General features: G+C 36.3%; 3 protein-coding genes across 5 annotated transcripts; all 3 read left to right on the top strand.

Moving 5' to 3' along the window:
• The first annotated feature begins 27762 nt into the window (after positions 1-27762).
• Positions 27763-37321, top strand: LOC107798825 (protein STRUBBELIG-RECEPTOR FAMILY 3). Of its 3 annotated transcripts, XM_075237273.1 has the most exons (18): positions 27814-27910; positions 28337-28528; positions 28599-28657; positions 29182-29308; positions 29391-29462; positions 29616-29681; positions 29787-29858; positions 29943-30014; positions 30103-30174; positions 30252-30317; positions 30416-30481; positions 32507-32922; positions 33331-33749; positions 34532-34803; positions 35233-35371; positions 35695-35831; positions 35913-36069; positions 36785-37321. In XM_075237273.1, the coding sequence occupies exons 4-18, from the start codon at positions 29211-29213 to the stop codon at positions 36878-36880; spliced, it is 2220 nt and encodes a 739-aa protein (XP_075093374.1). In that variant the 5' UTR covers positions 27814-27910; positions 28337-28528; positions 28599-28657; positions 29182-29210; the 3' UTR covers positions 36881-37321. The 3 variants fall into 3 exon arrangements, with proteins under 3 accessions (XP_075093370.1, XP_075093374.1, XP_075093371.1); XM_075237269.1 differs by lacking the exon at positions 28599-28657 and having other exon boundaries at positions 27763-27910; XM_075237270.1 differs by lacking the exons at positions 27814-27910; positions 28599-28657 and adding an exon at positions 27931-28121.
• Positions 37322-37980: 659 nt separating this feature from the next.
• Positions 37981-43031, top strand: LOC107821444 (secretory carrier-associated membrane protein 1). Its single transcript, XM_075237265.1, has 12 exons — positions 37981-38280; positions 40035-40136; positions 40254-40316; positions 40584-40617; positions 40735-40857; positions 41444-41506; positions 41589-41682; positions 41829-41874; positions 41959-42026; positions 42256-42304; positions 42551-42616; positions 42697-43031. The coding sequence occupies exons 1-12, from the start codon at positions 38224-38226 to the stop codon at positions 42781-42783; spliced, it is 852 nt and encodes a 283-aa protein (XP_075093366.1). The 5' UTR covers positions 37981-38223; the 3' UTR covers positions 42784-43031.
• A 20417-nt stretch (positions 43032-63448) lies between these two features.
• Positions 63449-67357, top strand: LOC107821441 (pentatricopeptide repeat-containing protein At1g73710-like). The gene has a single exon (XM_016647875.2). The coding sequence runs from the start codon at positions 63569-63571 to the stop codon at positions 66659-66661; it is 3093 nt and encodes a 1030-aa protein (XP_016503361.2). The 5' UTR covers positions 63449-63568; the 3' UTR covers positions 66662-67357.
• Positions 67358-72089: the final 4732 nt, after the last annotated feature.

Here is a 72089-nt window from a genome sequence, read left to right as displayed (position 1 = left end):
ATGAGGTCAATGACTTTCTTTTCCCGGAATTTCTCGAATGCTTGAGCTTTGACCCATTTAGAAAAATAATCGGTCATGAACAGTATAAATTGAGCCTTACCAGGTGCCCATGGCAGGAGACCGACGATGTCCATTCCCCATTTCATAAACTATCATGGGTACAAGATCGAATGGAGTAGCTTTCCGATTTGATGGATCATTGGTGCGTGTCTTTGATAGTTGTCGCATCTTCGTACAAAGTCATTTGCATCTTTCTCCATGTCGATCCAGTAATAATCGTCTCTGATTAATTTTTAAACCAAAGATTCTGCCCCTGAATGATTTCCACAAGTGCCTTCGTGAACTTCTCTTAAGACATATTCGGTATCTCTCGGCCCCAAGCATATGGCAAACGGGCCGTCGAATGTTCTTCTGAGCAGAGTCCTTTCAAACAGGCTAAACATGGCTGCCTTCGTGCGCAGAGCTCTCGATTCTTTAGGATCTGAGGGCAACTTCCCAGTCTTAAAATAATCTATGTATTTGTTCCTCCAATCCCAAGTTAAACTTGTCGAGTTGACTTCGGCATGTCCTTCTTCCACCACCAACTTCATGAGTTGTACGATTATTCCCGAACTGAATTCACCGTCATCAACCGATGATCCCAAGTTAGCGAGGGCATCAGCCTCACTATTTTGATCTTGGGGCACGTGTTGCGGGGTCCATTCCTTGAATTGATGCAGCGTTACCTGCAACTTGTCTAAGTACCTTCGCATCTGTTTCTCTTTTACTTTGAACGTCCCATTGACTTGATTTACCACAATGAGGGAATCACACTTAGCTTCAATCGCATCTACCTAAGGCTTTTAGCCAATTCGATACCTGCAATCATGGCCTCATACTCGGCCTCATTGTTAGTCAATTTCACAGTTCTAATAGATTGCCTAACTATATTACCCGTATGTAGTTTCAGCACAATACCGACCCCGGACCCATTTTCGTTCGAAGCACCGTCCGTAAAAAGGGTCCAAACTCCCGAGTTAATCATCGAGGTTAACAACAGTTCCCTTTCGACTTCGGGTATTAAGGTCGGCGTAAAGTCGTCTACGAAGTCTACCAAAATTTGTGATTTGATGGAGGTTCAGGGCCGATACTCAATATCGTACCCGCTAATTTTGACTTCCCATTTGGCCAACCAGCCTGAGAGCTCGGGCTTGTGTATGATGTTCCTCAGTGTTAAGAGGTCACGACATATATGGGGTGGTATTGAAAGTATGGTTTTAACTTTCTGGAGGCGCTTAATTAGCAAAGTGAGCGCCAATTTTTCTAGGTAAGGATACCTTGTTTTGGCCTCGCCTAGAATTCTACTAACATAGTAAATAGGAAATTGCATACCTTGCTCTTCCCGAAGTAAGACTCCAATTACCGCCACCTTGGATACCGCCAAGTAAAGGTACAACTGCTCGTCCGCCTTTGGAGTATGGAGCAGGGGTAGACTCGAAAGGTACCGTTTGAGTTCTTCCAAAGATTGTTGGAATTTCGGGGTCACAGAAAAATTATTCTTCTTCAATAGTGAGAAGAACCGATGGCTTTTGTCTGAGGACCTCTATATAAATCGTCCCAGGGCGGCAATATGCCCGGTTAGCCTCTGAACGGCCTTGACACTGTCCACCGCGGTGATGTCTTCTATAGCTTTGATTTTATCGGGATTGATCTCGATCCCTCGGTTAGACAACATGAACCTGAGGAATTTTTCGGATCCGACCCCGAATGCACATTTTTCGGGTTAATGCTTCATATTGTATCTCTTTAATATATCGAAGGTTTACTGCAAATATTTCAAATGGTGCTCTGCTCGCAGGGACTTGACTAACATGTCGTCAATATAAACCTTCATTGATTTTCTTATCTATTCTTCGAACATCTGATTTACTAGGCTTTGATAAGTAGCTCCGGCGTTTTTTAACCCAATTGGCATTATATTATAACAGTAGGTACCGAATTTAGTGATAAAAGAAGTTTTTTCTTGATCGTCCGGGTCCATCCAAATTTGGTTGTACCCGAAATAGGCATCGAGAAAGCTGAGTATTTTGTGCTCGGTTGTCGCATCGATCATGCGATCGATGTTAGGTAAAGGAAAAAAGTCCTTAGGGAATGCCCTGTTCAAGTCTTTGTAATCTATGCATATTCTTAATTTATTCCCTTTTTAGGCACTACCACTATGTTAGCTAACCCGTGCGGGTATTTAACTTCCCAAATGGAACCTATTTTAAGGAGTTTAGATACCTCGTCTGAGATGAATGCATGCTTGACTTCCTACTGAGGCCTCCTCTTCTGTTTAACCGGTGGAACTTTAGATCCAAACTCAACTTATGAGTGGTTATCTCCGGCGGGATCCCTGTCATATCAAGATGGGACCAAGCGAAATAATTTATGTTAGCTATAAGGAATTCAATGAGTTTTTTCTAGAGCTCGGGAGTTAACCCCGTGCCCAGGTATACCTTCCGATCGGGTAAGTGTTCGATCAATATGACTTGCTCCAGTTCCTCGACCGTTGATTTGGTGGCATCGGAATCATCGAGGGCAATGAACGACCTAGGGATTCCGTAATCATAATGTCACAACCCCAAATTCCCTCCGTAGGATATCATGATGGCACATAGTCTCTAAGACTAGGTAAGCCTATCAATGCGGAATAAAAATAGAAATCTGAAACTTTACATAATTACAACTCCCAAAACCTGGTAGAAATAAGTCATAAACTTCTAAAATTTTTATCCTCAATGTCTCTATATATCAAAGTCTAAAGAAAAATAAGGAAGCAACATAATAAGATAGAAAGAGACTCCGGAGTCTGCGGACGCTGGCAGATATATCTCGAAGTGTCCTCGTACAACTAGTTTACTGATGCCTGGTCTGATAAAATGTACCCGGATCTGCACAAAAAATGTGCAGAAACATAGTATGAGTACACCACAACGGTACCCAGTAAGTGCCGAGCCTAACCTCAGTAGAGTAGCGACGAGGTCAGGTCAGGCCCTACTGGAAAATATTAATAAATGGCATGGTAAAATATTTTACAATATAATAAAATAAAGTGACAATAGAAATTGAATCAAGTAGTATGTTACATTTAATTACAACAAATAATGGCAATCAATATATGAGGAAACAAAGAAAATTTTCTTTCAACTTCAAGAAAATCACAACAAATAATCAAGGCAACTGCAGCCATAAATCAATATCAAGAAGGGCACTCCCGAGGTACCGCCTCGTAGTCCTAAATCATAAATAAATTCACAATATCTCATTTCCTTATCTCACCGCAGGAGCCTTAACAATTTATTTGAAAGAAAATATTTTTTTCCGAAATAGCATCCCGCGTTTTAGCCATATTTATCACACCACATGACTTCTAGTAGTTTTTTCTACTAGCCACGCGTATCAAGCCACCCTTATCTCACCGCATGCATTTCAATACCCAGACCTTATACCACCGCATGCGTATAAATATCACAATTTGCACCTCAAGTGCTCAAATAATTTAGCTTGCCAAAATAATTCAACAACAATATTTTTTCACAATAAAGAGCTCACGACTCCATCATAATGAGTACGAAAATCTTACAAAAATATTTAGGAATAAATAATTCAGGAAAATAATATTTAAAAATCTTTAATACGTTGCTTAAATATCAAATTTAAAAATGTCAAATACTTCATATTAATAATATTTAATTTAAAGAAAATCAACCTTCAAGTAATGCACAGATTAAAAGAAACCAAGTGTCAACTAAACAAGTAAAACAATTAGCAGGAAAATGCCAAACAAATTTAATGTATATATATTTTAGATCAATGATGAAGAATATAACAAGATAAAATAATTTAATAAATGCGCAACAGTGATCTACACAATTTAAAAATACAATCTTTCACATTTAGCCCGTGTACACACTCGTAACCTCGTATACACGACTTTCAACATATTTCAATAATCACATCAATACCAATCCTAGGAGAAATTTCCCACACACAAGGTTAGACAAGTCACTTACCTCGACTTGCTCCAATTTAACCAAGTAATATGCCTTTTCCTCGATTTTTTTGACTCCGATCGACTCGTATCTAGTCATAATTAATTCGATACAGTCAACAAAAATTATAAAAATCAATTTTATAAGAATATACTACATTTTCAATAAAATCCGAAATTAGCTCAAAAATCGTCTGTGGGGTCCATGTCTCGGAATCTAACGAAACTTATAAAATCCGATAACCCATTCAATTACGAGTCCAACCATACCAGTTTCACTCAAATCCGACTCTGAATCGACACAGAAATCTCAAAAATTCATTTTTATGAGATTTCTAATTTTTTTCCCAAATTTTCATCTCAATACACTAATTAAATAGTGAAAACAATGATATATTCGTGTAAATAGACCAAATCCGAGTTAGAATCACTCACCCAAATATTTTTCCTTGAAAATCTGCCAAAAAATCGCTTCTGCTCAAGCTCAAGTTCGTCAAAAATTGCAAATGGGACGAAATTCCCTCTTTTATAAATCTGCCCAGGCAGCCTTCCCAGCCGGGGCCTTCGGTCATGGCATCGAGCCTGGGCCTTCGATCATGACCTCTATCTCAGGCTCGAGCCGGGGCCTTCGGTCATGGCATCGATCATGGCCCTCGAGCCTGCCTTCGATCGTGGCTCTCGAGCCTGCCTTCGATCGTGGCTCTCGAGCCTGTCTTTGATCATGGCTCTCGAGTTTGCCTTCGATCCTCGACTCGATTTTTGAGCTCGATTTCTGGCCTTCGATTTTCGGGCTCGACTTCTGGACTCGATTGCTCAGCAGAAGAAAAATTGCAGCAACTTTTTGCAGCAGCTGTTTAAGTCCCATTTTTGATCCGTTAACCATCCAAAACTCACCTGAGGCCCTCGGGATCTCAACCAAATACACCAACAAGTCCTAAAATATCATACGAACTTATTTGAAATCTCAAATCACATCAAACAATGCTAAATTCATGAATCATGCTCCAATTCAAGCTTAATAAAACTTAGAATTTCCAACTTCTACATTTGATGTCGAAACCTATCAAATCAAGTTCGATTGACCTCAAATTTTACACGCAAGTCATAAATGACATAACAGAGCTATGAAAAAATTTTGGAACTGGATTCCGACCCCAATATCAAAAGTCAACTCCCCGGTCAAACTTTCAAAATTTAAATTCCTATTTTAGCTATTTCAAGCCTAACTGCACTACGGACTTCCAAATAAAATTCCGATCACGCTCCTAAGTCCAGAATCACCATACGGAGTTGTTGGAATCATCAAAATTTTATTCCGGGATCGTTTGTACATAATTCGATATCCGGTCACTATTTGAACTTATATTTTTAATTTTTCATCAAAAATTCATATCTCGGGCTAGGGACCTCGAAATTTGATTCCAGACATACGCCCAAGTCCCAAACCACGATACGGACCTACCGGAACTGTCAAAACACTGATTCGAGTCTATTTGCTCAAAATGTTGACCAAAGTCAACTTAGTTGAGTTTTAAAGCTCGAATTCACATTTTAATCCATTTTTAACATGAAAACATTCTAAAATATTTTACGGACTACGCACGCAAGTCGAGTAATGATAAATAGTACTTTTCGAGGTCTTAGAATACATGATTAATTATTAACTTTAAAGATGATATTTTGGGTCATCACACATAATCCTCGCCTGCTCTCTGCTCCTCTGATTTGGTCGGGGACGGTGTCAGTGATTGCTATTTATTTTCTTCCTTCCTAACCGGCTTTGTGTTCTTGGATGTCGAGAGCTCGGGTATCAGGATCACCTCATCGACTGCAAACATTTCCTTTGCGGCCAGTTATTCCCCATAAACCATCTTGATTCTTCCCGGTGTGGGGAACTTCAATGTCTGGTGTATTGTCGAGGGTACTGCCCTCATGTTGTGAATCCTAGGCCTTCCGAAAAAGGCATTATACCTCATGTCCCCTTCGATCACGTAAAATTTGGTATCCCAAATCGTCTCGGAATTATTCATTGGAAAAGTTATTTCTTCTTTGGTAGTTTCGCGTGTGATGTTAAATCCGTTCAACACCCGGACTGTCGGCACTATTTGGTCTTATAAACCCAACTGCTCCACGACATTCGATCTAATGATGTTGGCCGAGCTACCTGGGTCAATCAACACACGTTTAGCTCGAGATTTATTTATAAGTACAGATATTGCCAGTGCGTCAATATGTGGTTATACGATGCCTTCGGCGTCTTCATCGTTGAACGAAATGGTTCCCTATATAATATAATCCCGGGTTCACTTTTCCCTTGTGATGGACACTTTAGTGCGCTTTATCATTGGTCTCTGGCGGACATCGACCCCTACAATGATCATATTGATGACGTGTTGAGGTTCTTCTTCTTCGGTCTATTTGTTGGAGTCCCTGTTCCTGAATTGATTTTTGGCTCGATCGCTCAGAAATTCCCGGAGATGCCCGTTATTGAATAAACGTGCCACTTATTCTCTTAATTGTCTGCAGTCCTCAGTCTTGTGGCCATGAGTGCCATGATACTTACATATCAAGTTAGGGTCCCTCTAGGTAGGATCGGACTGTAGAGGTCGAGGCCACTTAGTCTATTTGATGCGCCCGATGGCAGATACGATGCTGGCTGCATCGAAGCTAAAGTTATACTAATAATCCCGGAGCTTCTCTTCCCCCGAGCAGCCTGTCGAAACTATTTTTGCTCATCAGGCCTCGGCTATTAGGCCCTCAATCGCTTCTCCTTTCGTTCCTTGTAGAGTTGCACCCGGACCCGTTTCCCCTCTGATATGTATTGTATGGTTGATACCAATCTCGTACCTGCCTTGATTCATGATCAACGACTCTCCTAGGCCTATCTTCGGTTCTGATGGGATAAACGGACTCGGAAGGGGCTCCGAGTTGGTCATCCTTGACTCTGATTTTCGTCTGGTACCTGTTATGGATGTCGGCCTAAGTTACTGCCAGGTATTCTACCAAGTTTTGTTTCAGCTAATGCGATGGCAAGGAGCTTCAGGGATTAAGTCCTTGAGAAAATGCCTGAACGGCCCAATCGCCCGCAACCGAAGGCAGGTCCATCCGTTCCATTTTATACCTTGACACGAACTCCCTGAGCATCTCGTTGTCCCTTTGCTTAACTTTGAAAATGTCCGATTTTCTGGTCTCGACCTTGATGGCTTCGGCATAAGCTTTTACAAAAGCATCCGCGAACATAGCGAACGAATCAATGGATTTTGGGGTAAGTTGTGTTACCATATCATCGCTCATTTTGACAGAGTCTCCCTAGACTTCCTTAATAGCACCGTCTTGATTTCGTCGTCTTCCAAGTCATTACCCTTAATGGCGCATATGTAAGAGGCCACATGCTCATTTGGATCCGTGGTTCCGTTATATTTTGGAATATCGGGTATGCGAAACCTCTTCGGGATTGGTTTCGGTGCCGTGCTCGGAGGGAAAGGCTTTTGGACAAATTCCTTGGAGTTTGGGCCTTTCAGTATCGGAGGCGCTCCAGGGATTTGATCAACTCAGGAATTGTATGTCTCTACCTTCTTGTCATTTGCCTCGATTTTCTTTTTACCAGATTCCACTCGTTTCGTTAATGCTTCTAGACTTTTCATCACTTCAGGGCTGACACCGGACTCAGCTTCGCCCGGCCTTTCGGTGATATGCTCATTTCTTCGGGTGTTTTCCCGAGGCAATTCGGGCTCAACTCTGTTGGGGGAGCGAATTTGGTTTTGCAGTTGTGCTATCGTCGCATGCTGAGCTTGTAGCATTTCGAAGATCAGCTGTAGACTGACCCCATCACCTTCGCCTTCGGGTGCTCCCTGAGCCATTGGTCGGGCTTCTCCTCGAATGCTATTTTTCGGGGTCGGTAGGAAGGTTGGCATCGATGGCCACATGTGAGTTAGCATCTACTGGGTCCACGACTGGGACCCCGTTGGGATCAGAAAGGGGCACCTCATTTCTAGGCACTAGATTGTTGTTTTCGCCATGATGGCCAGATCTGTCCTCAAGGTTCAAGTGAGCGGATTGAGAATTTGACATTTTCAAGCCGACCTGAAATTGAGACCTTAGAGAACAAGTGTAAAATAAAGTATGTTATGGAGATTTGTATCAAACCACCATTATTATCCTTAGCCCCACGGTGGACGCCAAACTGTTTACCCTTAAAATAGGTAATAATTGAATTTATACGCGAATAAATCATATGTGGACTAATTTTATATAAGTGATCAATAACGTTAAATAAGTGAATTAAAGATAGAAATAATGACCAAACGAGTTGTGATGTTAGGTCTGAGCTCGGGTTTAAACTTAGTGATTGGTCTACCGTCGGTTCGAAGCCAAATACTTATGAAGGACTATGAACAAAAATAAGAACATTGAATAACTTTAGAAGCAGAGAAAATAAATGTATATTGCCTTGATATGCGTGTTATAATGTGTCCATTGAATAAAAATCATCTCCTTTATATAGTAGGAGAGTTTCATCCCTAGTACAATTCTAAGAAAGGTAAAAATCCTCTTTTTTGTTAATCACTGATCTGCTGCCGATACGGGCCGAGATCCGCGTTGTGATATCCAGTTGGGAGCGGATATCACGGCCCTTTGTTAATTGAGTGCATCGTTTGGTAATGTTCTTCTAAGGTCTTGGAACTTGAACCGGATCCGGGGGAGGCGTGGTCTCAATGGCTCCAGTGGTAGGCACTTCGTTCGGGCCTCAGCACGAGAGGTTCCTAGCTTTGATTCCGATTCCATGTTGTTATGCCCTTGCTTCGTTTTCCCCACCAGAAAATCGAGGTGCTCATTAGCCTCGGTTTTACCCGTATACAATTGGTATGGAAAAAATTCGTCACCTTGTAATCCTCCTATGTAATAACTTGTTTAAACAAAAAATAAAAGTCTAGAAGTTCCAAAGTATTTCAATGGAAATGTTCTGAATATTCACAAAGGAATGCACAACTAGATAGTAAACAATTTATGGTGTAATGAGATAACCAAGTTATCCAATTCTTATAATGTAGTGTTGCCGAAGAACCTATGCCCATTGTTTTGAATGGAATAAAGGATTATTAATGAGATTTTTACCTAGTTATACTATAATAAAATCCCATTATTAATCTTGTGTCTAAACGGGAAAATAGGCCCAAATACTAGGAAATCAAAATTTAAGATGCTTTGACAAAAAGTGTAAGAAATAGATTCCCCAGAAAAGGATTATTGTGGGCACAACACGTTATTTTTTTGTTTAGTATAGTAACTTTTACGAAAGTCGTTTTTCTTTCTCCTCTTACAAAAATATATAAAATAGGCTTAATTAGAAATGATAGAATATGCTCTGAAAGATTTAATCTCTTTTCTTGATATTTGATTCTCGTCAAAATATGAATCATGTTGACTGCAGACTTAAAGGCTAAGATTCTTTTTAACCTAATATTTTGCATAGTTCAAGGAGAAAAAGAATACCTTTTCTCTACTTTCCACGAATAAAAGGGAAAAAGGAAGAAAAGAAAGAAGAAGATGGAACGCCGATAATTGATTTAATTCTATTCGGAATAGATATACTTAACTCATTTAATTTACTTATTATCATTTATTATATTCCATTTCGTCAAAAAAGTTTGATTAGATTGAAAAAAGAAACATAGAAAGACAATAAAAAGTTGAGAATGTTTGAAAAGCATAGCCGCATGAGCAATTTGCTTGCTTTACCGACAAAACTTCATCTTAATTTAATTAATTCAATTTTTTTTAAGATTGTTACTCCATCCGTTCACTTTTACTTGTCCATTATTCTAAAAGCATATTTTCACTTTTATTTGTCACTTTTAGCATATCGAGAAAAGACAATTTTCTTTTTCATGTTATACCCACAACATTAATTGTTTATTTCAAATCATTTTTTCAAAATCATTAAAAATATGCATCATTAATATGAGTATCATGGTAAATTATGCACTTCATTTATTATTTTTTAAGGGACGTGAAAAGTTAAAACGTGACAAGTAAAAGTGAACGGAGGGAGTAGTAATGTAGTTATGTCCGCAAATTTCAATGCTTCATCATTGCTGTTAAATATAGTCAAACCTCTCTATAACATCATCCTTATATAACACTTCATTATAAAAGTCAAGTTTTTTCGAACTAATTTTTATGTTATGTTATAATATATATTCGCTATAACAGCACCTCGCTATAACATTCAAAAATATTCTGAACAAATGAGATTGTTATAGAAATATTTGAGTGTAATTGCCTAACTTTGTTTATTTAGTCTTTCCATTCTAATCAACAAGAGTACGTAGTTACAAAGAATTCAAGTGCCACAAGTAACAGAGTCTTATCTTATCCTCTTGAGATTACAATGAAAATTTTAATTAAAAGAACTAAAAACGAACAAGTTTGAAAAGTTATCATTACATAAAAGTATCGAAAATCTTATAGATGTTATAAAATAAAGACGGTAAAGTAAAGACAAGTATAGAGAGAAATTGATATATTATTCAAATTTTAAATTTATGTACATAATGAACTGAAAACTCATATATGTATAGAAGAAAGGAAGCAGTTGCGAGGCTTTTCAAGAAACAACTGCAAGGCTTTTCTTTAGCTGCTTGTAAGCTGTCTGCATGAGCTGCTTGCAACCTACCTGTTTAATAAGAAGCTGTTGCAAATTATTTCATTGAGCTGCTTGCAACCTGCCTGCATCAGTTACTTGTAGATAAACTTCAACAAAGCACTAAATGGATAATCTTCTTCAGGAAGATTATCTATAGCGGAGTAATAAATGGGGATCCACAATATAATTATTTTCATAACACTCCCCCTTGGATGTTCATTAAAAGATATTGTGCCTCGTTAAAACCTTACTAGGAAAAACCCAATAGGAAAATTCCTAGTGAAGGAAAAAGAGTACACATATTTAGTAATACGCATTTCTAGCTGCCTCATTAAAAATCTTATAAGGAAAACCGTCTGAGAAAAAACCTTTAGTAAGGAAAAAAGAGTACATCGTGCATTTTACTTCCCCTTATGAAAATTTTGTTTTCAAATATTTGAGTCTCTGCATTCCAATCTTGTATACCATCTTCTCAAAAGTTGAAGTTGGCAAAAATTTAGGGAATAAATCTATCGGATTGACACTTGAACGGATTTGTTGCACATCAATGTCACCATTTTTCTGTAGATCATGTGTGTAGAATAATTTTGGTGAAATGTGCTTCGTTTTATCTCCTTTTATAAATCCTCCCTTCAATTGTGCTATGCATGCATCATTGTCTTCGTATAAAATTGTGGGTCTTTTCTCACATTCCAAACCATATTTTTCTCAAATAAAATGAATTATTGATCTCAACCATACGCATTCCCTACTTGCTTCATGAATAGCTATTATTTCATCATGATTTGAAGAAGTAGCAACAATAGATTTCTTTGTGGAGTATCATGATATGATAGTACCTCCATATGTAAACACGTACCCGGTTTAAGATCTAGCTTTATGGGAATCAGATAAATAACCTGCATCTGCATAACCAACAAGATCTGCACTATCTTTGTTAGCATAAAACAAACCCATATCAAGAGTTCCCTTTAAATATCGCATTATATGTTTAATCTCGTTTTAATGTCTCCGTGTAGGAGAAAAACTATATCTTATTAGTAAATTAACAGAAAATACTATGTCAGGCCTTGTAGCATTAGCAAGATATATTAGTGCACCAATTGCACTGAGATAGGGTACTTCGAGACCAAGGAGTTCCTCATCCTCTTCTGGAAGTCGGAACAAATCTTTATTCACTTCAAGTGATCGAACAACCATTATTGTACTCAATGGGTGCACTTTGTCCATGTAAAAATGTATTAATACCTTTTTTGTATAGGCAGATTGATGGATAAAGATCTCGTCTGTTAAATGTTCAATTTGCAGACCAAGACAAAATTTTGTCTTTCCAAGATCTTTCATCTCAAATTCTTTATTAAGATATTCAATTGCCTTTTGGAGCTCTTCTGGAGTTCCAACAAGATTTATATCATCAAAACAAACAGCAAGTATAACAAATTCTGAAGCCATTTTCTTTATAAAAATATATGGACAAATAACATCATTTATGTTACCCTCTTTCAGCAAATATTCACTGAGGCGATTATACCACATGCGCCCAGTTTGCTTTAAACCGTACAAAGATCTTTATAATCTGATTGAGTACATTTTTCGAGATTTTGAATATGCTTCAGGCATTTAAAATCCTTCAAGGATTTTCATGTAAATTTCATTATAAAGTGACCCGTATAGATAAGCTGTAACCACATCTATTAGATGTATTTCAAGCCTTTCACGTAAGGCTAAACTGATGAGATATCGAAATGTTATGGCATCCATAACGGGTGAATATGTTTCTTCATAATCGACTCTAGGTCGTTGTGAGAATTCTTGTGCAGCAAGGCGAGCCTTGTATCTTTCAACTTTATTTTTATCATTCCTTTTTCGCACAAAAACCAATTTATGACCAATTGGCTTCATACCAGCATGTGTTTGGACTACTGGTCCAAAGACCTCTCTTTTAGCAAGTGACTTCAATTCCGATTGAATTGACTCTTGCCATTTTGGCCAATCAGATTTTTGTCGACATTCTTCGACAGATCGGGGTTCAAGATTCTCACTATCTTGCATAATATTAAGTGCAATATTATATGCAAAAATATTATCCACCACTATTTCAGATCGATTTAAATTAATCCCATCACCAATAGAACTTATTAAAAGTTCTTCACTCACTTGAGTCTCGGGTTCATTGATTTCTTCAGGAATCTCAGAACTAATCAGATCTTGGGTCTCTTCAGGAGATCCCTTCATAATATCATTTTGATCATTTGACCGATTTTCTTTTTCTAGGATTTCGATCCTTAGAACCCAAAGGCCTACCACGCTTCAGGCATGCTTTAGGTTCACTAGCTCTCATGCTAGTAAATGGTCCTGTTGGGATATCAATTCGGATAGGCACATTCTCTGCATGGATATGTGACTTAGTTATCCTTTTCAAATCAATAAATGCGTCTGGCATTTGATTTGATATATTCTGTAAATGGGTGATCTTCTGGACCTCCTGATTACATATAGGGGTACGTGGATCAAGGTGAGATAATGATGAAACTTTTCACACAATTTATCTTTTGATTTCCTTTTTCTCTCCCCCTAATTATGGAAAATTTATTTCATCAAATCGACAATCTGCAAATCGAGCAGTAAATAAATCTCCCGTCAATGGTTCAAGATAGCGAATAATAGAGGGTGATTTAAACCCAACATATATTCCTAACCTTCTTTGCGGGCCCATCTTACTGCGCTGTGGTGGTGCTTCTGGCACGCATACAACACATCCAAAAATTCGTAGATGGACAATATTTGGTTCATGACCAAAAACTAAGTGTGACGGAGAATATTTATTATAACGTATCGGTTTGAGACAGATAAGTGATGATGCGTGCAAGATAGCATGGCCCCAAACAGTAGTGGGCAATTTTGTTTTCATAAGTAGTGATCTTGCTATCAACTGCATGTGTTTAATAAATGACTCTGCAAGACCATTTTGAGTATGAACATAAGCTAGAGGATATTCAACTTTTATCCCAACTGATAGACAGTAATCATCAAAAGCTTGAGATGAGAATTCTCCAGCATTATCAAGGCGAATAGCCTTTATAGAATAATCTGGGAATTGTGCCCTTAATCGAATTATTTGGGCTAATAACTTTGCAAATGCCAGGTTGCAAGATGATAGTAGGCACACATGAGACCATCTTGAAGATGCATCTATTAGGACTATAAAATATCTGAACAACCCACTTTGTGGGTAAATAAGTCCACATATATCCCCATGTATACGCTCTAAAAAGCCAGGGGACTCAATGTCAACCTTCATTGGTGATGGTCTAGTGATCATTTTGCCTTGATAACAAGCATCACAAGAAAATTCGTCATTTGTAAGAATCTTCAGGTTCTTTAATGGATGCCCACTCGAATTTTCAGTAATTTATCTCATCATTATTGATCTAGGATGGCCCAAACGGCCATGCCAAAGCACAAAAGTATTTGAATTAGTAAACTTCCGGTTTACGATAGAGTGTGCTTCAACTGTACTAATCTTTGAATAATATAAGCCGGAAGATAAAGTTGGTAACTTTTCTACAATGCACTTCTGGCCAGAAACATTCTTTGTAATACAAAGATATTCCATATTCATTTCATCTATCATCTCAACATGATACCCATTTCGGCGAATATCTATAAAACTCAACAAGTTTCTTCGGGACTTGGAGGAGAATAATGCTTTGTCTATATTAAGTTTTGTTCCCTTAGACAGAAATACAATAGCTCTTCTGGGGCCTTCAATCAAACTTATATTACCAGAAATTGTAGAAAAATTTGCTTTTTCCTTATGCAAATAAGAAAAGTATTTCTGATCTTTGAATATGGCATGAGTTGTTTCACTATCAATTACACAAATATCTCCATGATTGGTCTTTGATCCAAACATAATTTGAGGATTATTCATATTATTCAAAATGACATAAACAAAATAAATATGATTGTAAACATTATTATCAAAGCATAACTTTTATTTATGTACAACTATTATGTTACACCCTGTACGTTCCAAGGTGACGAAATGAAAATGATACTTGTTAATCATAATTTTAATTAGTTTAAAGTCATGATATGACTATATATGATGTTTGGATATAATATATAAAGTTTGGGAAAAATCGGATTTAAGTTGCGAAAAAAGAACCGACTAAGGATTTTCTTTGTAACAGAGCTTTTTGAGAAATAAATTTTGTGTGATATATGAGGTCTTTTTGGGACATATTATATACCAAATTGAAGGTCTAGAGTCTAGTTTCCAACACATTAAACCGTTTGTTGATACGGCGTCGAAGTAGTGAGATATCCACGTTTTCGTGAGACTGTGCAAGTAGTTCGGTTGGGACCCACTTGAGACGACCTTCGATCTTACATTTTTTAAGGAGTTTCAAACTCATTGCGGGTCATTTTTCACCCATATTTCATCTAACAACTCTCCAAAACCCTCCCTAACATATCCCAAGATCTCAAGAACTAAACTCAAGGGAAATCAACTCAAATCATCATCAAATGTGTAAGGACTACAAGAGGATGCTTCTATGATGTTGTGGTGTGATTGAGGGCTATTGTGAGACAGGATTTCGAGTTGTAGTTGCTGTCCAAGGTATGTATAACATCTTCTTGATTGTGTCTAAGGTTAATCTTATGTTGGTTGTGTTGTTTGAGTGAGAAACCATAAGATAGCACTTGAAAGAACATAGGATGTAGTTGTCTTTGGTTGGACTATTTTGTGGCTAATTAGATGGTTTGTGGTGGCTAAAAAGTGTAAGAAATAATTTGATAATGTTGTGGCTGCTGTTGTTAAGCTTTTCTAGGTGTTAATTAAGTTTATTGAAGAAGAAAAGATGAAAAACAAATGATTGACGATAAAAATTAAGGTACTAGGTATATGGGGCTGTTTTGGAAGGCATTTTGTGGATGTTTTGAACTAGAAATAATATAGTACATATAAGTATGATGTTCTGAAGGTTATAAACTAATTTATGGAATAAGATATGGATTCAATTTATATCTTGTTGTGAGTAAAAACGAGCTTGCCGCTCAATTTGGTTGTTAAGATAATCGAAAAAACTCATATTGGATTATATTGTTGTGGTTGCTATTGTTGGTTATAGTTGTTGTTGGGTTATTTCTGACCCTTAGTGGTCTTTGGGATGTATTAAAAATAGGGGAGTTGCTATCTGATTTTTCTTAAGCCATATGACTAGCCAAATACGATGGTATGACATTATATGTTAACGACAATATCATTTCACTTATTGTAGATGAAAAACGTTGTGTTGATCTTGGTTGAGTAATAAGGAAGAGATCATACTAGTATGTTAAGGCTATCACTTCTTTCTTTTGGCATGATCCAAATAATACAAACGAAACGAGCAAAATACGCAACTTTCATAAATGACTATGTTCATAGAAATACTAGGGGTGTCTATATTCTTGATTCCCAATGTGAATTATTATTATTTATTCTGTTCATGGGTCTCAGAAAAATACTCATTTGATAAAGTTTATCCGAAAGGCATATTGATTTTATGACATTCCGAGAAAATCTTATTAACGTATTTCTTATGCATTTCATGCATTTATACATGTACATTGACCCATGACCAGATGGGGTTATATATGCGTATATTATATGTATATGGGATATGGGAAAAGGTTATGGCGTTATATACGCAGTACCACCTGATCAGCTGGTATACGTTAATGATTTTGCCCACAGTGGCCGAGATGATATGATGGGATGCCCTCAGAGGCTTGATGATGTTATGAACGCATATACATATGCATGGTATGCCATTTATACGCATATGCATGGCATTGCAAATATAAATGATTCACAGATCTAATTCAGGCATACATGTTGAGTCTTTTACTCCATGTTTCTTTCATGTCTATTGTTTACTGATTTTCATTCCTTACATATTCGGTACATTATTTGTACTGATGTCCCTTTTGTCCGGGGATGCTATGTTTCATGCCCGCAGGTCCCGATAGACAGGTTGAGAATTCTCCTAGTAGGCTATCATCTCAGTAGAAGATGTTTGTGCACTCCAGTTGCTCCGGAGTTGCCTATTTGATTAGTATGATTTGAATATGTATTGATTGGTGTGGTGGGGCTCTGTCCCCACCTTTATGATATTTATGTACTCTTAGAGGCTTGTAGACATATGTCATGTATACGGATACTGGTATGGCCTTATAGGCCAGTACGTCATATGTATAAGTCGGTATATCAAGTTGGGTCACCCTATATTGAGTATTTCCTCATGTTTTATTCTACTTATCTCACGAGAGACTCTCTGGCTCATTTACCTATGATAGTATGATACGAAAGATACATTACATTGGTACTCGGTCGAGTAAGGTACGTGGCCCATCGGTTTGGGTTGTGATAAAAAGTGGTATTAGAGCAGTTCTATCCTAGGGAGTCTACAAGTCGTGTCTAGTAGAGTCTTATTTATGGGTGTGTTGTGCACCACACTTATACGCAGGAGGCTACAAGGCATTTAGGACTGTCACTCTTTCTTCTTACTCTAGATCGTGTGGTAGAGCTCAGCTGTACGAAATTCAAATTCCTAAATTTGATTTTATTTGTTTTACAACGATATCTACATCCAGAAAGATAATTGGTAAGAGATTGAATATGGTTGTGGAAGAGTTGAGTCAGAGGAACTCGATTTTGCGTCATGCTTATGATAAGTAAATGTAAGGCCTTCAGTAGATATGTATGTACTACGACGTGTGAGCCTCTTGATAAGGAGCCCTAAGGCATGAATATCTATCTACCCCTATGGTAAAAAGCAACGAGAGAACCAGAAGGTAGATACAAGTTTCAACAAGTAAAATAAGCTAGGTGAAGAAGGATACGAGGTAAGCAGTTAGTGAAGATTATCCGTATTTACAATTCAGGCATAGAAATATAAGCATTCTGAGTTACTTTCAACAATAACAAAGATATATTCACTTGACAATACCCATTTCAGCTATGCCATGTGGGAGCTAACAGATATAATTTAAAAGAAGGATGGGATATAAGTATCCAGCTGGGGTTAGAGTAGCCCAAAATTATGGATGGATTGTTATCATTAGCTCACATTTTCGAGGAATATTGCAAACGTGGTAATAGTTCTCCTTGTGAGACACCCAGATGGTACACTCTAGAATAGTACAATCAGGTATGAATACTAGAATGTTCATAAATTTCAAAAGATTGGCATTGAAATCCTAGAAGGGAAAAATATTTACCTTTGTATGACTCTCGTCCCTAGTAAAGAGAGAGTGTTAGGCGACCTGAAGAGCCAGTGAGTTGAATCAAGGGTGGCTAAAAGTGAAAGAATATTTTGAAGAAGTTTTCATAATAAGGTGATAGATAAAAATATTAGCAGAAGAATAAGAAGAAAGTAAATGAAGCATTATGAGTAAGATGTGATAAATGGATGATAACGGTAAATCAAAATATTACAGGACTACAGATTCTATTGTCAAGTGAAGGAAAAGACAAGAAGTTACATGCCTTGAGACAATAAAAGAGTATAAGCCATAACGTCATGTCCCCATTTCAAGAAATGAGTTGGTGACTCATACGTGATTACCAGAAGGAAAAGTTAGACCCCCAGAGTAATAGAAATTAGTATGGGCTAGTGAATAAGATAAACTGAACATGAATTAGAGACCGAATAATTTGATAATAGTTGACATCGTGAGAATTTCAAAGATCGCGTTCCGCGCGATAATTGAATGGACAACAGAAGAATAACTTTTAAAGGCCATTCAGGAAGACGTTTCCCTAAAACAAGCGCCGTGAGCAGAGTTAAGCTTAAGAGACTAAGTGTGCCAGTTATACTAGGTGTCACCTTTATGTGTAAGAAATTAAATTATCCTTAGTACAGAAGGGTTACCACAAGGCAAGTAAGAGTCCGTGAAGATGTGAAAAGACGCCAAATATGAAGAGGTGAAACATTTATAGGTAAATCTTCATAGCAATAAATGTTAGTACTCCCCTAAAGGGGGAGAGATGGTGTGATATGGTATTAAGTCGGAGTTATGTGGTTAAGGTAACTATGGAATAGTAAAGGACGAATGTGGTAGAAAGGATAAAGGAATGAGATTGCATTTATTCAGATCCTACGGATATGATACGACTCCAGAACATTATGTAAGCATGACGACGGGGAGAGGAAGAAAGGGTTTCATCACTAGATGTTATTGATAAATAAGTGCAAATGAACACTGGATACATAAGGAGCCAGTGTGCGGGGTAAGTTAAGACAAATAATATAACCCACGAGAGATTACGCAGAATATAAATATGATAATGGACTAACGTGTAGTTAGTAGTTGATTCAGGAAGAGCCTAGCCATGGCTAAATAAGAGGGTACCGACAAATCAGCAGGTTGTGCAAGATAAACATAGCGAAACCCAACATAAGGAATTCAGTCTCGCAAATATGATGACATCGTAATACTTGAAAAATATTCAGATAGGAGTTGGGGTTGTTAAAGGTACCATATAAGTGTTATGAAAAAAGAAAAAATGGTACCACTGAGAAGACAGTCAAAAATTTCAGTTCAGAATCAACCTTACGAGCACAAGGGCGTGGAAGTAAGTAATTAAGGATAATTATAGGCGAGTAAGAACGTCAAAAAATCTTTCGGGTATACGATGTAATAAGCTCGCAGCTTTACAGAAGTCAAATGGTCTCTCTTAAATACTACAAAGAAAGACTAGCTGAGAGAATAAGGAAGAAGGCTTCAACTTAAGCATAGTGACATAAGGAAGAAATGGTCTTGTAACAATAGTCTCACAACAACATTGTATGCATTCCATAAGAAATTGGCACATATCGTGACTAATGAACGGGAAGAAAAAAAATCAAAAGATGATATTTGAGATCATACGAGTTACAGGAAATTCCAGTATTTGTGAGCAATGAGATAAGCCATGTATTCATGCAACAAGTGGCAGAACGACCACGAAAAGTAATTCCTTATGTTTAATGATAACTAAGAAAGCACGAGAAGAATTACCCGACCCACGATTTAGAGTTAGCCGCGGTGATTCATGCACTAAAGATGTGGAGGCACTATTTGTATGACATTCATGTTGATATCTATACGGATTATAAGAGCCTTAAATATATCTTCAATCAAAAGGAATGGAATTTATGCCAAAGGAGATGGTTTGACCTACTGAAAGACTATGGCGTTGATATTTTTTACCATCCGGGGAAGGCGAATTTAGTAGCTGCCGCCCTCAGCCATAGATATATAGGTAGCCTGTCATATTTACAGCTAGAGAAATGTGGGATAGCCCATGAGATTCATCAGCTAGCTAGTCTTGGAGTTTGATTACTGGACTCAGGTGATACCGGAGTTACTATTCAGGACACGGCAATGTCCTCTTTAGTAACTGAAGTGAAAGAACGCCAGTATGAGGATCTTGTGCTAGCTCATTACAAAGATACATCCCCTCAAAAGGAGAATACACCATTTGAGATTACAGAAGATGGAGTCCTCATATATCGAGGTCGATTATGTGTTCTAATGTGGCAGGGTTGCGTCAGCAGGTTATGGGAGAAGCTCACTATTCTCGTTATTCTATTCATGCAGGAGCGACGAAGATGTATCATGATATCAGGGGAATATACTGATGGGACGGAATTAAGAAGGATATATCAGAGTTTGCTGCTCAATGCCCTAATTGTTAGCAGGTTAAGATTGAGCATCATAAACCCTGTGGATTATTACAGGCTATAGAGATTCTGATTTGGAAATGGAAGTGATTAATATGGATTTCATCATAGGCTTACCTCATACCCAACGTACGTTCGATGTTATATGGGTTATTGTCGATAGACTTATAAAAGTAGCCCATTTTCTGTCTGTCAGGACTACTTACTCATCAGAGGATTATGCAATGCTTTACATTAGGGAGATAGTACGAATTCATAGTGTCCATAAATCTATTATCTCAGATAGAGGTGCTCAGTTTACAGGTTATTTCTGGAGGTCCTTCCAAAAAGGATTGGGGACTTATGTAAGTCTTAGTACAATATTTTATCCCCAGACAGACGGTCAGGCTGAACGTACTATTTTAACACTGGAGGATATGCTACGGGCTTGTGTGATGGACTTCAGGGGTAGCTGGGATGATCATCTTCCACTTATTGAGTTCGCATATAATATTATCGATCATTCAAGCATTCAGATGTCTCCATACGAAGCTCTTTACGGATGAAAGTGTAGGTCTCCTATAGGATGGCTCGAGGTTGGGGAAACTAAGTTAGTAGGACCAGAGTTGGTACAACATGCAGTTGAGAAGATTAAGCTTATACGGGAAAGGCTATTAGCAACTCAGAGTCGTCAGAAGTCCTATGCAGATAATCGATGATGAGACTTGGAGTTTCAGGTAGATGACTGAGTACTCCTAAAGGTATCACCGATTAAAGGCGTTATGAGATTCGGTAAGAAAGAAAAGCTTAGCCCTCGGTACATTGGACCTTATAAGATCATACGAAGAGTAGGTCAGGTAGCATATGAGTTAGACTTGCCTTCCAAATTGTAGTTTGTACATCCAGTCTTTCATGTGTCTATGCTCTGTAAGTGTATTGGAGATCCCTCTAAAGTCATTCTAGTTGATGATGTTCAGGTTACAGAGCAGTTATCATATGAGGAAGCTCCCATTTCTATACTAGATAGACAAGTTCGGAAATTAAGAACTAAGGATGTAGCTTGAGTTAAAGTACTTTGGATTAATAATAATGTAGAGGAGATGACTTGGGAAGCTGAAGAAGAAATGAAGACTAGGTATCCTCACTTGTTTCCACTTCCGGAGGAGGATAAGACTGAGACATCACAACCTTTAGGTTGGTAGTAGTACCGTTACAGAGGAGACTCTGCCAAAATTTCTATATTTTTCTGGGAGTTTAACATTCGAGGACGAATGTTTCTAAGGGGGGAAGATTGTTACACCCTGTACGTCCCAAGGTGACGTAATAAATACGATACTTGTTAATCATGATTTAAATAATTTTAAATCATGATATGACTATATATGATGTTTGGATATTATATATAAAGGTTGGAAAAAATCGGATTTAAGTTGCAAAAAAAGAACCGACTAAGGATTTTCCTTGTAACAGAGCTTTTTGAGAAATACATTTCGTGTGATATATGAGGTCTTTTTGGGACATATTATATACCAAATTGAAGGTCTACAAGTCTAATTTCCAACGCATTAAACTTTTTATTGATACGACGTCGGAGTAATGAGATATCCATGTTTTCGTGAGACTGCACAAGCAGTTCGGCTGGGACCCACTTGAGACGACCTTCGATCTTACATTTTTTTAAGGTGTTTCAGACTCATTGCGGGTCATTTTTCACCCATATTTCATCTAACAGCTCTTCAAAACTCTCCCTAACATATCCCAAGATCTCAAGAACCAAACTCAAGGGAAATCAACTCAAATCATCATCGAAGTTGTTAAGGACTACAAGAGGATGCTTCTATGATGTTGTGGTGTGATTGAGGGCTATTGTGAGCTAAGTTGAGACAGAGTTTCGAGTTGTAGCTGCTGTCCAAGGTATGTATAACATCTTCTTGATTGTGCCTAAGGTTAATCTTGTGTTGGTTATGTTGTTTGAGTGAGAAACCATAAGATAGCACTTGAAAGAACATGGGATGTAGTTGTCTTTGGTTGGACTGTTTTGTGGCTAATTAGATGGTTTGTGGTGGCTGAAAATTGTAAGAAATAATTTGATAATGTTGTGGCTGCTGTTTTTAATCTTTTCTAGGTGTTAATTAAGTTTATTGAAGAAGAAAAGATGAAAAACAAGTGATTGACGATAAAAATTAAGGTACTAGGCGTATGGGCTGTTTTGGAAGGCATTTTGTGGATGTTTTGAACTAGAAATAATATAGTACATATAAGTATGATGTTCTGAAGGTTATAAACTAATTTATGAAATAAGATTTGGATTCAATTTATATCTTGTTGTGAATAAAAACGAGCTTGCCGCTCAATTTGGTTGTTAAGATAATCGGAAAAACTCATATTGGATTATATTATTGTGGTTGCTATTGTTGGTTATAGTTGTTGTTGGGCTGTTGATGACCCTTAGTGGTCTTTGGGATGTATTAAAAATAGGAAAGTTGCGGTCCGATTTTTTTAAGCCATACGACTAGCCAAATACGATGGTATGACATTATATGTTAACGACAATATCATTTCACTTGTTGTAGATGAAAGAAGTTGTGTTGATCTTGGTTGAGTAATAAGGAAGAGATCATACTAGTATGTTAAGGCTATCCCTTCTTTCTTTTGGTATGATCCAAATGATACAAACGAAACGAACAAAATACGCAACTTTCATAAATGACTGTATTCATAGAAATACTAGGGGTGTCTATATTCTTGATTCCCAATGTGAATTATTATTATATATTCTGTTCATGGGTCTCAGAAAAATATGCATTTGATAAAGTTTATCCGAAAGGCATATTGATTTTATGACATTCCGAGAAAATCTTATTAACGTATTTCTTATGCATTTCATGCATTTATACATGTACATTGACCCATGACCAGATGGCGTTATATACACGTATATTATATTATATGTATATGGGATATGGGAGAAGGTTACGGCGTTATATACGCATCACCACCTGATCAGCTGGTATACGTTGATGATTTTGCCCACAGTGGCCGAGATGATATGATGGGATGCCCTCAGAGGCTTGATGATGTTATTAACGCATATACCTATGCATGGTATGACATTTATACGCATATGGATGGCATTGTAAATATAAATGATTCACAAATCTAATTCAGACATACATGTTGAGTCTTTTACTCTATGTTTCTCTCATGTCTATTATTTACTGATTTTCATTCTTTACATACTCGGTACATTATTTGTACTGATGTCCCTTTTGTCTGGGGACGCTGTGTTTCATGCCAGCAGGTCCCGATAGACAGGTTGAGAGTTCTCCTAGTAGGCTATCATCTCAGGAGAAGGTGTTTGTGCACTCCACTTGCTTCAGAGTTGCCTATTTGGTCAGTATGATTTGAATATGTATTGATTAGTATGGTGTGACTCTGTCCCCACCTTTATGATATTTATGTACTCTTAGAGGCTTGTAGGCAGATGTCATGTATACGAATACTGGTATGGCCTTATAGGCCAGTACGTCATATGTATAAGTCGGTATATCAAGTTGGGTCACCCTATATTGAGTATTTTCTCATATTTTATTCTACTTATCTCACGAGAGCCTCTCCGGCTCATTTACCTACGATAGTATGATACGAAAGATACGTTACGTTGGTACTCGGTTGAGTAAGGTACCGGGTGCCCGTCGTGGCCCATCGATTTGGGTCGTGACATATTACATAACCATATTATCTACTACAAACAACAAAAATTAAAATATTACATCTCTACATATTCATCACCGATCACATGACTTGTTTTCTCCTTCCGGGAGTGCAAAGTAATCAGCTACATCCAAATGCATGAAGTTTAAATTACCTTCAGAAATAAAATTTGCTTCAGCATTTTTCTCAGTCTTCCTCAAGGAGGCTTGATACAGCTCAACCAGGTGCTTTGGCATACGTCATGTACGTGACCAGTGCCCTTTTCCTCCACATCTATAGCATGCATTTTCTGCGTTTGCTGCTTTCACCACTTTATGCTTTTGTTCCTTCATTTTTCACTACTGGTGGTGAGGATAGTTCTTTGGTGCATTATTATTACTATGATTAGTGTTCCTTCCCCGACCACGACCATGACCACGATTGGGGCCACGTCCTCTTCTACGCTTAGCTTGGTGGAAGTTCATCTCATTCACTTCAGGGAATGGAAAAGAACCAGTAGGTCGACTTTCATGATTTTTCATTAATAGCCCATTATGTTGCTCGGCTACAAGAAGATGTGAGATAAGTTCAGAATACTTTTTGAATTCCATCTCTTGATATTGCTGCTGCAGGAGCATGTTCGAGGCATGAAAAATGGTGAAAGTTTTCTCCAACATATCATGATCAGTAATATTATCATTACGTAATTTTAATTGGGAAATAATTCCGAACATAGCAGAATTATACTCACTGATAGATTTAAAATCTTGTAGCCTTAAATGAGTCCAATCATATCGTGCCTGTGGAGGAATGACCATCTTCAGGTGGTCATATCTATCTTTTAAATTATCCCACAGTATGACTGGATACTTTAACAGTAAGATATTCCATTTTTAGGCTCTCATCAAGGTGATGACGTAGGAATATCATTGCTTTGGCACAGTCTTGGTTTGATGCCTGATTTTTGTCCTTGATGGTGTCTGCCAGACCCATCGCATCAATATGAATTTCGGCATCAAGCACCCAAGACATGTAGCTTTTGCCCGATATATCCAGGGCTACAAATTCAAGTTTAGAAAGATTTGACATTATTTAGAAAAAGAAAGTTCGTACCTGTGATACTTTCAAAGTATTTGCTCGAGATGGCAGAGTCTCGTGCTGATAACGTGTTATAAAATAAAGACTGTAAAGTAAAGACAAGTATAGAGAAAAACTGATATATTATTCAAACTTCAAACTTATGTACATAATGAACTGAAAACTCCTATATTTATAGAAGAAAGGAAGCAGCTGCGAGACTTTTCAGGAAGCAACTGCACGGCTTTTCTTTAGCTGCTTGTAAGCTGTCTGCATGAGTTGCTTGTAACCTGTGTGTTTAATAAGAAGCTGCTGCAAATCATTTCATTGAGCTGCTTGCAACCTGCCTGCATCAGCTGCTTGTAAATAAATTTCAACAGAGTACTAAATTATCTATAGCGGAGTAATAAATGGACCTCTACAATATAATTATTTTCATAACAATAGAGTATTAATTTCCATAATTTTCAAATACGTAGAATTGTATACTGATTTCATTTTAATATTAATTTAAACGTTATCTCTTAATCATTATAGCGAAAATATCAATAGAATACTATTCCCGCTCTTTAGGTAACTTTTACTGTTCTAATTGAGTTACTTTTTATTACAAACGATCGTTTTATGACTTTGCTATACTAAAGGGAAAATCGAAATATTATCCTTGAAATTACTTTAAATAATTATGTACAAAGCATACTAAACAAATTATTAACTACTATCTTTTAACTGAAGTTTGTTTCCCTATATTATCTACAAGAAACAAAGAACTAGATAGCCCACCAAGTTATCAGTTTCTTGTACTTCATAGTTTTGGATGGAATAAAGGATTATTCTTGGGTTTAAAAGGTAAAGTAAAGTGAAGTGAAGGCTTAAAATTAGGAAATGCAATTCTAAGATGCTTTGACAAAAAAGTTAAGAAATAGATTCTGCAAAAAAGGATACGTGTGGATAATAAAACTAATCTATTATATAATAAAAGAAACAAATGGATAACCTCTTGTAAGACTAAGTAGTGTTTTTGTTTTGCTGCAAAAAAATGCTTTTCTTTCACCCCTTACAAAATACTACTACTACTGAAATTCGTGTTTATATAGCCCATGAGCAATGAGAGGGAGGAATAGAAGAACTGAAGACTTTCAATAAGATTAAATTTTTTTTATTTTTTTCACCTGGTGCTCGATACTAATATTGGGTCCTACGCGTTCCCTAACAAAAATGACCCGTGACTTAATATTTAAATTTCGAACCCGGGACCTCTAATTAAGAATGATTACTCTCAATCACAACCTTGATGGCAAGATTAGAACTCTATTTGGACACGTCTTAAAAATAATTTTTTTTTGTTGGAGCACGCACAGTAATTGGTGCAATAGCATAAAATGTCAAAATAGACATGCCTAAACTATGGTGGCAGCCATGTGAGCTTTTTGACGTTCTACCGACATCCTTTTCAACATACAACATGACCTACTTAAATACATCAAACATAGTACATTAAATAAATTTCAGAACTTAAGATTAATTAGAAAATTGCAAAATCATAAAGACTAATTAGTGGGCGTTTGGACAAAAAAAAAAGTAAAATTTCTTTTCCAAGTGAAAATGATATTTGAAAATTAGAGTTGTGTTTTGACATAAATATAATTTGAGTTGTTTTTGAAGTTTTGTGAGTGATCTGAGTGAATTTTAAAAATAACTTTTTGGAGTTTTTTAAATTTTTGAAAAATTCAAAAATTCATTTTCAAGTGAAAATTAAAAATTTTATGGCCAAACATTGATTTCAAAAAAAGTAAATTTTTTTCGAAAAAAGTTAAAAAAATTCTTATGTCCAAAAGGGCTCTTAGAAAATCATTAGTAGTTTTCCATATTAATGAAAAAGCAATAAAATATGTATATCTCTTGGACCATTGGTAGAGAAGAATAAGCAAGACTTAAATATCAATTGTTGCGGGATCGTTTGGTTGGAAAGAAGTTATCTCAGGATTAATTATTCCGGATTAGTTATCTCGGAATTAGTTATTCACCTTTTTATAAGGATAAAAAAATACTACAATTCCGGTATAACTAATCATGAGATTAATTATACCGCAATTTTTTACCTACTAAATATGGAATAAACTCTTCTTAAATTTAGTCCGAGATTAATTATTTTTTATACCTAGTACCAATCGAGACCTACTAATAAGAATAAAACCATGGAATTTTGGATCCTATAATTTGGTCTAATAAAACAAACAAAAAACAATTAATTTACTAAATCAAGAAAATAATTGAAAAGCAGCAAGCACAGAAAATCATATAGGTTGCCAGCCTGAGCCTATTGCAATTTCCATTTGTTTTACCTTTATTTTCTTTCGTTTTCTCTGTCCCCTTCCCAAAATTGGCGGCTATAATTTACTACTCATAATTTACTGTAAAAACTCCGATTTTGACTACTCTTAAGTTAAGAAAAAGAAAAACAACAACCCATCTCATCACACGCGCCATCCGGCGCATAGAAACCACGCACTGAACTTAATAGACCGTTAATCGCATAACGACAATGATTCCACGTGTCAGTGTAAGTAAAAAACAAAACCAGGCGTTGAATACGCGAGTGGACTTGAAAATGCAGATATGTATGTATTAGAATTACACTTTCCTAATGTCACACACATTGTCCTTTTTTAGAAAGAGAAAAGAGTGGAGAAGAAGAAGAAGCGAAGAAGTCTCTCTTCACTGTATTTTCTCTTTGCAACTTTTCACATTTAGCTTTTTCTTTTTTCCAGCTATTTGCAAAAGGTAAAGGATTTTCTCTCTCCAGATTTACAACTAATAAGTGTTTCATTATTTGCCCCTGTTAAACACAATGCTTGCTTGCATCTTTAGTTTTTTAGCTCTTTTTTTGTTTTTCTGCTCAATTATCAGAGTAAAAGCCTCTTCTTTTATATGAAATAATGATGCTTTTCTCAGCTTCATTCTCATCATTTCCACATAATTCACTTACTATTTGGTGGGTATTTTGTTCTTGTTATTTTACTTTTATATTTACCTTCTTCAACTGTTCAAAGTTAGTTTCTTTTCAAGATTTGTTTGTGTACTTCTTTTGTGGACGCTTATTTTGCTCTTTGTTGTTGTTCTTGTTATTGTTATTGTACTTCTTTTTGTGTTTTAGTTTTTGGGACTTGAGTAAGATATTGATTTTTTTTTCTTTTCTTGTTATTCCAGATTGGAAGTTTTTTTATGTATTGGCTATGCAGAGTGTTTTTCCAAAGAAAGGGTAGATTGAAGAAAAAGGTCACAGCTTTGGATCAATGGGTGGGAAGAGATCTATAATATGTTGCTTGAATTTGGAGATCTTGGTTTGGTTTCTGTTAATTTTTGCTTTTCAACTTTCAGATGAAACTGACCCTGGAGATGGTAAGGAACAAACATTTACTAAATTCTGAGTTGTTTTGCCCTTTTTGATTGCTCACAAAATATTATGTAGAAGGAGAGGAACGCTAATTTCATGTTTTGGACAATGCTGGTTAGGGAGGAACTGATTTGGTAAGCTAAGCTAGATGTTAACTTGAACTCTACTGGGTTCTTAATTCAGGGGAGGAGCTGAGACTTACTAAAAATGGTTATATGAATCCTCTTTATCCATTTCCTCTATTCAAGAATGAATTTAGGAATTTCACTTAGCTTCCTGAAAAACTTGCACGCCGCAGTTACCAATTACATTACAATAGAAAGCTATCATTAATTTAATTTAGAAGAGAAGGAAGGGAAAAGAAAGAGAAGCAAAGGAAAAAAGAGGAAATCAAGTATTGACTCCTAATACCTAAGTTTTTGGGGGGCTATGGATTCCCCAGGCGATATGTGGACTCTGCAGATGCCCTTATTGTCCCAAATATCGACTAAAATGCCATCTTGTTTTCTGTAAACTTTGTCCTTTGGCTTTGTTTGAAGTTAGCATTCGTCAATTGATCGCATCCTAAGTTTCTTATTCGTTCATGAATCAATGCCTGGAATATTTTTTATTTAGTTTGAATTTTTAACTTTGACATTTTCCTTTTCTCCTGGTCTAGTTGCTGCAATTAATGCTTTTCATGCTGCCATGGGATCGCCTTCCCTTCCTGGGTGGGGTATCAGTGGAGATCCGTGTGATGGACAATGGCAAGGGGTCACATGCAATGATACAAATATATTAACCATGTAATTACCTTTCATTTGCTGCAGCATTTCATGGATATTTGGAAGTCATAATTGTTAATCCTTCTAATCATGTTCTTTGCAGTAAACTGAATGTTGCTAACTTGGGAGGTGAACTAGGGGATAGCTTAGCAGGGTTTTCTTCCCTCCAAACGATGTACGCGCCCCACGGATATATCTCCTTTAACATAATACTCCATTTGATTGTGTCTTGCGTGCATGTGCCGCATATTATGTGAATGTTTCCTTTCTAGAGGTATCCTTTATTGTGTGACGTGAGGTCAATAATTGTTGCAACATCTTGTGGCAGAGATCTGAGTAACAATCAAATTGGCGGAACCCTCCCATCCAATCTGCCAGTTACATTGCAGAATATGTATGTATTATGATTTCCCTGGAAGGAGAAATAGAGAGAGAAGCATGAACTTTTACAGCTTCACTTTTTGAGCAAACCATTTGACAGTCTTTACCCTTTTGGCAGTTTTCTTTCAGATAATGAGTTGATGGGAAGTATCCCTACTTCTTTATCTTCCCTAAATCAGCTGTCAGCAATGTGAGTTTCCAGCTTGTAATTTAGATTGGAGATTTTCCATTATCATAATCATGGTTTTGCTCAATTATACTTCATTTTTCTCAGGTCTCTCAACGGAAATCAACTGAGTGGAGAAATTCCTGATTCCTTTCAAGGCCTTACAGCATTGGTTAATCTGTATGACACTGAAGCAAAAGCATTTATAATATTGCCATAGATGTTTTTTAATTGTCCATAACTGGGTGGATTATTTATATTCTGACAGTGATTTGTCAAGTAACAGTTTAAGCGGAGCTTTGCCGTCATCAGTAGGAAACTTGTCCTCCTTGACCACTCTGTGAGTAATTCCACTTTTTGTTGATTTTGTTTGTTATTTATGACCAATACAAAAATAGCTAATTTCTTGATCTCCAGACGTTTGCAGAATAACCAGCTTTCTGGAACTCTTGACGTTTTACAAGATCTTCCCCTCGCAGATTTGTACTCTTCCTAACTATATTTAACTCAAATATTATTTCCAGGTCCTTAGAATGATATAGCATCTTACTAGTATCTCCCCATCTTTTATGTCCCTCCAGGAATGTGGAAAACAACCTGTTTTCTGGGCCCATACCTCAGAAGTTGTTTTCTATTCCCAATTTCAAGTAAGTACATTTCACTTTCTGCCTTTCTAATATTGTTCTTTATCTTCCAGCTTGTAAGCTACACTATGTTCTTGGCCGCCTATTACATTTTGATGCCTCTTTGTTCAAAGCAATCTTCTAGACACACATTCAGAAACTATTGGAACACAGTCATTGTTGAAGTTCGATTTTTACATGACAAGTTGCTCTCTATTTTTTGTTAATATCCTCTTTCTCAATTCTGAGTGACGTTGTCAGTAACAACCTTGATCAGCTTGTTATTCATGGAAAATTAAGGCAGATAAGAGCTGAAGGACTACAACCATTAATATACACTCAACACTTCTAAAGCTGAACCACATGTATCATCTGTACCCAGCTTCATATTTGCGACCCACTTCAGACCATACTAAACTTTTAGTTAATATACTGGTGAATATCGAACTCAACAAAAGAGAGCATTTCCTGTTCAACATGATAAGACTTCAATAGGCGTCATCATCTCATTAAGTACGGATGAGGGGAAGAGTTCAGAATAGCTTCTGTGACAGACGCTAAGTTTGTTAATTGGCAATATCAAATGCAATTTCTGTCGGCAAATTTCTCAATTTCTAAACCTATCTGTTTAAACTTTTTATGTCCCTATAAACTTCTGTGCTTTTGTGTGTGTATGTGTGTGTGCGTGTGTGCATGTAAGTTTGTGAATCCAAGACCTTCTTTATTCTCTATAAGCTAGAAAAACCTTGTTCTGAACTACAACACTCTTAGTAATAAGCAAGAAAAAATATTATGAAAGGTGTGTAATATGCTAGCCTGTGTGTTAGCTGCACCTTCTTCAGCCATAGCATTTTAGAAAATGAAGCTATTCAATTTGAAGAACACTATTTTCAAAACTGTTCTTCTGGTTTTGACACAGAAAGTTACAGCAAATGGGTTTTATCATGGGATAAGCAAGGGACTTCAGTTCAGTGGAGTCCTGTGTTTTTCAAGTCTCATTAGTCACTTGGTATTTGAGAGCATGTTGGTGATGAAGACTGAAGTATTTATGGTGGATGTGTCTGATACTATGTACATTTTAGGTTTTCAATTTGTTGATAGATGAAGAGGATATGTACGACTGTCATTGAGGAGTGCAAACTTATGGAAAATGACATTGTCAATATACCAGTTCATGAGCTTTTATTTTTTCATAATTAACTTTTGGGGAATTAACTTGTTGGCCAACTACAACAAATTATGAACCTTCTAGTGACACTAAATACTAGGAGTTATGGGATTCAAACTTAAATTCGCTGAGCAAATGCACAACAGAATTAACAATTACCGGAGATGTGACATTTTGAAAAGTATTTTTACGTTGCAAATCCAGATTATGTTTAACGGTTATGACGCTGACTTGGATCAGAATTGCTTGTGCGCTCACAGCATAAACGACAGCTTGAGGACTAGACATAAGAATAATATCAAACTGCATGAGGTAAAGTAGCTAAAATTTTTGACATCATAAGCACCATCACCTGGAAAAGAATATTCCTAACACTATGCTGCGCAAATTTTTAATAGTTGGATATAAGAGCACCTAGCCTCCACAATAAATTGGAAAGATGTGACATCTACAGGCTAAGGAGTGTAGTGTGCACAAAAACCATGAAACACCCATGGTATGATGTTTCATATCTGTCAAAAAAAAGAAAAGAAAAGAAAAAGAAAGATATTTCGTAACTTATATGGTTCTGTCGAGCTGGATCATGGTTACTTTTTGGTCATATTTAAGTTCATATGAGTGCAGGCTAAAATTTACCCAATGTTTGAACACAGGCTTGGATCATATATCTTATTGTTGTTTAAATTTGTTTGTGTGGAAATTTGATTTATTGAATGATATTAGTAAGGATAATTGGATAAATACTGATCCATGCAGGGATGACGTATCAGTTGTTTCATCCTTTTACTCCAAGTGTCCTATAAATGTTTTGATTGACCTTTGATTACAAACAGATGGCTAATGCTGTCCTTTTATTTGCTAATTTTGTTCTTGTCGTGCAGAAATGATGGAAATCCTTTCAACAGTAGTACTGCTCCTTTGCCTCCACCCACTTCTTTAGCAGCACCCCCTCCAGCAGGACTAGCACCACCCTTTTTTAAGCCTCCAACTTCAACGCAGACACCACCAACTTCTGGAAGAAAACCTGGAAAACAGGCTGATGGACCAACAGCAACTGCAGAACCCAGTTCAAAAGGAAGCAAAAAGTCTGTTAAAAGGGTAGTCTGGATATCCATTGTAGCAGTTTTGTCATTTATAATATTGGTTATAGCAATCCTGCTCTTCCTGCCAAGATGCCTCAAGGATAGGCAAGAGAATAATTGGTCCAGACGGCATGAAGTAGCTCCTTTTGTGGGGTCCAGGGAGAATCGTAGAGATAATGGTTCATTGGTCCAACTTGGACATGATGTAGAGAAAGGTACTGCAAATTATTAAAACCTCTTAACTATTTTATCGTGTGTATTGTTCCCTATCAGAATTTTTATTCTGTGTATTGATGCTGGTGTTCCTTAGTCTGACTTTTCTCCTTAGGTCCTACAGTGAAAACTACTTTTCTTTAATTTAGGCTTTATTTGAATCTATGGACTTTATATCTAAGCATGCATTTAAATCGACAGTGGTTATCCATGTTTCTTCAAATTATGTCAATTTATAATCCTAGTGAAATAGTCCAAATTCTCTATTTACATCATCATCTGAAATGCCCTCTAAAAAATTTCATAAATTTGAATATGTTTTTGCAACATTTGGAACTAAAAAGCTATGAATGTAAAACCCCTCACTCTCCAGTCTTTGATGATAAGTGAACTTAATATGTGTTTAACAGCTCCTCCTCTAGTGAGGCCAAAGGAAGAGCAACAACTAAGAAGACCGGCTCGCGCTCCCATGCCAGAGCATGAGCAGGAGGTAAATGTGCAAAACATGAGTGCAGTGCCAAAGAAGGATACTGGTGAGATAAACCTAAGCAGAATTGATATTGATCTATTGGCGCCGCCACCCCCCCCTCCTCCACCTCCTCCTCCACCACCGCCACCCCCTCCACAAGAGAGAGTTATTGTGAAGCCAATTGCACCTGCTGAAGATAGTGCCATGAAGTTTCCAACCAGACCACTTCCACTAACTTCTGTGAGATCTTACACAATTGCATCTCTTCAGCAATACACCAACAGCTTTTCTCAAGATAATAATCTGATTGGATCAGGAATGCTGGGAACTGTTTATAGGGCAGAGCTTCCAAATGGAAAGGTATAAGATATGATTGAAATCAATATAGTTCGATACTCGAAATTATTAACTGTGTTATCCTATCCCTGCTAGATTATCCAGAACCTAGATAGTTTTTTCTCTTTTCAACTTGCTTTCTTCGGGGTCTTTTTGACTGATCTTCTGTTAGCATTAGAGAAGCTTCTTAATCTGTAGTTGCATCACGTGGACTGGTCTTGTATATAAGTGCTTAATTGATTAAGAATTATTGTCACACTGGTCAAATTATGTGCAAAAATGGTTTGCTGGTGGAAATCCAGAGTCTCATATTTATAAGGGTAAATAGTATTTTATAAATTCTGGTAAAAGTGAAATGACTATCAATTGCTGCATCAGGTTTTTCTTGTTACATAAATTTTCTTCAGGACGTTTCGTGGTTCTTTCTAGTCCTATTCCTTTTCTCGGTTTTAAATTAACCGTTAAGTGGTATTTTATTCCACTAGCGAACTTAGTTGATCAGATTTAAAGTGAAAATCAACTTTCTACCTGTATAAGCTTATCATCTGAGTTGGTATCCCTAGTTTTGTCCTTTGCTGTATTACAGGATCTGCCAAATACTGATGCATCTTTTTCTACCAAGAAATTATCTTATAATCAGAATATACAACAGTTGTGTTGATTTTCTACATAAGTTATTTGTAATGTACATGCATTTCTCTGGCACGCCAAATCTCACTATCCATTCCATTGCTGACATTAAATTGAATCATTTGGTGGTTGCAATATTTTACATCTAACTCTTAACCATTTGAATGCTTACACAGTTACTTGCAGTCAAGAAGCTGGACAGAAGAGTTTCCAATCAACAGAAGGATGATGAGTTTCTTGACCTAGTAAACTTGATTGACGGAATTCGTCATGCTAACGTTGTCGAGTTGATGGGCTATTGTGCGGAGCATGGTCAAAGGCTTCTGGTTTATGAGTATTGCGGTAGTGGAACACTACAAGATGCACTGCACTCTGATGATGAATTCAAGAAACTACTTTCATGGGATACCCGCATCAGGATGGCTCTTGGAGCTGCAAGAGCCTTGGAGTAAGTCAAATTGTATACAGTATATATGTATGAACGATGAAAAAATCTGATGGTGAAGATGCTTTTGGCAGTGATCTATAAGAAGTTTCTGCAAACAGCAGTAAATCATAACTTAGCCAGTAGAACATTGCAAAAAGGTCAAATCATGACCTAATTATTATGGTCCTGAAATTTCTTGCCTTAATGGTTGGAGACAGTAGTTATAATTGCTGTGTTTCGCTTTATACTACTATTTCTTTCCTCTGCATGTGTTCATGTGAGGGACTAAGGGAGGTTGAACACGATAATGGAAAGAAAAAACCATCACCCCCCTATGGAGTATTAGGAGTGGGATTGCTAGGTTGTATGATCTTAGATTTGCATGACAAGTGAGTTAGAGCAAATGTTGAATCTGATGTATTAACTATTTGTTCTCTTCGTGCAATGAAGGTATCTCCATGAGGTCTGCGAGCCGCCTATTATTCACAGAAACTTCAAGTCTGTCAATCTTCTCCTTGATGATGAGTTGGCTGTGCATGTCTCTGATTGTGGTTTAGCTTCACTGATATCATCAGGTGCTGTGAGTCAGGTAACTTTCCCATCCTAATGTTAATTCTGTATTACAAGTGTGGAACAAAGTGGAACATTTGCCTTGGGGAAATCAAATACCAGGTTTATGCTGGAAGTGAAGATATGAGCTGAATATACAGTTAAGAAAGGAGTGTAGTGATGATCAAAGTGCTTCTAAATAAGACATTGGAGTAGAGCAGTAAGAACTATGACTGATGTAAATGGATGAAGTCATTGTTTAGAAATAGTTGATTCTGGAAACTTACCTTTTCTTATATTTCTTATGCATTACGTCCTTAAAGAATTCGAAAATAGTATAAGTGATGTTGTACTTATTTTCAGTTGTCAGGACAACTTCTTACGACCTACGGCTATGGTGCCCCAGAATTTGAGTCAGGGATTTACACTTCTAAGAGTGATGTTTACAGTTTTGGCGTGGTGATGCTGGAACTCTTAACAGGCAGAATGTCATATGACCGGTAAAGCCATTTGCGCCCCAATGAGTAAATTTTGTTACATCTTTTTCTCCCAGCTATTCATTACATATGTACCATATTCAGAACTCGAAGTCGAGGAGAGCAATTCTTGGTCAGATGGGCAATCCCTCAGCTACATGATATTGATGCCTTGACGAGGATGGTTGATCCTTCGCTCAAAGGAAAGTACCCACTTAAGTCATTATCACATTTTGCTGACATAATATCCCGCTGTGTTCAGGTGAGTTCTTTTTGTTCTTTCTCTGACCACTAAAACTAGTCCGCTTACTTCTGTGCATCAGTTGATCTCTGAATGGGTCACATAGCCAGGCTGTCCTTTCTCTCAATATTTATACAAGTATTTACGCATAATTTTTTTTTTACAAGCAAGTAATTTATCCTAATCTCAACTATTTCATTCCTTGATCAAACTTTGGGTACAAACAAAGAAAATTGTAACATGTAAAATCATTAATTTCTTATCACTGGAAAAAAAGGAACTGTACTGCGTCAAAATGGGAGTTGTAGATTTACGCAGTTCGCTTTTGTCTCTATTAATCAGTAGAATTTGAAGTGTCTACCAGTTTAAGGACTTCTTTGAATCTGTAGTATGAGTGTACCAGGTTTTAGGCATAGTTAAAGTTGCAAGGACAAAAAGCGGAAACTTTCCATCTTTCTAAAAAGATTGATGTTTCGAGATCGTTTTCTGCCCAGGTGTCTCATAATCTCTTCGTGACCCAGTGAAGAGTGTGGGTTTGTTGTAGTAGAAGCAAACAACACTTGAAAAGTCCGAATCAACTAACGATTTACTGACGACACCACATTCACCAAATTAAAGCTTGTAGATGCAATAGATGTATATATTACCTTTGCCTTCCAAGGATGACTAAGATTTAGCTGTTGTATAGGCTTTGCCTTCACATATTGCTTTAACTATCTTTGATATTTTGTTGCAGCCCGACCAAGAGTTCCGGCCACCAATGTCAGAAGTTGTTCAAGACCTCATACAAATGATTAGAAGAGAATCTCCTAGTAGATCCGACGAAGAATGACTTGAACTAGACATGCATTCTATAGCAGATTCAGCCGTGGAGTAACCAAAACTTCAAGATTTTTTACTTCGTGAGGGATTTAACTCGAGCTGAGATACTTGGATCCAAGATTTTGAGGCTGTTGTAGATGCAGTGCCCTGCTACCCGAACTTCATACCTCTGAGACACAAGGCAGGCTAGAACAAACAGTGTGATTTCAAACCAGCACGGCTCGATTATCGTGATTCTTAGTACAATTTTTTGCAATCATTCTAATGTTCATTTAGGCTAAATAGAAGCCACAATGCATAAAATGCACTAACCCCATTGTTTAAGAGCTTATTTATTATGGTTGTTAATTGGTATGTCTGAAGTTGTAAATCTTTATTTGTTCTGCTGTACATTTTCATTTGTTTGTACAAGAATATTATTCTTCACTCTTTCAACATGGACTTGCTGTAACACTTTCTTCACAGTTATTCAATTGTGCAATGATGGATATGGTCAATGGATATTCACTTTAAGGTTGTTTCAATTTAGAATTTCTCCAAACATTATGTTAATTCTTATAGGAGTACTTTTTAATAGCAGGTTAAACTACAGAGAGTATATGAGATTACCAATTAGTGGCCGGATTTATAATTAAAAGCATGTGGAGTAGTATTTAATTCTTTACCTTAAAATTAGACAACGGGATCCGGTGGTGAGACATTCATTGTCTTGGTCTCAGATATATATTTTTAGTTGAATTCTTTTTGTCCATATAATAATCTATAGTATTGTTAGGGTTTTTGTACACTCTTTAGAAAAGGATACAACAGTATTTGTCTAAACTACCCTTTAAAACTATTTCACTTAGTACTATTTTACCAATTAAAATAATCATAGATTTAAGAAAAGTAGTAATAAATTACCCTGCAACAAATTCAGTCTAATAGTAATAAATAAAAACCTGTAAAGAATATATTGATGAATACAGTGACACTCACTAGTCACTTCAAGTAAAAGCTTGATTATATAGTGACCCCCGACTGTACTGTTTCAACTAACCAATGAGCCTATCCCACGTGTCATTGTGACATTCAGAACCTATATAACGGCTCTGATTTGTCACTGCTGCCATCCCGTGAATGAATAACTTTTTAACGTGCAATTTCTCAAAAAGAGTTGTAACATTTAAGCAGAAAATCAGAAAAAAAAAAAAAAGGACTGTGAAAGAGAAGTAAGAAATATAGTAGGATACCACGTCTATTTCGTAAACGCGCATCTTGCTTGATAAATACATATATACCAAATCTAAACCTCACTTTCCGCAAGATTCCAGATCTGTGACTGTGAACATTGCTTCGTTCGAAGTTGCTCTAATGGCTGGCCGTTACAATGATAATCCGTTTGCTGAAGATGAAGTGAACCCTTTTGCGGTACATCGCTTTACTCTTCTTTAGTAGTACTACTATCTTTGATGCTCCCTATTTTTGAAAATTTTAATTTCATAGTCTGGAAACTAAATGGGGTTTGAATTGGTGGTTTTCTTGTTCTGAAAAAAAAAAGAAGAGTTTTTGCAGAAAGTTAATTATTGGGGTATGAAGTTCTTGATCATAAAAAGGGGTATGGAGTCTTTTCTTTTTCTAAATTTCGTGGGTCCAATTTCCAGATCTGTTAATTGCATTTTGATTCTTGGTTCAATTTAAGCTAGCATAATTGTTCTTTTTTAGGATTTTGGAGCTACTTGAATTTCACTGAACGAGCTTGTAATAATTGAACTATTGTAGAATTGAGCTGTGACCTGGTTTTCAGCTGAGAATCATGCAACATAACAATGTATTGGTCGAATTTTTACATTAGCTGAATGCAATGGTTTCAGCAGTAGATTTTGAATTTGTTTCTGTAGAATAGTAATAGTACACAGATCAGGAAAATAATATCAGTTTTTATTTAAGGAGAGGACTGAGGAGGAGGATCACAGTTCTCTTGCCTTTCTACTTGTCTGAATGGTAAAGTTCTTAATGTGCTGCAGTGTCAGAAAGAACATCTTTGGATTATTAGTGTTTTGTGTAACATCTGTGGGATAATTGGTTGTTGACCTTGAAATTTGTGAAATGTCTCAGTGCTGATTCGATTTTGACAGATAGAACTTAAGTTTTGCCATTTGTATTTCACTCTTCCTGCAAAATGTTACTTGAGTCATGCTTCTTTTATTTTCCTTTTTATAATTTTCAATTTGCTTTATAGGGTAATTCTATTTTTGTTGTTTTTAGACCAAGGGTCCTCAAAAAAATGGTCAATAGAATTGTGGAACGGTCCATTTTTAATGACCGTAATAAAATTGCTTTCTTCAAAGTTGTCAAGAGTTTTCTCATCTGAAAGCTGACTTGCTGAAGATCTGGAAAATGCAATTGTTACATTTCCTTGAATTCTAAATAGTCTTATGTAATAAACGTGCAAAATTCCTTTAACCCCATGAAGATCTCAAATCCTTCTCAAAGATGTGGTATAGGCTAAGGTATTTTCATAAATGGAGCCCCATCTCTCGAAAAAGAGAACTATAAAAAGGAAGCAATTCCTACAGAGTCTGGATCATCCTAGTCAGCAAGTATTAGCAATTTACCCCATACAAATATCGGCATTTGATATTATTATTAATATTAAAATACCACCTTTATGCTAGGGTCCGTGCCGAGTATCTTAATCCAGCTCCTCAGGCCTTCTAGTGACCTAACAATGCATTTAACAAGATGGTACTGCATGTTGCAGTTGTAACTAGTGAATTGTCAGAATGATGAGGATGTAGTTTGTCTTCTGTGTGACATCAAAACAATTTTGTCTACCCACAGGAAGAATCACAACTAGCGAAATGTACAACTAAGTCTGATCTTTATGCATCTGTATTTTTTACAACACCTTGTCCTCTTTCCATGACGTATTTATAGTCTGCAATGATATTGTGATTCTCAATCTAGTTTGTTTTGTATTCTGAAATAATTGGAACAGAAGATTTTCAATCCCGTTAAAGCTGAACTCAAATCCTTTTCCTTTCTTGTGTACATATTATGCAAGGCATTGATCTTCATTGCTGAATAGTGAGAACATCCAATTGTATGTTCTTTTAGTCCTAGTAATTGTAAACAGTACCTCATTGTGTATTATGGCACTTAATACTTACTAAAATCTGCAGAATAATGGAAGTGTCGCCCCTGCTAGGCCTTCCCCTCTTCCTCATGAACCCGCCGGCTATGACCGCGGCGCAACGGTTGATATTCCTCTCGATGGTTCAAAGGTGAAAGCAGATTTGATAAAATGAACTCGTATTTTTTGCTTACCTGTGTGACTACTATACCTGTGTTCACTTGGAGCGTAGGACTGAGTGATCCTTGCTTTTGCTCAAACTAATCAGGACCTGAAGAAGAAGGAGAAGGAACTCCAAGCTAAAGAGGCTGAATTGAAAAAAAGAGAGCAGGTGGGTTGTTACTCTGCATTGCCTTCTAGTTATGTCTTGCTTATCTTCCAGAATAGAAAGCATAATCTTTCATCAAAGATCATTTTTTATACAATGCCTTGTCAATCATGGAATTCGTGTAAGATTACGGGATATCTATTACCAAGTCATTACTGTTGTCTAGCTGTAGAAGGTTTTTGTTTTTTGGTTCATGGTGCTGCGGACTGTCTTTTGCCTTTTAGGCATTCTGAAAATTATTAATTTGTCACGTTTATTGGTTTCATGTAGGAACTTAAAAGGAAGGAGGATGCGATAACAAGAGGTAGTTTTCCACTGTATGCACATATATCTTTATTGTCTTGAACTGAATCAGGGGTTTGAATCATGCTTTCCTCTCTGTGAACTGACTTTATTTCATATCCCTCTTATTCTTTTTCAGCTGGTGTAGTTATAGAGAATAAGAATTGGCCACCTTTCTTCCCCATAATTCATCATGATATCGCAAATGAAATTCCAATCCATCTACAGAAATTGCAATATGTCGCATTCACTACATTATTGGGTATGTCCTCATGTCTTCTGTACAACTCTTTATTCTATGAATGCTATTGGTGCCTCTCACTTGACCTTTCTAGTAAGTATTCTTCAACCTTTTAGGTTAACCTGACCTGGAGATTGTGATGCATATTAATAGTTTTCACTACTTTCTCTTGCTGGACTTTGTTTCAAAAGAAAAGTGTTCTGTATGGTATTCTAGTTGTCTATTTGCATATTTGTGTTTATGCTTCTAAGGATTGTAAAACATAAACTCCATCTTTTAACAATTGTTGTGCTACTGGTTTTAGTGACACTTGGATCAAGAGGGTCTACAATATCCTCTTAAGTGCCTGCAAATATCTTTGGAATTTGGGATAAGATTTGAAAGTCGTACTATTGAATGTCACTGGTAGCTGGTTACATCTCAAATCTACTTGTCCAAATTGAGAAATCAGAAAAAAGAGAATGAGGGATTCCTAGATGGTTTTTGTTGGAATGATCCTGACAGTCATTGACTTCTTTTATTGTTGAACTGGACTAGTTTTTTTGAACTAGTTTATCTATTAATGCTCTTATGGTGGTTGACTCTCTTTGGACATGGTGAATTGCAGGTTTGGCAGCCTGTCTTGTATGGAACCTTGTAGCTGTCACCTTAGCTTGGATCAGAGGACAAGGTTGCTGTGGAACTGAAATTACTAACCTCTCCTATGCTTTAGTGAAAATTAACCATCTAAGGTTAGCATTTTGTCATTGTAGGTCCAACAATCTGGTTGCTTGCTGTTATCTACTTAATATCAGGTGTCCCAGGAGCCTATGTCTTGTGGTATCGGCCTCTTTATCGTGCAATGAGGTACACATTTGTGCTTCCTTAGTGTGAAAAAATAGATGGGGACTCCCTGTGGGAGGGAATAGATTTATGGATTATTAATTTTTTTTTTTATTTCCGTTGTGTGACCTTCCGAAAGAGTCAATATCTCATATCCATTTTGTTTGCAGGACTGACAGTGCGCTAAAGTTTGGGTGGTTTTTCTTAAGTTACGTGGTAATACCACATTTCCTTATTAGTTTTTCTTTATACTCATGAGTTGCTTATTCAGGACTCTGACCACTCTTTTTTATCTTGTAGTTTCACATTGGATTCTGCATCGTTGCTGCTGTGGCACCTCCAATTTTCTTCAAGGGGAAATCTTTGACGTATGTTGCCATTTTTTAAATTTTTATATGTCAGAATTGACAATGGTTTGGTGGTACAAGCACGTTTCTTGGATATGAAACCAGTTGCCTTACCTTCCTGTTCGAGAAGACCATGCATGGTTGAGCTCATGCATTGAATTATTTTTATCTAATCTATGTGTTCGTTGATAATATGATTAATTCCAATAAAAGAAATGACTTGTTCCTTTTCCATTTCCTTGTTTAACAGTGGTATCTTGCCTGCAATTGATCTTCTGGGCTGGCATGCTTTGGTTGGGGTGAGCTTTTATATTTATGTCTCAAAGTTTACCTTTAAAGCACTATTGAGTCGTGTATTCCATCTGAGTTCATATTCTTATTATTTCGGGATATCAACAATTATTAACTATTCTCAGTACACTTTTCTTGATCCATATGATAGAATTTCATGAGTAATTCTTTTCCCCAGAAAAATCAGACATTTTTCTTGTATGTTCGCCTTTGATGAAAATTTCACACCTCCTAAGCTTGCTTTTACTTTGCAGATATTCTACTTCATTGGAGCTGCATTCTTCTGTCTTGAAACACTGATCAGTATATGGGTTATACAGGTTTAGTTATCCGCCTCTCTTTTGTCATATTTCCTTGTGACTTGTGTCTCATCTTCTGATTTGCTCTACACCTTGTGCAGCAAGTCTACATGTATTTCCGTGGAAGTGGAAAAGCTGCAGAGATGAAGAAAGAGGCTGCAAGATCGACTATGATGGCAGCATTATAACATCACTGTGGGTGCGCGAACATGTGCAGTTTTGGGCTTCGGGTTTGTTAAATTCTTTGATTGCTTATTCCCTTACACCTTAACTGGATTCCTGAGTGTTTCTGAAGTACATAGTGGTAATCACAGAGCATTTGAACAAAATTGATGTTAGAGAGTAATACTTACCCATTCTGGGATTTTTCTTTTACACTCATGGCCCTCTGGGAACAGCCTGACCTTATCTTGATATCAAAATTCTTTGAAATGCTTATGGTTTTCCTATATGTTATTTGTGTTTTTCAATATGCAAACCCTTCTTATTATCTTGCTGTTGATACTGCTTCTCTTTCATGGCTTATCCACTACTGTATTTCTTTTTAAAACTGCTATGATTGTGCTTTGCTTGAGCCAAGGGTTTATCAGAAACGGCATCTCTATTTTTGCAAGGTAGGGGTAAGGTTGCGTACACACTACCCTTCCCAGACCCCACTTGTGGGTTTATTGTTGTTGTTTATATGCAAACCCTTGCCAGCATCACAGTTTACAATTCAATCTAAAGCAATTACCTGTACCATTAGATTAACAAGGAAATGAAGAACAGAAGTATTTATCAAATCTGTATCAGTGTCATGAGCTTGATTTTCAATGACAATCATAGAGATTAAGAAGGAAAATGTAAATAACAATTAACAGGAAATTTGTCATGAAATTTAAAAAATGGAAATTAATGAGACATTAGTAAGAAAGGAAAACGCTTTTTTGATGTTATTGTTCTTTCCTAATTTCTATTATATGATGTTATTGTTGTTTTTCTCTTTCCTTTTTTTCCTTCGAGTAATCAACATTCTTATATTTAGCCCTTTTGTCCGCATTCCCTTTGTCATTTTGTAGCCATTCTTCTTACTTTCCGTTCCTTTTCATCCTACCATTTTTCACAGATGAAAAAAAATGCCAGGAAATTTATATTAAAATTTAATTTTAAAAGACCAGGTAATAACTATTCAATATGTTCAGTTAGTTATGTTATTGATAAACAAAAGGTAATAAACTGTAGAAAATAGTTTAGTAAAATACATGAAGTGGTTGATTGTTAAGAAGCTTAAGCAATTTAATAAAATGCGTTATCTACTTTAGTCATACCTCAAGTCAGATATTGAGAACCTTTTCGTAATAGGTGGAAAAAAAAAAAGGCTCATACTTGGCTTTAATTGCCAAGAAACTATAGGGTATCTAGACCAGTAATGGAATAAATAAGGGGCAAAAAAAGGGACCTCTAAAATTACAAAGCACAATTAAATGATAACGAGATTAAGAAAAAGATGTCTAGTTTACTGGATGATTGTTACCTTTTGTGTTGCATTGTTACATCAAAAATATAATATTTATTTTGATTGTTACTTAAATTTTATTGTATCGTATTGTTAAATTCAATATTTCATAATGATGAAAAGTCCCAATTTATATGACGATCGATTTAGTTGGCTGCATTGTTACTTTTTTTTTTCTCTCACTATGCCCTTAGCTAGCGTTTGGCCATAGATTCCCAAATTTATTTTGAAAAAACTGATTTGAGTGAAGTTTGGTTTGAAGATGAAAATGTGTTTGGACATGATTTTTCAAAACATATTTCACTTTTTATTTGAAAAAACATGAAATATGACTTATACCCACAAGTTCTAAAAACTATCACAAATACCCTTTTAGGACATTTTGTGTCTCTCTTTAATCTTCCAACCTTGGACTTAATTTGCTCATCGTCAAACCTATCCACATTTTCAATTTTCATCAAAAACTCATCCTTAATTTCTGTCCAACGTGGACCACTGATGGTAGAACCATTAAACCCGTGCTTCCTCGCATCATCATGTAGGATAGTCTATTCATTCTTTTACGTTTCTACAATACAACAATAATAGGACAACATATCACATGCCTAACTTCATTTTCTTAGAGTGGATAAAATCCAAAAGCATGCCTTAAACTATATGGAAGGCATACTAGCACAAGTAGAAGGATTAAAATTTAAAGTATGTTACCCTATTAACCGATAGAGGCAGAGCCACAGAATTCTCATCGGAAATCTCAAAACCAGCTTCAGGTATTATGGGCATTACAAAACTTTAAAAGCAAGGCCAAAACATTAGCTGCATCAGCCGAATGATAAAAAAAAAAAAAAAAAAAAAACATAAAGATGCTATACAAAAGGGAAAGATTTTTTTTTTTTTGAGTTGCGTCTGCTTCCCAATATCCAAATTGCATAACGGCATAAGCATCTGGGCTGAAAAGAGTAACTTTTCCAGCCAACACAAGACCACAGTTTCAACCAAACACAACCGGAAAAAGAAAAAGAGAAAAAGAGAGATAGCCATTTATCGTCATCACAAGCAAAGATTAGTCAATGTAGGAGATGAGAGACCTTATATACATGGGAGGGTTTACAAATCTGAAGAAAAACTCATACAAATCAAGCAAAATAAATCTGAAGAAAGCAGTCACCGAGGCAGTTGTACATGAAGTTTGACTCATTCATGAAAAGTCAAACCTACACAAAGACTTATTTTGGTCCGTGTGTATACTTCAAAAGATTTTCTGATAACAACTTTATTATATTATTGTTGTATGTGGATGACATGTTGATTGTAGGACTAGACAATGAGCTGATTCCAAAGTTGAAGAGAGATTTGTCCAAGTCATTTGATATGAAGGACTTGGGCCCAACACAACAAATTTTGGGGATGAAGATTGTTCGAGAGCGAACATGCAGAAAGTTATGGCTATCTCAAGAGAAGTACATTGAACGTGTACTGAAACGCTTTAATATGAAGAGTGTTAAGCCAATCATCACACCTCTTGCTGGTCATCTGAAGTTAAACAAGAAGGTGTGTCCTACAACATAGAGAATAAAAAGAGCATGGCCAGAGTTCCTTATTCTTCAGCAGTCAGAAACTTGATATATGCAATGGTATGCACTAGACCAGATATTGCTACAGTTGTTATTGTTAACAGGTTTCTTGAAAATACTGGAAAAGAATATTGGGAAGTAGTCAAGTGGATACTGAGGTACCTAAGAGGTACTACTAGGGATTGCTTATGTTTTGGAGGATCTGATTCGATCTTGAAGGGTTACACGGATGTTGATATGGCAGGTGATCTCGATAATCATATATCTATTACTGGATAATTATTCACATTTTCAGGGGGAGCTATATCATGGCAGTCAAAGTCGCAGAAGTGTGTCGCACTCTCTACAACTGAAGCATAGTATATTGTCGCTACTGAAGCTGTTAAGGAGATGGTATGGCTTAAGCGGTTCTTTTGAGAGCTTGAATTGCATCAAAAGGAGTATGTCGTCTATTGTGACAGTCAAAGTGCAATAGACCTGAGAAAAAACACCGTGTATCATGCAAGGACAAAGCATATCGATGTAAGCTATCACTGGATTCGAGAAATGATAGAGGATGGATCTATGCAAGTCAAGAAGATCCATAAAAGTGATAACCCTTAGAATATGCTGACCAAGGTGGTACCAAGATATAAGTTCCAGCTAAAATAAGTGAAATAAATCCGAAGAAAATTCATACAAATCTATAGAAAATTTAAACAAGTATTAGCAGATTTTACCAAATTACCTTCAAATTTCGTTTTTGCTGTGGATTGCAATCGATTGGCACGGAGAATTTGCGGTGGAGTTCTCTTCTGTTTATAGAGAGCAAAGCAAACACGTGAGTTTAATGAGAGGCAAGTGAACAAATATGGTTTAGTTGGTCGTAATAAATGTGGGCTCTTTTACAAACTATAAAAGTTTGGGGTAATATTTAAAAATTTTAAAAAATGACTGTCATGTTTTGGCCCAAAATCAGCAATTGAGGTGATTTTGGGATTTGAGATTTGGGATTTTGCCAAAATATGAGTAAAATCTATGGCCAAATATGTGTTTGCCAAATAAATTTCAAATTTATTTTGACAAAACTCATGGTCAAACGGGTTCTTAGTAATTTAATAATCTTATTTTAATCTTTAATCGCACTTTGAGAAATGTCCAACCTGCAAAGCGACAACATACAACAAACAGAAGTAGTCAGCAAATTCCTTTTCGCTTTCCTTTCAATATTTATAGCAGAAACATGGTAATCTTGAACTATGGGCTTGTAAGTTATGCACAAAATTGCAGGTATTGTGCTCATGATTAGGGTGTACAAATCGAATCGAAAAATCGCACCAAATTGAAAAGTCAAATTAAATCGATTAAAAGATTCGATTAGATTTGGTTTAATTTGGTTTGATATAGAGTAAAAAAATTCGAACCAAATCGACATATAAATATATAATTTTTATATATATACTTTTAAGACTTTTTATAGAATTTTCTTTAAAGAATATCTAAAAATATTTGCGATTCTCTTATGGGATGTAATATTTAGTTAAATATGAAGTGCTAACTTTAAAAAATGGATTGTATGGTCACTTTCTTATCAAATGTTAGTGAAATACGTCAATCTCTTTGTTCTTCCATATTCATATATCAAGATCTACTAAATTCTTATATCTTTTTTGAATTTGAAATGGTTTTTCGATAATTTAAAATTAAGTAGAACATATTATTATATAGGTTCATATTTATTTTTATGTTTCATTATTAAATTCGGTTAACCTTGAAAGTGTACATCAACTTGAAATTATTGTCAAACGACTAACAAATAACTATCATGTGTTATTAAAAAAATTCTTCCATAGGAATATTTTAATAGATCATATATTTGTCAATTTTTTAATTTTTACTAAACATATATTTACTTATCAAAAAATTTAACAAAGTAAGATTGAAATAATATTCATATAACAAAAATCCGAAAAATTCGACAAAATCGAACCAATCCAACCCGATAGAGTTGATTTGATTTGGTTTTAATAAAAATCGAACCAACCCGATCCATATACACTCCTACTCACGATACCCTAATCTAATCTTGATCTTAATATGACTATAATTAATTTATCTTTGGTTTCAAGATATGCAAGTGACAACTCTACATGATTTTTTTTAACTACTTCCACTGCAAATATTATATCACTTGCCAATAATGCCAAGATATGAAAGTGATGGCTCTTCGAGATCTTTTCTGCATTAATTTTCACTCACTATTAATTGAAACAAAAATAAAATCATTGCATGTCAAGATCAAGATCAAAATCAAATGAGTTCTATAGCATCGTGAAAAAACATTTATAAGCATGTTCATAACTGTATAGCCGAAAATTAAAACGAACTTGATCGATTGAAAACAAGAGTGTATGTTTTTGCATAACTTCCAAAAACTGTATTGAGCAAACGTATAGCATAAATATGACAGCTCGCAAGTATAAAATCAATTTAGCTTTGTCGATCACATTTATATTTCCTTTTTTCAATGTACTTTTATACTTTAGTCCTTACTAAAATTCCATCAACTCAAATGCACATAAATGTCTTCCCTTAAGACTACTATTCGTTCTCTCATCAATCAAATATTATTGAAAATCTCTTTTCCATAATACGTCATTCTCCACATAAATTGAATAATGGAAAATCATCCACGGTTGAGAAGCAAGAAGTGACTTAGCTGTGTATAGAAATATATATGGATAGTTTAGTCTATTTAATTGTACTTATAGTCGGTTATTAGTTAGTGAGTTAGTTTAGTAAAACATTGTATATAAGCTAGCTCTCAGTCAGTTTACACATGAATGAAACAGTTCATTTTCTTCAACTCTCTGAAACATCTTCTGCTCTCTTCTTCTTCTTCTTCTCCTCTCTAAATCTAGAGTTTCATTCCGCCATTAATGCCGGGATCTCAGCATGGTATCAGAGCAGAGAGTTTCGTCTCCAAGCTCGTGAATTGATCCTATTCTTCTCCTATAAATCTCTCTTCGTCTCTGCATCAATTCTTCAAGCTCCAAAAAATTTCAACTGAAATTGAAATTGCTCAACAATGGTGATTGACGATCTCAGTCACGAAGCCACAACTGTCACACCAGAAATTACCTCTCAGATGTCATCAGACGATGAATTTGAAGAAGGAATCACAATTCTACCCAATTATCCATTATACCTCGCTCCTGGTGATACTAGTGGAATCTCTTTAATTTCTTTTCAATTGACAGGTACGGATAACTATTCCTTGTGGTATCGATCAATGTGAATTTCTCTACTCGGTCGTAACAAACTAGGAATGGTAGATGGCAAGTGGAAGAAGGAACGATTTCATGAGAAGTATTGGTACCAGTGGGAGAGGTGCAATGCAATAGTATTGTCCTGGTTAATGAATTATGTTGCTCAGAACTTGATTAGTGGAATTGCATATGCTACGAATGCTCAGACAGTCTGGGAGGAGTTACGTGAGAGATTTGATAAAGTTGATGGATCTAGATCCTTCAATTTACACACTGACATATGCTACGAATGCTCAGACAGTCTGGGAGGAGTTACGTGAGAGATTTGATAAAGTTGATGGATCTAGATCCTTCAATTTACACACTGACATTGCAACCCTAACTCAAGGTACTCTATCCATTTCTGCCTATTACTCAAAATTAAAAGATATGTGGGATGAATTTGAGGCATTAGTGCCACTACCTGGTTGTGACTGCCTTAAGTCTAAAGATTTTGTGGTGTTTCTCCAAAGACTGAAGCTGTATCAATTTCTCATGGGCTTAAATGCCAACTATCTTCAAGCTAGAAGTCAGATTTTACTCACGTCTACCTACTGTGAATCAAGCATATGCTATGCTTATGAGTGATGAAAGACAAAAGGCTATTGCTGCTAACTCTGGTATTCTGGGTGCTTCCCCTCCTAATATAAACTCAGGAAGATATGATTATACTGCTTTGTATAGCTCTAAAACTAGAGGAAATAAAAAATTTAGGAAAAATTACAATCTCTACTGTGAGGTGTGTAAGATGAAAGGACATATAAAGAAAAATTGTTACAAAATAGTAGGGTATCCATCAGACTTCAAATACAAGAAGAAAGGGGGAGCTGGTGGCTCTAGTGCATACAATGCAGTAACTGAAACCAGTTCAATTAATGTACATTCTCCAACTCAAAAGATGTCAGCTCAGGTGACTGGTCAGTACATGCAGACTCAGCCTGCTCAAAGAGAGGTTCAAGCCACTCATCTAGGTGTTCAGAATCAGAACCCTTAACTTGGTGCCTGTACATTTCCCAAGGAGCAGTATGATTACAACTTTTGCATAAGGTTTCCCCTTCAACTGCTAGTGCCAATACAACATGTACAAGTAGTGTTTTCTTGGTGTTTGATAGTAAGCCAGATTGAATCATTGATACAGGAGCCATAAACCATATGGCATCTGATGTTAACTTGCTTAATAAGTCTTCAATTAGTGAACCTATTGTGCCTAAGAAAGTGTTTCTACCAAATGGAGACATTACTCATGTAACTCATGTCGGAACTAGTTCTATATCCGCTAATAACTGCCTCAGGAATGTATTTCATATACCACAATTCAAGTATAACTTTCTATCAGTGTACAAGGCAACCATGGATCTACGGTGTTCCGCCTACTTCTATCTTGATATTTGTGTATTTCAGGATCTCTCCAATGGGAAGGTGAAGGCGATTGGTAAGGAGGATAATAGGTTGTACATGTTGCTCAGACATAATGCAAGAACCAATAAGGCATTTACACTAGCAGCTCAAGGAAGAGAAGTTGTAGATATAACTCGGTGGCATCGAAGACTTGGCCATGTATCAACTAAAGTACTAAAGAAACTACTGCCAGTCATCTTGGAAAGCATAGTAGTTACACTAAATAAGTGCAGTGTTTGCCCTTGTGCTAAGCAAACTAGACTGTCATTTCCTTCTAGTAGCATTAAGAGTACTACTTGTTTTTACTTGATACATCTTGATGTATGGGGACCTTATAAAACTGCTACATTTGATAGAAACAGATATTTCTTAACTGTTGTTGATGACTTCTCTAGAATGGCATGGATTTTTCTTTTATGCCTAAAATCTGAGGTTTGTGTTGTGCTACAACAGTTCCTTGTCTTTGTTCAAACTCAATTTCAAAAGACAGTGAAGATAGTCAGATCTGACAATGGCACAGAGTTTTTTAATTCAATCTGTGCAGGTCTATTCAGGACTCTTGGAATTGTGCATCAGAGAATCTGTGCCTACACCCCTCAACAGAATGGCGTAGCTGAGAGAAAGTACAAACATATTCTAGAGGTGACCAGAGCTATTAGGTTCCAAGCACATATACCAATCAAATTTTGGGGGTACTGTGTCCTTGCAGCTGTGTACCTCATTAACAGAATGCCTTCCCCTGGTATGGATGGAGTTTCTCCCTATGAGAGGTTGTATGCTAAGAAGCCTGATGTTGGCCACTTAAGAGTAATTGGCTGCTTATGTTATGCAAAGCAGGTCCATGAGGTAGACAAGCTTTTATCCAGAGTTAACCCTGCAGTACATATGGGATATTCTCCTATTCAAAAGGGCTATATCTTGGATGACCTTACTTCTCATTCTTTTATTGTTAGCAGGGATGTGGCATTCAGAGAGGAAGTGTTCTTATTTTCCAGTAGCAAATATGTTCCACCATCTCTATTTATTGATTCCCATTCTAGTTCATATCACTCTGAACCTCCTGGGATTGCTCACACCCTCAATGATCCTACAGCCATAGAGGTGGAGAATGAAGATCTCACATACAGGGTCTGTCAGTCACCTGATGTGGGAAGTCCTATTAGCTCCAGATATGTTGACACCACCACCAGTTCACAGAGCACCTCTGCAGATTTAGTTACACAAGACACTAATCCTATCCTGAGGAAGTTCACTAGACGTAAACAACCTCCCATTTGGATGAAAGACTTTATTTCTCTCAACATTCACAAAGATGTTCCCTATGCTATCTCAAACTACTTGTCTTATGACACACTATCTCCTAAGTATCAAACTTACATTGCAGCCACTTCAGCTATAGTTGAACCTTCTTCCTATGAGGAAGCTGTTAAAGATCCAAGATGGGTAGAGGCAATGGAGGCTGAAATTACTGCTCTTGAAGACAATCACACATGGTTTGTGGTAAGCTTGCCTGAGGGTAAGAAACCCATAGGTTGTAAGTGGATCTATAACATGAAATATAAAGCTTCAGGGGAGGTTAAAAGATTCAAGGCTCGGTTGGTTGCCAAAGGCTATAGCCAAAAGGAAGGTATTGACTATCAAGAGACTTTCTCTCCTGTAGTCAAAATGGTGACTGTCAGGACTATTCTTGTTACGACCCAAACCGATGGGCCGCGACGGGCACCGGTACCTTACTCAACTGAGTACTAATATAGCATATTATTCTTATCGTACTTACATTGGCAAATGTTACATTGGCAAATGGGCCAAACGGGCCATCATGGGCTAACCAGAATGAACAAGGGGGAGTACTCCATATAGGACGACCCAACCTGATATAAAAACTTACACATGTGACATACAGGCCTATAAGGCCAACATGATCATTTGTAAACTCAAAACATAGGCCGACAAGGCCATACAATCTTCATATACCTGACATCTGTCTACAAGCCTCTAAGAATACATAAATATTATAAAGGTCGGGACTGAGCCCCGCCATACCAATCAACATATGTCCTAATTATACTGATCAAATAAGCAACTCCGGAGCAAATGGAGCGCACCAACATCTTCCGCTGAGCTGATATCCTACTTGGAGGACTCTCGACCTGTCTATCGGGACCTACGGGCATGAAACGCAGCGTCCCCAGGCAAAAGGGACGTCAGTACAAATAATGTACCGAGTATGTAAGGAATGAAAATCAGTAAATAGTAGACATAAGAGAAACATGGAGTAAAAGACTCGACATATACGTCTGCATAGCTCTGTGAATCATTTCATTTTTATAATATCATGCATATGCATATAAATGTCATACCATGCATAGATATATGCATTCATAACATCATCAAGCCTCTGAGGGCATCCCATCATATCATTTCGGCTACTGTGGGCAAATCATCAACACACACACACTCACACACACACACACACACACACACACACACACACACACACACACACACACACACACACACACACACACACACACACACACACACACACACACACACACACACACACACACACACACACATATATATATATATATATATATATATATATATATATATATATATATATATATATATATGGGTCAATGTACATATATAAATGAATGTAATGCATGAGAAGTACGCTAATAAAATCTCTCAGAATGTCATAAGACCATTATACCTCTGATTAATATCATGAAACAAACTTTATCAACTTACGTATTTTCTGATACCCATGAACAGACGATAAAATAATAAGACATATGGGAATTCAAGAACATAGACATCTCTAATACTTCTATGAATATAGTCATTTATGGAATTTATGCATTTGCTCGTTTCGTTCGTGTCGTATAGATCATGCCAAAAAGAAAGAAGGGATAGCCTTAACATACCTGAATTAGAAAAAAATCCGTGTGATATTCTTGAGAAGGTTTACATCGTACTCCCTTAAAATTGCAAAATTTATGTTCGATTTATTAAGGATCTGTACCCTTCTATGTTAGCCTCAGATTGCTTTTAATGTTGGCTTCAGGTTGTAGTGAAAAGTCTTCTAGTGTCAGCACCAACAGAAGCAAAAATGGGATTTACATGCACGCTTGGTTTATAAATTTCAGAAACTTCAAGTGCATCCAACGTCACAATGGACTTATTTGATGGCTTGACAAGAATTTCGTTGAAAACTTTGTAGGAAAATTCTAACGCCTAGTAGTGTCCTTGTACTCAAAATATGAGAATGAAATGTTTTTGTACTTTAACCCATTACTTTTACAAGTAAAATATTAGGAATGATGTGTTTTCTTATGAACACATTACTTGCCACCTAGACAAAATGACTAAGAGTCATTTGGTTAAGAATTGGTTTGCTGCCACGTGGGCGTGGGGTGGGGATTTTAAATCTTTATCTACTAATTTATTAGTAAATTAGGTATTATCCCGCTACCCGATAATTAACCAATTACCTACATAATTAAGAATTATCTCAAATTACTTATAATACCCTCACTTTCAACATATTTTATATACCTTATTATCATGGTCATGTGGTATCTTGTATGGTACTAGTCCATAAATACCGGGTATTTTAGTTCGGGCCGTATTTTTATCCAAAATGTCAAATTTTGACGAAATTCATTTTCTTCAATTTGCTTACCCTCTCACCTTCACGAATTTACTTATCACTTGTTTGAAATAGCATAATTCTTACAATCTCAAAATAATCTTATTCCCAAACTTACATCGATTAACTTACGACAAACTTTATCATACGGAAATGTGGGATGTAACATCTCATTTTCGAGCTTCCATTAATTTATTCATGGCGCACTTTCACATACAAAAACATGGGGTGTAATATCCCCCCCCTCCCGGGAACATTCGCCCTCGAATGTTGACTGATGCACTTATCATTCTCATAACCCATAGTTCTTGCGAATACTTTAATATTCTCCTTTCCATTTAGACAACTCTTCTTTGAATAAATACGAAGGCCAGGGCACTCCCCCCTTTAGGCCTCTTTCTCACACCACGGTTTGTGGCCGAAATTCTTCCAATCTCGTAACTCTTGCTACCTTCTGTCATGCAGCCTGTACGACTTTTTCCTTGTATGTGCACCTATGCGACCCTTCTCTTCCTTTTTTCCTCCAGCTTGTTTTAGCTAATCTCCAGGCCTCACTTTGTAAGCATATACAGAGCTTGATAAGATGTCTCTCTGGGCATCTATAGTATACTGGAGTTCTTTGCTCGATACTTTGTTGAACTTACGAATATTTCTATATCTTATTTCATAGGCCCGGTTATCCATTCGTATGACTTTACTGCATCTAGGTAGGTCATACTATACCATAACTTTTACTTCGATTTATCGTTACTGAGGTCTGCTACCGAATTCCATGTTACTTTCATTGCTTATCCCATATGTATAAATCTAAGTCCTTTAATGCTTCCTCATTACTGTTCATCTTAAGAATGACGACCTATTCTCATCTCATACTTTGTGACTTTTGTCCATCCGTTGTTGATTCACCTCAATATTGATCTATAATATACCACTGATAACTTGAAACTTCTTAAGTAATACCTTGCCACTAGGGCTTACGTTGCATCGAGGAATATTTGAAGTGATTTTCATGATCCACTTAGCGGTGATATTGTACTTCAATAATCGTATTTTATAGCATTCCAATGTGATTCTTATTATGAGGGTATTTTAATCCTTTACAATTCATCAAGTCATTACTCAATCAAAGGCCCAAACGTCATCCTTTATCTATCACAATTACTCCATTATTTTATTACTAGGGCAGCATTCCATCTCTTTTAAATTCTACTAGTCTTAGACTCCCTTGAGTATATTCAGGCTATACTGAGCTTTCTATAGTTCTTGTTCTCATGGGCTTAATCCCGAGGACTTATCCCTTCTCGTCACCTTCTCACTTGCCGTTTCTTATCCTTACTCATGTCTTCCTAAAACCTTGTCTCTTTACCATACTTTAGCTTGCGACCTACACATATCTATTTATATTACTCGTAACCTTCCTTCGACTTGCTTGCACCATAGATTTCCTTGTGTTATTCTGGAACATCAAGCGAAACATCACATCGTCTCTCACTCTTTTTTACTTTCTTAACTAGACCTCTCGATATTTAGAAACCATAGGTTGGAAGATATGCCACTGACGATGTCGTTATCATTCCTGGATACTGAATCCTAGTGCTTCTAGCCTTCTATCTGAAGTATGGATTATTCCAAAAATATTTTGCACCTGAGTACCTTGTATATTGTTCACCTTTACCTCTTCTATCTCTTTTATGACCTCCCTTCTACATAGGTATAATTCACATCCACCACTTGAAGTTCTATTATAACACTTGCACCTCTGGTGCATACACAATCCGGTGGGAGCTTCATACTGACTTTTTAGAAGGCTGGTACTCTTCTAACTGGCTTTATCATAGAGCCGTTATAGAATATGGTTGTTGTACTACCTCTCTTGTACCTCTGATATTAAGAGTGATTCTGCAGTATTCTCAATCACAATTTCTTCAGACTCCTGATTTACTTGGTTGATGTAACTCTTTAGTTTGCTCTTTCTTCTGATCAGCCTTTATGTAGGCTTAAGCTATCTTCCGATCTGCAGCTCCTGGTATTAGTTATTACTTTAGCCTTCCATGGGTGCTATAGAATATCCATGATACAAACTTCTAACAATTTAATCCTTTGCTTATACCCTGGGCTCAATTCTTTCTTTTAACTTATATTAGAGTCGTCTACGGCTATATGAATGTCAACATATATGTTGCATGGATATCACTCTGAAGTCTTAAGTGCATAATCCCTTTTGTTCCTTCCGAGCTTCCTTTAAACGTAAGCTATTACTTTTTCTGGTTTTTCTGCCCCTCTGTTGCGTGTATACTTAGCTTATCTTAGTTCCCACGCATGCCGGAATTTTTGTGCAACTCACATGGTCTCAAATATTACTTTTGGTTTCATTTTCCACTTATTAGCTCCGATAGGTGCCACTTTCGTATGGAGTGCATACAATGTTGTAGTGAGACTGCTATTACAAGACCATTTCTTCTTCAAGTTACTATGCTTAGGTTGAAACCTTTTTCCTTATTTCTTCAGCTAGTCTTTTGTTGTCGTACTTAGGGAGGACCCTATGACTCTTGTAAAGCTGCGAGCTTATTACATCATTTACTCGATAGAATTTTTGATGTCCTTCCTCACCTATAATTATTCGTAGTTACTTACCTCCACGCCCTTGTGCTTGTAGGGTTGCTTCTGAACTGATATTTTGACTGTCTTCCCAATGGCACTATCTTTTACTTCCATAGCACTCATACGGTATCTTTAACTACCCCAACTCATATCTGAATATTTCTCAAGGCTATAATGTCATATCTGCGAGACTGAATTCCCCATATTGGGGTTCATTCTGTTTATCTTGCACGATCTATTGATTTGTCTGTATCCTCTTGTTTAGCCATAACTAGGCTCTTCCTGAATCAACTACTAACTACTCGTTGGCCCATTCTCATATCAATATTCCGCATAATCTTTCTTGGGTTATTTCCTTTGTTTTAACTTACGTCTCGCACTGGTTCCTTATCTATCAATAACATCTCGGGTAGGAACCCTTACTTCCTCTCCTTGACGTCATGCTTGTATAATGTTCTAGAATCATAGCATATCTGTAGGATTTGAATGAGTGCAATCTCAACCCTTTCTTATTTTTTATCGCATTCTTTCTTTACCATTCCATAGTTATTAGAACCACTTAATTCTGACTTAATGCCATATTACACCATATCCCCGTCTTTCGGGGAGCACTAAGATTTAGTGCTACGATGATCTACGTATAGATGTTTTACCTTTTCATCTTTGGAATCTTTTAACATCATCGATAATACTTACTCGCCTCGCAGTAATCCTTTTGCACCAAAGATAACGAAATTCCTCAGTCACGAGGGTGACACTTAGTGTAACCGGCATATACAGTCTCGTAAGCTTAACTTTGCTCACCTTGCTTGCTTTAGGGAAGCGTATTCCTGAATGACCTTTAAAGGGTATTCTTCTGTCCTCCATTCTATCATCCCCGAGACGCAATCTCTAAAATTCTCATGATGCCGACTATTACTCAGTCCCTGGTTCATGTTTAGTTTACCTTGATCATTTGTCCATACTGATTTCTATTACATTGGGGTCTAACGTTTCCTTCTGGTAGTCGCGTTGGAGTCACAAGATTATTTCTCGAAATGAGGATATGACTTTATAGTCTATACTCTTTTGTTGTCTCAAGGCCTGTCACCTCTCATCTTTTCCTTCACTTGACTATAGACTCTGTAATACTGTCATCTTTTGATCTACCGTTGTCATCCATGTATCATATCTCACTCATAATGCTTCATTAACTCTTTTCTTATTTTCCGCTAACATTTATGTCTATCACTTTATTCTGAAAACTTGAATAAGACATTATTTTATTCTTAGCCCCCCTTTGCTCCATCCAGTGGCTCTTCGAGTTGCTTAACGTTCTCGCTTTACTAGGGACGCGAGCCACACTAAGGTAATATTTATCCCTTCCAGGCTTTCAGTGCCTATCTTCTGGAAAAAAATAATTCATGCTAGTATTCACATCTAATTGTAATATTCTATAGTGCACCATCTGGGTGCCTCACAAGGAGATCTATTGGCACCTTTATAATATCCTTCAGAAATACCAACTAACACAAACAATCCATTCACCATTTTGGGTTACTCTAACCCCAGCCGGATCCTGATATCCCGTCTTTTTCTTAAACTACATATGTTAGCCCCCAATAGGGTATAACTGAGATGGGTGTGGCCAATTATACATACCTCTGTTATTGTTGAAGGTAACTAAAAAGGCTTATATTCCTCTGCCTGAATTGTAAATACTAATAATCTTCATTAGCTGGGGGCCTCATACCCTTCTTCCTCTTGCTTCTTTTACTTGTTGAAACTTGTATCTATCTTCTGAATCTCTCATTACCTTTCACCACAGGGGTGGATAGATATTCCTACCTTAAGGCTCCTTATCAAAAGGCTTACACGTCTTAGTGCACGCATGATCTGTTGTAGACCTTACATTTATCTATTATAAGCATCATGCAAAATCGAGTTCCTCTGACTCAACTCTTGCACAACCACATGCAATCTCTTACCAACCTTCTTTCTAGATGTAGGCATCGTCGTATTATGAATAAGATAGAGTTTAGGAAATTGAGTTCCTACAACTGAGCTCTACCACACGATATAGAGTAAGAAGAAAGAGTGACAGCCCTAAATGCCTTGTAACCTCTTGCTTATAAGTGTGGTGCACAACACACCCAAAACAAGACTTTACGAGACACGGCTTGTAGACTCCCTAGGACATAACTGCTATAATATCACTTTTGTCACGATCCAAACCGATGAACCGCGACGGGTACCCGGTACCTTACTCAATCGAGTACCAATATAGCATATCATTCTTATCATACTTTCATTGGAAAATGGGCCAAACGGGCCATCATGGGCTAACCCGAATGAACATGGGGGAGTACTCCATATAGGACGACCCAACCTGATATAAAAACTTACACATGTGACATACGGGCCTATAAGGCCAACATGATCATTTGAAACTCAAAATATAGGCCGACAAGGCCATACAATCTTCATATACCTGACATCTGTCTACAAGCCTCTAAGAGTACATAAATATCATAAAGGTCGGGACTGAGCCCCGCCATACTAGTCAATACATATCCTAATTATACTGACCAAATAAGCAACTCTGGAGCAAATGAAGCCCACTAACATCTTCTGCTGAGCTGATAGCCTACTTGGAGGACTCTCGACCTGTCTATCGGGACCTGCGGGCATGAAACGCAGCGTCCCCAGGCAAAAGGGACGTCAGTACAAATAATGTACCGAGTATGTAAGGAATGAAAATCAGTAAATAATAGACATGAGAGAAACATGGAGTAAAAGACTCGACATGTACGTCTGCATAGTTCTGTGAATCATTTCATTTTTATAATGTCATGCATATGCGTATAAATGTCATACCATGCATAGGTATATGCGTTCATAACATCATCAAGCCTCTGAGGGCATCCCATCATATCATTTCGGCCATTATGGGTAAATCATCAACGTATACCAGCTGATCAGGTGGTGGTACGTATATAACGCCGTAACCTTTTCCCATATCCCATATACATACACACACATACATACACACACACACACACATACACACACACACACACACACACATATATATGTGAATATATACATATATACGCGTATATAACGCCATCTGGTCATGGGTCAGTGTACATGTATAAATGAATGCAATGCATGAGAAGTACATCAATAAATTCTCTCGGAACGTCATAAGACCATTATACCTCTAATTAATATCATGAAACAAACTTTATCAACTTACGTATTTTCTGAGACCCATGATCAGACGATAGAATAATAAGACATATGGGAATTCAAGAACATAGACATCTCTAATACTTTTATGAATAGAGTCATTTATGGAATTTGTGCATTTGCTCGTTTCGTTCGTGTCGTATAGATCATGCCAAAAAGAAAGAAGGGATAGTCTTAACATACCTGAAGTAGGAAAAAATCTGTGTGATATTCTTGAGAAGGTTTACACCGTACTCCCTTAAAATTGCAAAATTTCTGTTCGATTTATTAAGGATCCGTACCCTTCTATGCTAGCTTCAGATTGCTTTCAATGTTGGCTTGAGGTTGCAGTGAAAAGTCTTCTAGTGTCAGCACCAACAGAAGCAAAAATGGGATTTACATGCACATTTGGTTTATAAATTTCAGAAACTTCAATTGCATCCAATGTCACAATGGACCTATTTGATGGCTTGACAAGAATTTCGTTGAAAACTTTGTAGGAAAATTCTAACGCCCGATAGTGTCCTTGTACTCAAAATATGAGAATGAAATATTTTTGTACTTTAACCCATTACTTTTACAAGTAAAATATTAGGAATGATGTGTTTTCTTATTAACACATTACTTGCCATTACTTGCCACTAGCCAAAATGACTAAGAGTCATTTGGTTAAGAATTGGCTTGCTGCCACGTGGGGGTGGGGTGGGGATTTTAAATCTTTATCTACTAATTCATTAATAAATTAGGTAATATCCCGCTACCCGATAATTAACCAATTACCCACATAATTAAGAATTATCTCAAATTACTTATAATACCCTCACTTTCAACATACTTTATACACCTTACTATCATGGTCATGTGTTACCTTGTATGTCACTAGTCCATAAATATCAGGTATTTTAGCTCAGGCCATATTTTAACCCAAAATGTTAAACTTTGACGAAATTCATTTTCTTCGATTTGCTTACCCTCTCACCTTCACGAATTTACTTATCACTTGTTTGGAATAGCATAATGCTTACAATCTCAAAATAATCTTATTCCCAAACTTACGTCGATTAACTTACGACAAACTTTATCGTACGAAAATGCGGGATATAACATCTCATTTTCGAGCTTCCATTAATTTATTCATGGCGCACTTTCATGTACGAAAATATGGGGTGTAACAATTCTCTCTATTGTTGTTGCTGCACATTGGCACATCCATCAAATGGATGCGTACAATGCTTTCCTGCAGGGGGATCTACATGATGAGATTTACATGACGTCTGCCACATGGATTTAAGAGTTAGGGGGAGTTAAGGCCAGCCTGCAAACTCCTCAAATCCTTGTATGGGTTAAAGCAAGCTCCAAGGCAATGGAATGCCAAGCTATCAGCGGCATTGTTACAGTTTGGTTTCAACCAAAGTCACTATGATCATTCCCTATTTGTCAAAGGAACTGAGAATGAGACTATTACTATCTTAGTATATGCGGATGATATGCTGCTTACTGGTGCAAATTTGCAGCTGATTGAAGATACCAAGATAACACTACACCAAGCTTTCAAGATGAAAGACTTGGGAGAGTTGAGTTTGCCAGGTCACAACAAGGCATTCTCATGTACCAAAGTAAGTATGCATTAAAACTCATCTTTGAGTTGGGTTTGGGAGCTGCAAAGCCTGCAAACACCCCACTTGAACCAAATATGAAGCTCACTACAAGTGAATATGATGATTATGTAGGGGATGCCAAAATAACTTATGACTATATGTTGAATGATCCTAGCAGATATCAGAGACTTATGGGAAAGCTCATGTACTTAACAGTCATAAGACCTAACATTTCTTTTAGTGTGCAGACACTAAGTCAGTTTCTACAAAAACCTAAGAAGTCACACATGGAAGCAACTCAAAGGATAGTAAGATATGTGAAGAGTCAGCCTGGTCAAGGCATCCTATTATCAAGTAATAAGAAGCATACAGTCACAACATATTGTGATGCTGACTGGGCATCGTGTCCATTCACCAGGAAGTCTGTAACTGGATTCATGATTAAGTTCGGGGACTCACTAGTGTCATGGAAATCAGAAAAACAAAGCACCATATCAAGAAGCTCTACTGAGTCAGAGTACAGAAGTATTGCATCTACTATAGCAGAACTCATATGGATTCTTGGCTTGATCAAAGACATTGAAGTTACGGTAGAATTGCCTGTAAGCATTTTCACTGATAGTAAAGCAGCAATTCAAATAGTGGCAAACCCAGTCTTCCATGAAAGGACTAAATATATCGAAATTGACTGCCATTTCATAAGGGAAAAGATTCAAAAGGGGTTAGTTAAGACAAAGTGCGTTCCAACTGAAGATCAACTTGCCGATGTCTTAACAAAGGGGTTACACAGAGCACAACATGAATATCTACTGTCCAAGCTAGGTGTACTTGATATATTCATACCACCTAGCTTGAGGGGAGTGTTGGGAAGCAAGAAGTGACTTAGCTGTGTATAGAAATATACAAGGGTAGTTTAGTCTATTTAATTGTACTTATAGTCGGTTATTAGTCAGTGAGTTAGTTTAGTAAAACATTGTATATAAGCTAACTCTCAGTCAGTTTACAGATGAATGAAACAATTCATTTTTCTTCAACTCTCTGAAACATCTTCTGCTCTCTTCTTCTTTTTCTTCTTCTTCTTCTCTCTAAATCTAGGTTTCATTCCGCCATTAATGCAGGGATCTCAGCATCCACCTAGCAACCTTTTTCTTTTTCAAACTTTTTTTTTCAATTTCTCCAAAAGCTCTTACGTTAAACCAGTGTTTTAAAAGGCGTGGGCGTAAGGCGAGTCGTTTTACATATGCCTCAGCGAGGCGTAAGCCCCGAGGCACGGTGCTTGATATTTAATTTTTAATATTTTATAAAATAATATAATGACAGTAAATATTTATAAACATGTAAAATTGTATAAAAATTGAAGAAAACTATATATATATATATATATATATATATATATATATATATATATATATATATATATATATATATATATATATATATATATATATATATATATATATATATGCTCCATCCCCACAAAAAACTAGTTAAAACAATCTATTATACGCTACTTACAAGTACAAGTAACTTGAGTCTAAAAGAATAAAGTTTTATACACGGAGGAATAAAAAGTATGATTAACCTGCAATTTGAAGTTTGAACTTGCTGCTACGAAGGAGAATGGGGTTTTCTTTGTATTTGTAAAAAAATTAAATATTCGTTGTTATAAGCAGACTAGTAGACAAGATAAAGAATTGGGAGAGACCATGAATTAGGGTTTCAATCAATAAAAAAGGTCTTGACTTTTAAATTTAATACTTTTGAGTTACTTTTTAAACCTTTTGAATAATTAACAAACTGACTTTTGAGAATTTGGGTATTACCAATTAATAAATATTATATTTAAAATAACAATAAGATACGATATAATAGATAACAACCATCCAAACAAGCTGCAAGGAGTTCGGAGATTATAAATTCCTGATAAGAAATGATTCCTAATAAATGAATCTTATATAATGTGAATTTAAATTAGTTCGACCAATAAATTGATGATTAATTTAAAATTAAAAAAAAGGAGGCAGTTCCCTCTCCCCAAGTTCTGAAATATCTTCCCTTTGTTATGTTCTATTTCTGGCCGGCAGCATATATATATTCCAGCTGTTACAGTTAAAATTGTTCATTTTCTTGTTTAACTGTAACACAAGGAAATATGATGCTACAGACATACACTTCCATGGAGATTGGACAAGGAGCAACAACAACCTATGAAACTTTCCACAACCCACTTCAAGCTCAACCTATTTCTTCACAGTGTAAGCCTCAAAACCTTAATTCTCATTTCAATTCTAGGGTTTTTCTAGGGTTTAACGTACACACCATCAAACACTGTTCTGTCAAAAGACAAAGCTTTAAATTTCAACCTACATCCGAAATTGACCACCCTTTACACAGAAATGTAAAGATTTTGCAACCCCAGAAGCAAAAACCTCAAAAAGATAGGGTTTTCGTTGGGTTTAAGCTTCAGTGTCATTCAAAGGCTGAAGCTTTACCTTCAAGAACGGTTATTAATGGTAAAAGAAAGGGGTATGGAGGTATTTTACCTTCAATTTTGCGTTCTTTAAGAACAGAAAGTGATGTTGAGAAAACCCTTGATTTGTATTATGGGAAGCTTAGTCCTAAAGAGCAGACTGTGATTCTCAAAGAACAGAGTAGTTGGGAAAAAGCTCTTAGGGTATTTGCGTGGATGAAATCGCAGAAAGATTATGTTCCGAATGTAATTCACTATAATGTCATACTTAGGGCACTAGGTAGAGCTAAGAAATGGGATGAGTTGAGACTTTGTTGGATTGAAATGGCAAAGAATAGCGTTTTTCCGACAAATAATACCTATGGTATGCTTGTTGATGTGTATGGGAAAGCAGGGTTGGTAAAAGAGGCGCTTTTATGGATTAAGCATATGAAGTTGAGGGGAATTTTCCCGGATGAGGTTACAATGAATACGGTTGTTAAGGTTTTGAAGGATGCAGGAGAATATGATAAAGCAGATAGGTTCTACAAGGATTGGTGTATTGGAAAGATTGAAATGGATGATCTTGAGTTGGATTGTATAGACGACTCTGAACCTTTCAGTTTGAAGCAGTTTTTGTTGACTGAGCTTTTCAGGACAGGAGGAAGGAATCCTTCTAGAGTTTTAGGTCTTTCAGAAGTTGAGAACACTGGTAAGAAACCTCGAATGACCGCCACCTACAATACTCTGATTGATTTGTACGGGAAGGCTGGTCGCTTGCAGGACGCTGCGAATGTATTTAATGAGATGTTGAAGTCAGGGGTGGCGTTGGATGCCATTACCTTCAATACTATGATCTTTATTTGTGGAAGTCATGGTCACTTGGAAGAGGCGGAAGCTTTGCTGAACAAGATGGAGGAAAGAGGGATATCTCCTGACACGAAAACATACAACATCTTCCTGTCTCTTTATGCTAATGCGGGTAAGATTGATAGGGCTCTTGAGTGGTACAGAAAGATAAGGGGGACAGGACTCTTCCCTGATGCTGTGACTTGTAGGGCAATAATTCAAATACTATGCAAACAAAATATGATCCAGGAGGTTGAAGATGTGATTGGTGAAATTGAAAGTTTAGGTATGTATATAGATGAACACTCTCTTCCTGTCATTATGAGAATGTACATCAATGAAGGGTTGATTGACCGTGCGAAGGTGCTTTTTGACAAGTGCCAACTGAATGGTGGGTTCTCGTCACCAGCTTATGCTGCCATCATTGATGCATATGCCGATAAGGGACTCTGGATTGAAGCAGAAGATGTGTTCTTTGATAGGAGAGACAAGAATTTTATTCCAAAGAAAGAAGTTGTAGAGTATAATGTCATGATCAAAGCATATGGCATCGCAAAGCTGTATGATAAAGCTTTCTCACTCTTCAAAGGAATGAAAAGCCAAGGGGCATGGCCTGACCAATGCACTTATAACTCTCTAATCCAGATGTTCTCTGGGGGTGATTTGGTTGACCAAGCCAGAGAGCTCTTAGCCGAAATGCAAGGATTGAGATTTAAACCTTCATGTTCTACCTTCTCTGCACTAATTGCTAGTTATGTGCGCATGAATAGGATTTCTGATGCTGTTGGCGTCTTCGATGAAATGTCAAAAGCAGGTGTAAAACCAAATGAGGTTGTTTATGGAACTTTAATTGATGGGGTTGCTGAAGCTGGTAAATTTGAAGAAGCTATGCGTTATTTCCATGTCATGAAAGACTCTGGCCTTCAAGCTAATCAAATAATATTGACTTCAATGATTAAGGCTTATGGTAAGCTCGGGTCAGTAGAGGGAGCAAAAGCACTGTTTGAGAAGATAAAAAACTTTGATGGAGGTCCAGATATCATTGCATCCAACAGTATGCTCAATCTCTACGCGGACTTTGGAATGCTGTCTGAAGCAAAATTGATATTTAATTACTTGAGGGAGAGAGGCCAGGCCGACGGTGTTACTTTTGCAACTTTGATTTATGCATACAAGAACATGGGTATGCTCGATGAAGCCATTGAGATAGCAGAGGACATGAAGCAGTCTGGACTTCTTAGAGATTGCGTGACATTCAATAAGGTAATGGCATGCTATGCCACAAACGGGCAGCTTGTTGAATGCGCCGAACTGCTGCATGAAATGGTTATTAACAGGAAACTTCTGCCAGATGGGGGCACATTTAAAGTTTTATTCACAATATTGAAAAAGGGAGGTTTCTCAGCAGAGGCAGTTAGACAGCTTGAGTTGTCTTACCGAGAAGGTAAACCTTACGCGAGACAAGCTGTGATAATCTCTGTTTTCTCTGCAGTGGGCTTGCACGCGTTTGCAATTGAATCCTGCAACATCATCACACAACCAGGATTGGGGCTTCATCCCTTTGCTTACAATGTTGTGATTTATTCATATGGAGCTTCAGGGCAGATTGATGAAGCACTAAAAATATTCATGAGAATGCAAGATGAAGGACTGGAACCAGATATTGTCACATTTGTTAATCTTGTAGGTTGCTATGGGAAAGCTGGCATGGTTGAAGGTATAAAGCGGATATATGGCCAGTTAAAATATGGACTCATTGAGCCCAATGAATCATTATATGAGGCAATCATAGATGCCTATGGAAATGCAGGTAGGTTTGACCTTGCTGATTTGGTTAGTCAGGAAATGAAGCTTAATTTAGATGTGAAGCAGCTTACAGACTCTGAACCTGAAGATGGTGTGGCTGAAGATTCTCAAGGTGGTGAAGGTGAAGACTCTGAAGGTTGATAAAACCATCAATGCTAAGCCGGACATCATGCTCAGTAGCATTCACGACATATCTTATGTAATTTGAGTTGAGTAGCTTCTGTTGGTCAACTCTGTACATAGGAAATGTCCAAGTATATTTTCTCTGAAAACATGGTACACGAATACCAATTGACAGCTATTGCGATACAGAGAACTTGCCTCTCTTGGTTCGTTGAGCTGTAAAGTATGATGTGAAGTTGAAAAGGGAAGAAAAAGGCTCTTTGGGGAAAGTTAGGTTTGTGCTAGATAAGATCCATGCCTTTTGGATCATGTATAGGTGCCCAAAAGAATCTGTAGAGACTTGCATATGGAACAAGGGTGCTTTTCTGGGGAAGTTTTCTTCCCTTTCCGAACTAAACAGTACACCACGGGTGCAGTTTACTTCATCAAACTACTAAGAAGTTTGCAGCACTTGTTTAGCACATTGCAGTTTTTCCTCTCTGCAATCCTCCGGAATCAGACAGGTTACGCAGTGTAGCACACCAAGAAGTTATTTAAGGTTGTGCTCGTAAGATCTTGGATTTTGTTATAGTGATAAAAGAGGTAATGCTGATGTATCCAATCAGCCACTAGCTTTTGAATTTATTGTAAGTGAGAACCTCAGAAAGAGGGAGTATTTCCTCTTTGTTATATTGAAACCGCAGAGTTAAATGAAAAAAACATTCTTTTCTTGTATCTGCCCTCAATTCTCAATGACATGAGCCCACTGGCCAACTGCTCTTTACACGTTTGTTAGAAGAAAATAATTCAAACTTTGAGGTTTTAATTGCATTATTATTTTCTTTGCAAAATGCTCTGGCAAATTGGTTGTCTAAAAAGATGCATCCATTTTTGGATTCTGCGCCTAGAATCAAGCTTCCAACCTTTTAAGATAAACTGATTTGGGCAACTTCGTCAGATAGATTCTTAGACTCATCAACCAACCAACATTTACACACATCAACTGATTATAAACATTTTCAACAACCACATTCCCACAAAAGCCACCAGTTACAACTTTAATTAGCATGATATTTGTTTACTTGTCTCAACCTATAAATTAATTACCTAGAGGAGCAGCACATTTCCAAATGTAAACTGATTGGGGAACAAGACATGACTCCTATGCATTTGAATAGAAAGAACCTCATTGCCTTTCTTTTCTGTTCCTCGTGTGAGCTGATTAACGGAGAATCACATTAAATTTTTGGCTACGAAATTCCACATTTTAAAAATAAATGTACACATATTTAAAGTTAAGTAAATTATATTGTGGAGTGTGGAATATATGGATCGTCTTTTTTAAAATTAGAACCATTTGAGATATAGTACTAAAAAGTAGGGGCGTACAAATGAAACTGACAAACCACACCAACTCGATAATCTGAGCCAAACCCAGAAAAAAAATCCGACTATGGTTTGATTTGATTTGGTTTGGTGTTGGAAAAAAAATCCGACCATATTTGGTTTGGTTTGGTTTTAACTAAAAAAAGTCAAATCGAAACCAAACCAACCCGACATCATATATATAGAAGTTTTAAATATATTTAATACATAAAAATATTTATGGTAGTGTAGTTTATAAATATTTCTTAAGTTTTTTTTATAGTTTTATCTTTTAACGTATTATTTCAAGTTTGGGCTTATAATTTTTGGATGCTCTAATAAGTTTCATAGTCCATAAATGTTAGTAACTCAAATAAATCCTAAACCATAATCAAATCAATACTAATGCTAATAAAATACATTTAATTCAATTGTACTATGAATGAAAATAGTATTGGATATCTATTTTTTAGTTTTTCCATGGTTTAGATAAAATGTATAACTTATTTTTCTTTTAGTGGTTAGTCAAGTAAATAATAGTACTTATTAGTCATAATTTTAAATTATGTTTGTTTTCATTATGGCTTATTAATAATATTTATTTTATGCGATTTTATTATCTTTATTGTTGAATATTTTAGTACAATGCAATGACACATCTCATATTTATGTTATTTTATTGAAAAACACCTTATATAGTTCTGTCTTACTAGGATTAAAGAAATATTTGGAGCACAAATTTTACGTTTTGTGCTATGAAGACTTTATGAATTTTTGTTTTATAAAAAAGCCGAAAATCCAAAAAACCGAAGAAAACCGAGAGTAAAAAGCCCGACTTTTATTGATTTGGTTTGGTATTTAAATTTAATAATCCGATACAGTTTGATTTGGTAATTAGAAAATCCGAATCAACCCGACTCAGGTACACGCTTGATAAAAAGTCGTAGTTTAAGAAATGCTTGATTTTTCAAAAAGAATACTAGCAGGGTCTGGTGTATTAAGCCGACATCTACGTTCGGTGTAAATTAGACAATGATTTCTTACTAGTTGTGAAATAAAAATTATATCATAGAAATGTTTCAGTATTATCACCGTATAATATTGTGGGACAAAATTAGTACTCCAATATGTATCCGCCAATTTGCAGTGTAGTATTTCAAGTGACCTAAAGAATCTCGTACTTGTAATATCGAAAATATGAATGACGAACAAGGGCTCGTCGGCACCTAACTATTTGGTGGTGTCAAAACATTGCTTAAATTGTATGGCCAATAGTTTGGCCATTTCTGTCAATGGAATAGAAATTATATACCAAAAATGTGGTCGAAATGGAAATTTAGTTAAGTGCCTGAAGACAGTCAAAAGGATGTGGAAAGGAAGAAAGTGTATAGGCCAAAAATTATCCTAGTTGTATTTAGACCACGTGTCATCGGTATGGCTTCAGCAGAAGCAGAAGACAAATTCAAGGTCAAAGTGATCTAACAATGTATCGAGCTGGATCAAGGTCGATGACGAACAAAATAGAGTAATAACAACTAGTTTTAGAATAAAACTTTAAAGAGAAATAGTCTCTGGATCTGTACTATTGATATTTTATGGCATATGTCCCCTTATAAATAGAAAGAGACATATATAGTTATAGGGGAAAAACACTTATTTGTAAAAGAACAACACTTTAACATTCTTTGAGATTCTTGCTTTATCACATGCATACAAAATACACTTTTTTTCTTAAGATTCCTGTCTAACTTTTCTCCCACAATCCAAGGAGAATTCGAATATTCAAGGCTTCATCTTCTTTTTCGGTCATCTCTATTACATATATTTACATAAATATCATTATACATCATTTATTGCTATTAAATGCCATTCACTTCATATTTGTGCAATTAAGTGCGGTTCATTATTATATATTTACCATTGTTACCACAAATTTTGTAACATTTTGTCACATCACTGGTTAAATAATCTAGTGGATATTATTGTCGGCTAAGATTAATCCTATCTTGTTAAGAAAATCTAATTATTTAAAATATATATATATATATATATATATATATATATATATATATATATATATATATATATATATATATATATATATATATATATATATATATATATATATATATATATATATATATATATATATATATATATATATATATATATATATATAGATTTTTCTCTCATTTTAATACAATACTCAATTATTAAATTTAAAAAATTAAGGTTTAATTACAGCTAAAGCACCGTTTCAAACAATTCATCTAAATAATTAAAGCTTTAACTGCATCACTTTAATAGATAAAGAAACAAGTAATGCACCGCTTTCACATATCTCCCAAAAACAACCGTTTTAAACCAAATCCTTATTACTTATCTTTATTTGTTTCTTTTACTAAAATATTTCCTGTTTCCTTCAACTACGTGGGACATGAACTCGTTCAGCCTAACTAATTACACTTTTTTCTTATTTCATGTCTATAAAAACTGCATAAGATCAAATATACCCTACGTATTTGTCCATAGTGTTGTGTTATAATTTATTTTCTTTTCCTATAAAATCTCTCTCTCTTTTCCTCATTTTTCTTCTATACTAATAGGTTCATGACCGTATGTTCATCTTATTAATTATATATAAACATTATATGATGCGGAAAGGTGTGGAACATCTTGGAAAGTGCTTTTGGGCATTCTTATTAACAAAAGATTTACAATGATCCACGTTCTCTATACTTATTTTTAGTAGTATAGTAGGACAAGGGATTGCATCCGTCAGCCGTGGGTAGGAGAGATTGAGAATTTCAATAACTCTATCTATTTACTTTCCTTTCTTTTGTTTTTTGATTTGATTCTATATTTAACATGCTTTAGTTTTTAAACTGCTCAAGTATATTTCTTTATTGTTGAATATGTTAACTATTACTCTATTAGCATTTCTCTTCAAAAATAATTGACTAACTTATGATTAGGGATATACATAGGTCGTATTGGTTCAGATATTATAATTATCAGACCAAACTAATTATATCGGGTTTTTAAATCTATAGACCAAACCAAACCAACAAAATTCGGGTTTTTCAATATCGATTTTTCTCGGGTTTCTCGAATTTTTCGGGGTTTTTCCCCGATAAACTTATGCTCCAGATATTTCTTTAGTCCTAAATATGATTTTACCAATACCAACCATATTTTTATTTTTTAGTATTGACCTCAACTATGCTAGTCAATAGGTTGTATGTTCCAATTTAAGTTCAAGAAAACTGATGGACAAACTTTAATCAATCATCCCTCTTCTTCCAAAGATAATCTTTTTAAAAGAACATATAGAGAAGTCCTTTATAGAACATTTGCACGTCCACAAGATCTTGTATAGCCTGCGATCAACAAACTCTTCAAATATCCTTACTTTCTCATGTTTAATAGTGTCCATTGCAATCATATCCGGAGACAGTGAAATAGTCATAATTTAATGGAGAAGAGGCAAAATAGTTTCGATTGTTTTAGTGTTTTAGAACTAGTTTAGTCTAGTTTTGCTTTAGGACTAGTTTTGGTTTGGACTCAATTATTCTTTTATGGTCCAGACAAAAAAAAAATTTACATAGGCTATAAAATCAACTTAAAATATTATGCTAAATATAGAAATTATAAAAAAGAAGAAGAAATATTTATAACTTACATTCTAATAAATATTTTTATCTATCTAATATATAAAATATGTATGCATGTAATGTCGGATTGATTTGGTTTCGGTTTGACTTTTTTTAGTTAATACCAAACCAAACCTATTATGGTCGGGTTTTATTTTTCAATACCAAACCACTAGTCGGGTTTCTTTTCCTGGTTGACTCGGATTATCGGGTTGGTGCGGGTTATCAGTTTGGTTTGTACACCCCTACTGATGATTATCTGTTTGATTTTAGGCATTTTGCAGTAATGAAATTTTGAAAAAATAATCGGGAGAATTCATCATCAGTTATTTTGTATATGCGGATCTGTTTGTCTTCTTTTTTCTCGTGATCTACCTTAGTATTCTGGTTTACTGAAGAGCTACGTTTATCATATAAATATTATCCGGCCATGTATTTAAAAGGCTACA

Source organism: Nicotiana tabacum, chromosome 2 (assembly GCF_000715075.1).
Source record: "Nicotiana tabacum cultivar K326 chromosome 2, ASM71507v2, whole genome shotgun sequence".
NCBI lineage: Eukaryota > Viridiplantae > Streptophyta > Magnoliopsida > Solanales > Solanaceae > Nicotiana > Nicotiana tabacum.
Note: the sequence above shows the minus strand (reverse complement) of the source record. Positions and strands in the feature narration are given on the sequence as shown.

Excerpts from the sequence above, each read along its gene's own strand:
- LOC107798825 (XM_075237269.1), top strand. The coding sequence starts at position 28,423 with ATGGGTGGGAAGAGATCTATAATATGTTGCTTGAATTTGGAGATCTTG. Across the intron at positions 28,529-29,181 it reads TGAAACTGACCCTGGAGATG|TTGCTGCAATTAATGCTTTT; the intron begins GTAAGGAACAAA and ends CTCCTGGTCTAG. Across the intron at positions 30,482-32,506 it reads TTTTCTATTCCCAATTTCAA|AAATGATGGAAATCCTTTCA; the intron begins GTAAGTACATTT and ends CTTGTCGTGCAG.
- LOC107821444 (XM_075237265.1), top strand. The coding sequence starts at position 38,224 with ATGGCTGGCCGTTACAATGATAATCCGTTTGCTGAAGATGAAGTGAAC. Across the intron at positions 40,317-40,583 it reads AATTGAAAAAAAGAGAGCAG|GAACTTAAAAGGAAGGAGGA; the intron begins GTGGGTTGTTAC and ends GGTTTCATGTAG. Across the intron at positions 42,027-42,255 it reads TTCAAGGGGAAATCTTTGAC|TGGTATCTTGCCTGCAATTG; the intron begins GTATGTTGCCAT and ends CTTGTTTAACAG.
- LOC107821441 (XM_016647875.2), top strand. The coding sequence starts at position 63,569 with ATGATGCTACAGACATACACTTCCATGGAGATTGGACAAGGAGCAACA.